Source organism: Orbicella faveolata, unplaced genomic scaffold, assembly GCF_042242905.1.
Source record: "Orbicella faveolata isolate gen_17 unplaced genomic scaffold, um_ofav_v1 contig_1, whole genome shotgun sequence".
Taxonomy (NCBI): domain Eukaryota; kingdom Metazoa; phylum Cnidaria; class Anthozoa; order Scleractinia; family Merulinidae; genus Orbicella; species Orbicella faveolata.
This window is the reverse complement of record NW_028301536.1, coordinates 687427-748374: the sequence shown is the minus strand read 5'-3', so window position 1 is coordinate 748374 and position 60948 is coordinate 687427. Positions and strand designations below refer to the sequence as shown.

General features: G+C 36.9%; 2 protein-coding genes across 11 annotated transcripts in view; one reads left to right on the top strand and one right to left on the bottom strand.

Annotated features, from left to right (window-relative positions):
* Positions 1 to 415: 415 nt before the first annotated feature.
* LOC110051081 (octopamine receptor beta-2R-like) lies at positions 416 to 32303 on the bottom strand. 7 transcript variants are annotated; one of them, XM_089283434.1, is made up of 4 exons: positions 24778 to 25749; positions 23348 to 23508; positions 19491 to 21204; positions 416 to 2764 (listed from the first exon to the last, which is right to left on the bottom strand). In XM_089283434.1, exon 4 carries the CDS (start codon positions 2454 to 2456, stop codon positions 1467 to 1469), a length of 990 nt encoding a protein of 329 aa, XP_089139560.1. In that variant the 5' UTR covers positions 2457 to 2764; positions 19491 to 21204; positions 23348 to 23508; positions 24778 to 25749; the 3' UTR covers positions 416 to 1466. The 7 variants fall into 7 exon arrangements, with proteins under 7 accessions (XP_089139560.1, XP_089139572.1, XP_089139547.1 ...); XM_089283446.1 differs by lacking the exons at positions 19491 to 21204; positions 24778 to 25749 and adding an exon at positions 32136 to 32303; XM_089283421.1 differs by lacking the exon at positions 19491 to 21204.
* Positions 32304 to 50198: 17895 nt separating this feature from the next.
* LOC110051079 (histamine H2 receptor-like) overlaps positions 50199 to 60948 on the top strand; it is a 25950-nt gene continuing 15200 nt past the window's right edge. Inside the window, exons 1-3 of one of the 4 annotated variants that reach the window (XM_020757053.2) lie at positions 50199 to 50320; positions 53614 to 53681; positions 55406 to 55484. The gene's annotated coding sequence lies outside the window, so the exon portion shown is untranslated. Of the gene's footprint in view, positions 50321 to 50601; positions 50714 to 52989; positions 53682 to 55405; positions 55485 to 60423; positions 60583 to 60948 lie in introns of those variants that run through there. The other 3 variants (XM_020757051.2, XM_089283405.1, XM_089283401.1) reach the window with 3 other exon arrangements.

Here is a 60948-nt window from a genome sequence, read left to right as displayed (position 1 = left end):
TTTTGTTGGTTATCGCCTGGCTCCAAGGGTTTTTCTCCGGGTTCTTTGGTTTTCCTCCCTCCACAAAAACCAACATCTCCAAATTCCAATTCGACCAGAATAGAGGGCCGGCATGTGATGCGATGTGGCTTCCTCTCTAAGTTTCATAATATAATTTGAAAAGTTGTTATGAGCATTCACGAGTCTTCGGATGAATCTAATAATAATTCCATCCCCCCTTGACTCAATATCTCCAATATCCCCTACGTCGGTCAGTAAATAACGATTGGTCCCTTACAAGCAAAACGCTTCTGTTTTGATGACTATATTACGGGTGTCATGATGTGGTGATCCGAAAGAACAGTGATCAAACAAAAGTGTAATCGTGAACTGGAATTTAACTAATTCATAAAATAAGAATGAAGGATCTTGAACACACCTTGTAAAGAAGCTTTTACTCAACTATATAAAATTTTCCTTTATATCTGATACTACATTAATTTTTACCGCACCTTACTTCGCGAGTCTGTTTCTGTTTTTACAGAGCAAGCCATAGGCATCTATATATAACAACTTTATCAAGAAACCTGCAATTATTTTAGAAATCTCTAACCAAGAAGAGGCTAGGGAGGGAGGCGTGGTGGCCTTGTGGTTAGTGCGCTCGACTCCGGATCGAGAAACACCGGCAAGCCAACTGGACAAGTTTTTCTTTAGTTTCCTATGGGAACAGTTTGCCATTTCCGTTTACTCGTATGTTTTTAATCTGTTCATGATAAATGTTCAGGGACCCGTTTCTCAAAGGTCCTGAGACGTTTTCGAACCCGAAAAGCCATAGCAAAATCTCAAACCTTATGATTACAGAGCTGTTTTATTCACATACACTAAATACAAACAGCGGCTCCCTTCTTACGAGAAGTTTCAGGCGTATAAACCTCTCTGTTTTTAGATACAGATTAACTAAAAATGGTTTTGCTGGCCCGAAAAGATTCCTGGGCTTTCGAGAAACGGGCTTCTGGGCCGGGTTGTTCAAAGTCCGATTTAGCTATCCCAGGATTAGCGAGAATTTTGCTCCAAGTTTTGTAACTTTTCGGTGAGGCTTTCTGCTTACATTGCTTGCCCTTCAGTTTAATTGAATTTGAATAATCTCAATGCAAACTACGCAAAACATAAGCAGTGAAAAACATTTTTACACAAAAAAGGCAATAATTCGGTTAAATTTTAATCCTGGGTTAGGGTCAACCGGCTTTCGAGCAACCAGGCTCTGGACGTTTAGCAACATATCAGAAACCTCCTCTACCAGGTTAGTCTAATCTACTGGAAAGGAAAATGTATGATTCAACATGAAAAAGTGTTTTCAATTGTTGGTCAATTGTAAATCGTTTGAGATGTTTTGCATCTGGTTTTCCTCGATGGATTGAGGCATCTTGGGTTGCGCTCTAGGATTCATCTAGCATGCCTTGACTGGGCAGCAAGAACTGCGTTCTCAGCTAGAGATTAGTGCAATCATTTTTTCCTATGTGTGCATACTCTTCGTCTTTGCTTTCGCCGCTACTTGCATTGGTTGTCGCAGAACGACCGCTCAGCTTCTTGCTCTTCTGAAAAGATAAGTAACCCGTGAACAGCTTCTTAAAAGCGTACCTGAAGTCTTTGTTCATAAGCCCGTAAATGAGTGGATTGAGCATGGAATTCCCGTAATGCATCCACTTGGCGACAGACACAATAAGAGGTGGAGGTGGACACCGGCAGATGTAATAATTTAAGTTAAGTGCGAAGAAAGGAGACCAACACACGATGAAAGCTCCAATCACCACGCCCAGCGTTTTTGCTGCCTTTAACTCGGCGCTAAGGGAAAACCGTCTGGATTTTCCATTAATGGTCATGTCGATCTGCTTTGCTTGGTGTCGTGCAGCTCTAAATATGTTCACGTATGCAAAGAGGATAATTATAACAGGAACTGCATAATTAAGCACAACTATCACCAACGTGTACAAGTCACTGTTCCAGAAAGTGGGCGCCAGAGAAGCAACCACAATGGAGTAACACCATATGGTGACGAGTATGATAATGCCTCTTTTGCTGGTCATCCGTGAGTGGTAAAGTAGAGGTCCTGTGATGCACAGATGACGGTCGATACTCACAAATGTCAAATGCCAGATAGATGCGACACTCACCATGATATCGGTCACTGTCCATAATTGTTGCAGTAAAGGTTTGTTCAGGAATAGTGATGGGCCAGATATTATGTGAGCGACCCACACCGGCATGGAGATCAACGCCACCAAAATGTCCGTGACAGCTAATGACACGACGAAGTAGTTGGTGACATGGCGGAGTCGACGGAACCGTTTGAATGCTTGTATAACGAACACGTTGCCAAAGATGGCCAGTAGAATTATTAACACGACAAAAGTGCACGAGAGGGCAATATGAATTTCGTCGTATTTTTCTGGTGACTCCGTGCTTGAGTTGCTGCTCATAGTGATGTCTTGTTCACACAGATCAGTTTACTTAAGATTTCTTGGACGTAAAAGCGTTTGCCCAGATGTCTCTGCCTCGGTGGATTATCTTCAATACAAACAGTGCCTTTTGATGAAGTTACTGTAAAATAACGACCTTCTTGTCCTCTTGTTGCCAACTCAAACTTTCCGAGGAAAATTATTTCTCTTTTTGTTTTCTTTCTTGAAAATTATAATTCTGATTAACGCGCCCCTGCACCTTTGTAGTGAGTCTAGCCGCTGTTATTCGTGTTGCTTCATACTTCCCTTCAGTAGTTCAGATACAAAGACTGGAAGGAAGTAAATAACAGTGCATTTTAGTTGCTATTTAAAATTCAAGTGCAAAGAGATTAAAGGCTTAATTCCAAATTTACCGGCTTTTAAAATGACGAACACCGTACTGTCATTAAAATTTATCTTAAGTAGAACCAAATCGGATCATTTGCCTTTCATCGATCGGAACTAAATCTTTTTGCTATTTTGAAGTCTTAAAGTAAATCTATATATCATAGAATATGGCAATGGGGAAAAGTTATTACTTGTTATGAAAACATAAGAAGAAATTAAATAATTTGAGTCTGGCAGGCAGCTGTATTTTCTTCAAAACGTTTGAAAATTAGATTGAAATTGAAAATTATGATTTAAAGCTATAACTAAACTTTAATTTAAAAGAAATGAATTATAACGTTTCAAGGTTAACTCAAATTGACGAATTTACGAAAACAGAAGCAGCGACCTCGTTATTTACTTTTATGTGAAAAATGGTTTTAATTCCATTTGTACATAATTTTGTATAATCACATGGTCTGCCGCTTTCTTTAATTTCCTGCGTTCTTTGAATAAATCCCTTTCTCTCAGCACTGGCTTTAATTAAAAACAGTGCGACGATAATTATTAAGAATGTAAGCCATATTAAATCTTTAGAATTAAAAAAACATATTTCAATCAGTCTTAGAATAATCCTATTTAATTCGGGGTAAATATAGGTGCTAAAAAAGTAATATATTTAGAGAGACACTGATTTGACCAATCCTGGACCGCGGGAAAGCAAATGAATAATAGAAGTTAGAGAACCAATTGGAATTTATGTGATAGAAAACGTGAATGAAAAAGTTGGTAGTCTTATTACATGTTAAATACATTGTGATTTTTCCAACATGTACTGAAATTAATTTTAGAGTTTAACACAAACAATAAACGTACTACATGTGAGATGCTGTTAAATCAGTAAAGGAATCTAACGATCCCTTGCAGTTTGTGAGCGGCAAAAGCAACTCCTTTTTTAGAAGTGTAACCAACAGATTCTAAACAACGGATTATACTACGAAGGAAGTCAAGCTGTTCCTGTTACTAAACGTTATACGTCTTACTGTTTAAAAACAATGCTTGTCATTTGGAAGCCATCTTGACGGGTACGTAATACGCGTCAAAGACCGTCAGAAATTACAGTAATTGTATGGAAATCCGATGGCAAATTATTTTCTGAGCAATTAATGAATAGCAACATTAAGAGGCTAAATAAAGGATTGATTAACCAATATTTGAGTGATAACGCATCCATGTTCACGAAAAAAATTACTTTCCATTGTAGGGAAAATAGCGCGACAGGACACTCTTTGACACAACAACATATCCCTCAAATTTGGCTTCCAAAGCCGTGAATAGCTCTATTGTGAAAATTTAAATATTTGTCGACAAGAAGTCTTTCAGAGATCAAAATTGCCTTAAGGTAGTTTTCTACTTCTACTGGGAATTAACAAAGTAAGAGTGGTGATGGGCAACTTTTGAAAAGAGTCGTACACTCAGAACTCAGAAGTCATCACCCGAAAACTAGCGTTAAACGGGGGAAGGGGGGAGAGGCAAAGCGCGGATGGAAGAAGAGGGAGTGCCAGTTCTAGTCAAGTCAAGTCAATTTATCTTCATTTAGGCAGGGTAGGCCTATCAACCATAGGCTGGTATCAAAAGGGGCCCTGCGTAAAATTAAGACTACATGATAAAAAATTCAGAATTTAAAAATTACCGCAAAGATATGTATATAAGGACTTTAAAAATCGAATAAAAAGGAAATTACACATCTATGAAATACACTTTTCTAGATCAATACAATAAAAGAGAAAAATCAAAGTATATCTAAGTATTATATTGGTAGAAAACTAATGGCTAAAATGAAAACTAAGACAGTTCTTGAAAATGGAAAGTGACGTGGCTTCTTTTACTGATGTGGGTAAATCATTAAAAAGAACCGCGCCTGAAAATCTAAATGTGTTTTACCCTAGCGTTGACTTAGGGTTCGGTAGGTGCCTGTTTCCCGTTGACGCCCGTTAACCCGAAAACCAACAAAGAAAGTCCTGGTAGAGTCGCATTTTCTAAGACTAACTGCCAATCAACTTTCAAAACAATGCCATGTCGCTAACCAGATGAACACACAAAACATTTCGAAGCATCATTCCCAAAACCTCGATCAACGCCCTGGGGGGCACTGCCATATATGGGCTATATGGGTATGTGCCGCTGTGAAGGGTATGGTTTTCAAGCAGTTTACTCTAGGATGGGGTATATAAATCGGAGCGGTCTAGAATAGAGTATCATTTTTCACAAAACTGACTGCTTGATTGAAAATTTTATCTTGAGTAAGGAAACCAGGAATTACCACCCAAAAATGTAAAAAAATCAAATCGGCAAGTTTAAATTTACGCAAATCAGCTTCAACAGTGTCGATCGATGGGGGATTTGGGAAGTTTACTCTAGTATAGGTTAGCAAAATTCAGCTGAACTAGCTCTGGTATAGGCTAAGGGTTCCACGGTCCCAGCGCCACATCCCCATCCAGAAATTTCCAAAGTACCCCACCGGGATCAAAGTCAAAAAAGCGGCACTTTTTTACCGATAAATACAAACATCTGTGATAAGTAAAGACAAACACACAGATCATGGAGCACAACTTAATGGTTGCAGGATCCAGCTTCTAAATGAAACTGGCCAAGCAGTGTTGTAAAGCATTCGTAGCAACGAATATTGCAAGGAAAATTTAACAATCGGACTAGCACGTGCTTATTCCTGGGAATGTCGACTTTACGGACAAAGATAATTAAATTAACCGCACCAAAAGTAATTTCTCCGAAAGATATCAAATGATATATTCTTGATATGGAGCACAACGTGACTCGAGAACGATTGACAGTGCAAGAAAGAAAAATAACTTAGGTCAACTGAAAAGCAAATTGTTTTTATTTTGCATTGTTAATGAAAACGGCAGCTCTACGGAAACAGATCAAGTAATGTTTATTACGTGGTCTGTATACCATAACGAGAGTGTTACATAATGCCTTAGCTAAGCAGCGGTGTCGGTGGAACCTGGTTATTATCCGGGTCTCTGTATATATTAAGCAGGCTGTCAGAATAAACGTCAAGGGCACATGTTAAATCATGTTCTGTCGACATGACGAGTACTGCATATACTTTAAACGCGACAATGCAATTAGCCTGCGAACAGGCTCCCGGCGAGGACGGAAAAACATTTCGGCGAGCGCGAAACAGAAGAATTATGAGAGCAAAGCGATCGGGGCGGGGACTCACCGGGAGCCTGTTCGCAGGCTACAATGCAATCATATTAAATAGTCTGTACGTTTAACTGAAAAAAATCGCATTAACCCAAGAAATTGTTTTCACCTTCCAACTTGACACAACTGGTAAATAATCGTAAAAAAAAAATGGAATATACAAGTTGATTAATAGTATTCAAAACAAGACGTTAAGTTTGTAAGAGACCGTCATAGCAAAGTGTTCGTGCACTATTATTTGCACGCGGATTAATATCCTGCTCCTAGACAAGAAGCCAAAAACCAAAATCAACAATAATTCAAGGATGCGTGGGTGCCTTGCGGATGTGCAACAAAAGAGAGCAAACCAAAGTTAACGAGCCAGTTCTTGTTCCCATCATCGGCGCCCGACGACCTTTTTTTGCGCGGCAGTAAGACTTATCACCTCAGTCACGCAAAAAAAAAAAAATGATTGGATTATTTACTGTTTGCTAAGATCATTTTCCCCTGTGCATATAATGGCAAAAGCCTGATAAACACGTTTGCCTTGCTAAGCAGTTTGCAGCCTCTTGCAAGGATCTATGATCGGGCAAGCGATTCCATAGACATTGTTGATATAGTTTGTCGCTAAATGTACTTAGACATCACGGATGACTCAGAAATGCGCTAATTGAGTTTGTATTCAAAAACTGTGAATGAAAAAAAAAAGCCTATTACGTCTACATCGCACTCATCTTTTAAAGAGGTGGAAATGGTTGTAATGTTGATTATGGCATTCATCATAAGAATCTCCATTAAAAAAGTTTCATCAGGTTTTCCTATGAATTCTTGGAACGCGCTCAAAAACCCGATACCTCACGCACAGAAAAAATACAACATCGACCCGATTTCCTCTGAACTGAGTAAAGACAGAAATAAGATTAATCGAAAGAAAACGAAATAACGGACAAGAAAGGTTTTTCGCCGTAAATCCTGGCCGAAATATTAAATTAAAGCCAGTGAGGCTTCTGTGTTGAAATGGAAAAACAATACTCTTCGACGATCTACGGGTGGAATAAGTGACAACCTTTATGAAATGCAAAAAGATCCAACTTTTTTGTACTTAAATTGTGTTATTAAACCACAAATTGGAAAATAAATAAACAATGTTATTGCAACTATGAAGTACTATTAGTCTAATATCGTGCTTGACCAGGCAATGATTGTAAACAAACCCTTGCGCTGGGATCTCGCGGAGTTATATTCTCCTAACGGTATAAAGGGCAACATTATTTCTGCATCCCAACAGCCAAAAGGTAAATTTTGAAAGATACCTTGTCATGTTTTAAAGGCGAAGCTTCCCCTGATCAATAGAAGATTTCATCTTCGAACAGACAAACATTAACAGGCTGTCTATCGAACAATTTACGTTCAAGTAATATTACAGAGTAGTGTTATGACACAAGCCATGCTCAATCTAATAAAAAAAAATGTGTTGTACCTTGTCAAATCTGGCTCTGCTATCTCCCTGTAAATTTTTAGGCGTGTATCATTGAGTTTTCAATCGCGTGCAAACTTACTTCGCTACGTTGAGCTTTTCGACGGCAAGAGAATGGTTAATATCTCTGCTTTCCCAGCCAGACGTTAATAAACATGTGGTTGTTGGGGATGGCAATTCTCGCCTTGCTAGGCTAGCGTCCTGGTTGGATAACAACAACAATGACCACCTATTGATTATCATTTATTAACATATTGGCAATTTCATTCTGCGCCGGGCCCCCAAGAGAAAACAAACCATGGTGTTTTGGCAGATGGCGTCAGGGCTTTTGAGGTGTTAAGAAATTACATCTATTCTTCCTTTGCTGATCACTCGAGCATTTCACAATTGTACAAATGAAAGCTATTTTTATTATTATTTCTCTCTTCTAGATCGGAAGTGTGGCGCAGATGGGAATTTACATCGCGGGAGCACCCGATCGATCTGTGCTTGACGCGCGCTAGGCTTGCGAACACGATAAATGTTCGGGGTTCTTGACAAAAAAGCATGTAGCTAGATGACTTCAAATTATGCGATAACTTTAAAGTGACTTGCTATTATTCTTACAAAGAACACCACTCAAACAAACCGAGTTTACGACGTGATCGTAAATAAAACATGCCTTCGTGAAAGATTACGTCGACCATTGCTTTTGTGTAATAAGATGCACGCAAATTTTTATTGCTTCTTAGAAGTGTTAACGTGCGATCACATCCTTTAAAGTAAAGATAGGTATACCAGAAACAGTAAGGAAAAAAGTTGCTTAAGATTCCCACAAAACTTTGTTTTGAATAAGATAAGATATTCGGGAAAATAACTGCAGCAGCTCAAAACTATCAAATAAAGTAGAAATAGATAAGTTGTACTGCGTTATTTTCAGACAAATATATACATAGAGCTTTTCAAGTCAACTCCTTGCCCAATGACATTCACTTTAAGAAGGTTCCCAGGTCCACTCTCCATTGTGACACCCACTCCAGCCCTTTCTTCAGAAGATCAGGCGCATTTGCAAGGAACCTGACTGTTTTCTGAAGGGTGGCAAGGGGCTTATGCATGACACGCTAGGTTAGTACAAAACTTACCGTGTGATCCGTGAATAGCAATTTTTAAAAAAAATACATAAGAGATTCGTAAATTTATGAAAACCTATTGTCAAAAGAAGCTAAAATTATATGTAACACGTGAATTTTGTCTGGTCTCGGATAAATACTACGAAACTCGCAAAATTTCTACGAGTAAGGTCAATAAGGTTTATTACGGTAGCTAGTAATTTCAATACCTTTTTGTCTTGTAATTACCGGAACCTTTTCGCTCACAGTCACAGCGCATGAAATGGAGGCTCTGTCAGTTATCCTTTCGCTGGTAACAGAAAATAACGATGACGAAATTTTTGGTGCTAAATTTACGACTTTTTAAAGCCCTGACCAAACGGACTCACAAGTGGTCGCAAATAGCCGCAAGTTGATCTTGTGCGGAGACTTGCTTTGGGTGACCAAACAGACTCGCAAGTTTCCTCGCAAGTACACGAAAAAAAAAAAAAATTCAAGGCAGACATATCCTGTATTTCATTGGTTAATGGACGTCACTCAACTTGCCTTGACTTGGATTGGGTGGCCAAACGACATAAAACTTACGTCGACTTGCCTGGTCGACTTGCGTGCACTTGATCTCGACCAAAGTGAGCGCAATTCAACACAAGTGCGCGCAAGGCTTGGCCAAACGGAGTCTCAAGTAGACCCAAGTTTTCAGCTTACGTCTACTTGCGGGTCCGTTTGGCCGGGGCCTAAGTCCAAAAGGCAGTTAAGGCAGTTTTCGAGCCGGTTTAGTACGAAGTGGGCGCTTAACAAAACAAAAAAAATCTATTACATATTGGAGTTTCGATCCCTATTCTACGAGCTGTTGGATGGTTTTGCCATTCGTCGAGTCGCAAAGCACTGTTCAGCACGGTTACCTATAGCTACCAAGCGTAACACAGAAACATGTGGACAAGGTTGACACGGAAAAATTAATACGAAAATATCCACGGAATTAGCCCAGGACGAATTTCAAAATGCTGAAGACGAAAAAGATCGAAAATTAAAGACGTGATGGAAACACAAAGGTTTCAAGAACAAATGAAATCCTCTTTCGGTGTTTCGACTAATTAACTTCCTTACTTCCATGCATAATAACGCAATTATTGAATTTGATTATTTGTGATATCCAGAATAAACAAGGTCTCAGTAAATGTTATCAGCCTTCAGCTTTGACTTTGATAATCGTTTACCTCACCCTTGATAATTCCGAATGTCACTAAAACGCTCATGCAATAGTAGTGAATTATCTGCGGTCCAAACAGAGCGGCACATCCGTAGAAAGTTGCCCTGGTAGTTAGCGCAAGGAAGCGGTCGTTTAAAACAGAATTCATTTTATCCATTTGCATTGACCGACAAACCTCTTTTTGGTTGCTTTGGATTTACCTTAAACTGAGTTTCTTTGAGGTTCCTGATGATCCTGTCTTCAAGTTTCTTTCCCGCAAGTAAACGATGATCACTGGCCAACAAAGGAAAACCAAAACAGCAGAACATTGGTCAGACGAGCATATCTATCGATTTATGCTCTCTTGCAAATGATTGAAAATTAGAACAAAATTCACAAAAAAACCGTAAAGAGGTGCTAAAAGCTTTTGTCTAGTCTCTCGTCACTCTCTTGTGTTTGTCTTTCATCTTCCAGCTAAGAAACGCCGAAGTCATCAAAGAAATGGTAACTACAGCGGTACAGGATAGCGCCATAAACGAACCCCCTAGAACCACTTAACATATGAAATGAGAAGTAGCTTAGCGCTTACAACAGACGGCAAAACATATCTTAAAATCGTGAATTTAAGTTTGAAAACATAAATTCCGCGTTAAGCTTTTACTAAACGCTAACTTCCTAAGAGAAGTCGTAATTGAGACAATGATTATCTTGTTTGTTTATATCGAGATAATCCGGCTTCCAACTGAAACACGGAAACAAGGATGTGTATATATATAAAGAAAATAGCAACTGGAAGACAGTAGCTGCCGAGTACGTAACATTCTCCCAGCTCCACAGATTATATTTTTTGTGCCGAAAAAGATAATTTTGGTCTAGCAATGGCTAAAATTTGAAAACAGAAAAAGGGGAAATCACTCAATCAAAGGGAATCAAAATCATCAATCAGCCTTTATAACGTAGTTTCATCGCAGCACCAAGCGAAAATTTCTATCACTGAGAATTAATAAGAAAACAAGTAAAAACCAATCCTTCTCACACAATGTTGAAGACCACCTGAACTATAAACCATCTGCTTTTCTTTTTGAAAATTATTTTTATGCACAGAACTAATCAACACTATACACTTCAATTACTTCAATCACAACAAACTTCGTCTAAACATCATGAAATACATCCCAAACGTCAAGCAGTTTACGTCAGTATAGTTATCACGAAAATGTTCTTTACGAGTGGAAAAAAATGATAGTACCATTAAACCTTGTTTAAAGAATTAGAAATTACTTATCAAGTAAAAACTCAGTTTTACAAAACAAATGCGTATTTTTTTGAACCGGCAACAAAGTTTCCACCATGGTAAAAACAAATAAATGAAACGCGATGTTCCCTTTATCGAAGTGAAACATCTAAAAACAAGTTCTCTCTATTGGCAACGTTGTTAGTCCTTGGTGGAAACTCGTACAAATTATTCTGGTGTAGACGACAAAGGCTGTCAGTTATTTAAAGAAAATGGGTATCTTGTAGGGAACTCTATTATTCTTAAGAGAGCAAGTCTTTCTCAATATTTTACAAACGAATCTGGAAATATCTGGCGTTAAATTTACGGCTTTTTAAAGCCCTGACCAAACGAACTCACAAGTGGTCGCAAATAGCCGCAAGTTGATCTTGTACAGGGACTTGCTTTGGGTGACCAAACAGACTCGCAAGTTTCCTCGCAAGTACACGAAAAAAAAAAAAATTCAAGGCAGACATATCCTGTATTTCATTGGTTAATGGACGTCACTCAACTTGCCTTGACTTGGATTGTGTGGCCAAACGACATAAAACTTACGTCGACTTGCCTGGTCGACTTGCGTGCATTTGATCTCGACCAAAGTGAGCGCAAGTCAACGCAAGTGTACGCAAGGCTTGGCCAAACGGAGTCTCAAGTAGACCCACGTTTTCAACTTACGTCTACTTGCGGGGTCCGTTTGGCCGGAGCTTAAGTCCAAAAGGCAGTTAAGGCAGTTTTCGAGTTTAGTACGAAGTGGGCGCTTAACGAAACAAAAAAACTATATTACACATTGAAGTTTCGATCCCTATTCTACGAGCTGTTGGATGGTTTTGCCATTCGTCGAGTCGCACTGGCACTGTTCAGCGCGGTTACCCATAGCTACCAAGGGTAACACAGAAACATGTGGACAAGGTTGACACGGAAAAACTAATATGAAAATATCCACGGAATTAGCCCAGGACGAATTTCAAAATGTCTGAAGACGAAACTGATCGAAAATTAAAAAGTACTGGGAACTCGAAGGTTTCAGGAACAAATCAAATCCCCTTTCGGTGTTTCGACTAATTAAGTTCCTTACTTCCATGCATAATAACCTTATTATTGAATTTGCTTATTTATGATACCCAGAATAAGCAAGGTCTTGGTAAATGTTCTCAGCCTTCGACTTCGAGTTTGATAACCGTTTACCTCACCCTTGATAATTTCGAATGTCACGAAAAAGTTCATGCAATAGTCGTGAATCAGTTATCTGCGGCCCAAACAGAGCGCACCGCCATAGAAAGTTGCCCTGGTAGTTAGCGCAAGGAAGCGGTCGTTTAAAACAGAATTCATTTTATCCATTTGCATTGACCGACAAACCTCTTTTTGGTTACTGTGGATTTACCTTAACTGAGTTTCTTTGAGGTTCCTGATGATCCTGTCTTCAAGTTTCTTTCCCGCAAGTAAACGATGATCACTGGCCAACAAAGGAAAACCAAAACAGCAGAACATTGGTCAGACGAGCATATCTATCGATTTATGCTCTCTTGCAAATGATTGAAAATTAGAACAAAATTCACAAAAAAACCGTAAAGAGGTGCTAAAAGCTTTTGTCTAGTCTCTCGTCACTCTCTTGTGTTTGTCTTTCATCTTCCAGCTAAGAAACGCCGAAGTCATCACAGAAATGGTAATTACATCGGTAGATAGCGCCATAAACGAACCCCTTATTATATGTAATGAAAAGTAACTTATGCTTACAAGAGACGGCAAAACATAAATTTATGTTTGAAAATATAATTTCCCGCTATAATTTCCCGCTTTTACTAAAGGCCAACTTACTAAGAGAAGTCGTAATTGAGACAATGATCATCTTGTTTGTTTAGATCGAGATAATCGTCCAAACTCGGAAACAAGGTTGTGTATATGTAATGGTGATAGGACTGAGTGGAGTCCAATTCGGTCTGTTATCATAAGAGTGATAACAAAATCGGACGACCGCGCAGCGGGAGTCCGATTTGTTTATCACGATTATGATTACAGACCGAATTGCCCGACACGAAGTCTTATTATCAATTAATCAATTAATTTCCGAGAAAAGAAGAACAGCAAAGTTATGAAAGAAATGGAAAATTTGCATTAAAATACCTACAAAGGAGATGTAAACATTCTAAGGCCACCGCGCCTCCTACCGGCAATTAGGCGCTAAAAACACAAAAGCGCACGCACGCACGCACGTAACTATAACTTTGAATGTGATTGGCTTATTGAACTGTACGATAACAAACTGTCCAATAACAAAATGTCCGATAACAACTTGGCAAGTGAATTAGTGGAAAATGGATTTTTTTAAACCAATCACAATCGAGGAAAATGTAATTTTTATGATTAATAAAGAAATTGGAAATTGGAAGACAGTAGCTAACGAGTACGTAACATTCTCCCACCTCCACAGATTATACTTTTTGTGGCGAAAAAGATAATTTTGATATTTTGGACTAACAATTACAAAAAGATATTTTGGACTAGCAATGACTAAAATTTGAAAACAGAGAAAGCGAAAATCACCCGATCAAAAATACCAACCAGCCTATATAACGTAGTTTCATCGCAGCACCAAGCGAAACACATATCATGACAAATTTCTATCACTGAGAATTAATAAGAAAACAAGTAAAAACCAATTCATCTCACACATTGTTGAAGACCACCTGAACTATAAACCGTCTGCTTTTCATTTTGAAAATTATTTTGATGCACGGAACTAATCAACACTATACACTTCAATTACTTCAATCACAACAAACTTCGTCTAAACATCATGAAATACATCCCAAACGTCAAGCAGTTTACGTCAGTATAGTTATCACGAAAATGTTCTTTACATGTGGAAAAAATGATAATACCATTAAACCTTGTTTAAAGAATTAGAAATTACTTATCAAGTAAAAACTCAGTTGTACAAAACAGATGCGTCTTATTTAGAACCGGCAGCAAAGTTTCCAACATGGTCAAAAAAAAAAAATAGAACGCGATGTTCCCTTTATCTGAGCGAAACATCTAAAAACAAGTTCTCTCTATTGGTAACGTTGTTAGTCGTTGGTGGAAACTCGTACAAATAATTCTGGTGTAGACGACAAAGGCTGTCAGTTATTTAAAGAAAATGGGTATCTTATAGGGAACTCTATTTTTCTTAAGACAGCAAGTCATTCCCAATATTTTACAAACGAGTCATGGAGCCAGACAAAACTCAGTACAATTTAATTTTTAAAAAAGAATGGGTTAGGCCCTTTACCAGTCGGTAGATAAAAAGTCAAAAATATACTTGCCTGATCGTTTGTTTGGCAGGCCAAAAGTTAACGATAAAGATAAGTCCATTAAAAAATGCTCTAAGTTGCTCACCATGATACAGGAAAACCTGAGAAGTTATTTTTTCTCGCACTGTTTACATGAATAAATTTCTTCATTAACCTTCTGCTTTCCAAGTGAATTTGCAATCTTTCTTTTCTTCTCGAGATGTCGTTTAAAGAAGTTTCGTCACCAAAGAAGAAAAAAGTTAGAGCTATCGGTAAAGCATCATTGGTCTGTTTTAGTTTTTATAAGAAAAGTTCACAATACTTCAAGGATGTCCTTCCTGCATGCTGAGCTTTGCAAAGGTTAGCTAATTCATTTTCTTAAAGTTAATCGATGACAGTCCAGCTGCCCGTTAAGCCGCTGACCACGGAATACTTCTGTTGGATTATGGATCCATGATCAACAAACGCTGTATGTTTAACTGAAGGACATAGGTATGATTAAATTTGTATTTCTATCTATGTTCCTGATGAAATATCCTCGAAAACAGATATTAAAAATGTGATATTCGCTTTGCTTCTATACATTTTTTTTTTCGTAATTCATTTTTTTGTCAAATTTCCTCACAAGCAACTTTTAGTTCACTATAAAATTGTAAAATTGTAATAACCTGGCCTTACCTGACGTTTGAATATAAATTTGATTAAGGTTGTCGACTTCTGTGAGAAAAAAAAACATACGTCCCAACACGCTTTCAGAATCATTTTGCCTCAACACTTTGGTCGTTCTCTATATATACAAGATAAAAAGATCCGTTTCAACTTACTGGTTTGATGTGAAATAGGAAAACAAAATTGCCCCACGTATGTTATTTGTCCTGAAATGAAAACAGAATCGTGCAGGGAAGAGCAGGTTGCTGGATTTTCATCAGAATACTGCACGGTAGCGAGTGGTTACCGCAACTTATTAATCCTGTTCTATTGTTTGCGGTTTGTTGACATGATTGTGGCCACCTGACTCAAACAACCAACTTGACAAATAACAAGGTAAGGTTGTTTTTGGCTCCCACAATCGTATTATTTAATCAAGATGTTTGACACAACAAAATACACAGAGCTGCATATATATATAGATTTGTCTGATAATTCATTAGTTGTGAATGCGGGATTTTGGGCGCCATGTCCAACCTGTTTGCCTAGCAGAAAGGTCTCTGATGAGTCCCTGCGTAAGACTAGCCACGAACGATGTAGTATCACAAGTAACTGTCAACTTTATTGGCAATTCATTAGTTGGTAACCCCATTTCAATTCTTTTTCTAAACAGAGGTCATCAAAAACGTTATCCCCACAACTATAGTATTACTACCAATTTAGGCATTTAGGCATTGAAATAATACAGACAAATGTCAGATATATTAGGAATTGTGCCATAAAACACCATGCATAATAAGTGCTCGGAGAACAATAAAATAAATGTATTCTGAAACGTACGTCTTCCAACTTCACACTGCTAAGACAATAACCATAACATAATTTGATGGATTGGCATAAATTGATGAAGTGCAAACAGGGTGTTGCATTGATCGTAATCTTTATAGACATGGAACAAAAATACTGAATACTTTACACAGCAAAATCGCTAAACATTTGCTTTACAATTTTAGATTTTCGCGTTTAGAAGAGGAAAGCTGGACCTCAAATGAATTTTGCACCCTTTCCAAGAAATAATTCGGGTTTTACAGGTGAAAAAAAAAAAATCGGAGAAGATATTGCAAAATGATGACCTGGAAAACACGATCAAGTCATAAGAAAGATGTTCGTCGATTGGTTATCAAGCTAACAGTATTTTTACGGTCAGGCTGCCGCGATCTCAGCTCTCGATAGAGAAAGCACGAAATGTAAGAGTGATTAAAGCCTCATCGAGTGAGTTTTGTAGCGCTTGTAAAAATTTGCTGTACTTCCTTCTTCTCCTCTCTGGACTGACCAAAAATTGGACTTGGTTACAAAGTTACTGTGTACCTACCCTATTCAGGCCGGGCATTTTTTCAGGAGGAGGAGGGGGCGGGGTGAGGGGAGGGTTCTGGGAACGGTGTGGAAGGGAAAAATCACCCTGCAGTTCAAGCAAAGAAGTGCCGGCGCTATGATGTCTGTGATTGGCGGACTAAATACTAAGTGGGAGACATGAACATCCAATCCAAAGAAAAAAGACACGTACTTTCATCGCAATTCAAAGCAAAACGAATTTCGTGACAAATTTCTATTACTGAGAATCAGTAAAACAACAAGTAAAAACTAAGTCATCTCACACATTGTTGAAGACCGCCAGAAACCATAACCCAGCTGGTTTTTTTCTTGAAAATTATTTGAACCAATGGAACTTAAGTGCTATACACTTCAATCACAACAAACTGGCCTAAACACTACATACCTCCTAAACTTCAAGTAATTTACCCATTATAGTTAATACGTAAAAGTTCTTTGCGTGTGGAAATAAGAATTCCATTGAAACTTGTTTAAAGAATTAGAAATTACTTAGTAAGTAAAAACCTATATAAAACAAAAGCGAATCTTCTAGCACCGGCAGCAAAGTTTCCAACGTGGTGAAAATATTCTTTATCTGAGAAGACTTACGAAGAACATGGTAACGTTGTCCTTGGTGGAAACTCGTAGAAATAATTTTGCTATAGACTACAAGCGCCGTTAAAGCTAACGAAAATGGGCCTCTTGTAGGGAACTCATTTTACTCCCAATATTTTACAAACAAACCATTGAGCCAGACAAACCTCGGAGCAAATCACTTTTAAAAATAATGGATTGGGCTCATTTCCAAAAAATGTTCTAAGTTTCCCACCATGATACCGGAAAGGCTGAGAAATTATTTGTTCTGGCATTTTCCATGAATAAATTTCCTCATTGAACTTCTACTTTTCAAGTGAATTTGCAATCTTTTTTTTTTTTTCAAGATGCAAGATGTCGTTTAACGAGGTTTCGTCACCCCAAACAGAAGAAAAGTAAGAATTATCGATAAGTATTTTTGGTCATTTGGCATACAAAAGAAAAGTTCTCATTCCTTCAAGGATGTCCTCCCATGCTGAGAATCCCCCCTCCCCCCCCCCCCCCCCCGCCATTCCAAAACTTTAGCTAATGCATTTTCTTAAAGCTAATCGATGACATTCCAGCTGCCCTTAAACGGAGGATCACGAAATACTTAGGCTGGATTGTGAACGATCCTTGCAAAGTATCCTCAACAACCACTTCCATGTATGTTTAACTGAAGGGCATAGGTATGATTAAAGTTATATTTCTGTTTCTTGATAAAATATCCCCGGAAGAAAATCTTCAATATTCGCTTTCTATGGATTTTCTTTTCTTTTTTTTTTTTTTTTTTGTGCTTAATTCATTTTCTTGCCAAATTTCCTCATAACAAATTTTCAAGTGGCTTCCCAAAATTTTGAAATTGTAATAATCTGGCCTTATCTGACGTTTGAATATAAATTTGATTAAGCTTGTCTCGGTTTCTCAGTGAGAAAAAAACACGTCAAACAGGTTTTCAGAATCATTTTACCTCAACGCTTTGGTCGCTCTCTAGTCGAGAAGTTTCTAATATCCCATTTTGATTCTAAAACCCGTTAACTACCAAAAATAAAATCAGTGTTTCGTGAGATTTAAAGGTAAGACTGTTCATGGAATTTCACACGCTGTACGTTATCCGTTACCCATTACTCCATTCGGTAAACTAAGAAAATACATACAAGATAAAAAGATACATTTCAACTTACTGGTTTGATGAGAAATGTAAAAAAAAATTCTCCACTTATGGTAATCCGTGGTGAAACGAAAACTTAATAGTGAAGGGAAGAGAAGGTTGCAAGACAGAATACTGCACGGTAGCGAGTGGTTACTGCAACTTATCAATCCTGTTCTATTATTTGCGGTTTGTTTACATGATTATGGCCACCTGACTCAAACAATCGACTCGACAAATAGCAAGATAAGGTTATTTTTAGCTCGCACAATCGTATTATCCAATCAAGATGTTTGAGACAACAAAATACACAGAGCTGCATATATATAGCTTTGTCTGATCAGCCGATTCATTAGTTGGAAACCCTATTGAATTCTTTCTAAACAGAGGCCATCAAAACGTTACCTCCACAACTATAGTATTACTAGCCCAAAGGTAGGCATTGAAGCAATACAAACAAAGAAAATGTCAGATATATTAGTAATTCTCCCATTAATCACCATAGTAAATGCTCGGAGAAAAATGGAATATATATTCTGAAACGCACGTCTTCCATTTTTTCGCGTTGAGAACAGGAAAGCTGGATCTCAAATGAATTTTGACCCTTTCCAAGAAATAGTTCGGATTTTACTGGTGAAAAAAACAAGAAAAAACCGTGATGATATTGCAAATGATAACCTGGGAAACATGATCAAGTCATAAGAAAAATGTTAGTCGATTGGCTATCAAGCTAACAGAATTTTTACGGTCAGGCTGCCGCGATGCCATTTCTCGATAGAGGGAGCAAGAAATGTAAGAGTGATTAAAGCCTCATCGAGTGAGTTTTGTAGCGCTTGTAAAAATATGCTGTACTTCTTTCGTCTCCTCTTTAGACCCAAACAATAAGTTAAAAAGACTGACGAAATATTTGTCTTGGATTCGGTTACAAAGTTGCTATGTACTTACCCTATTCAGACCGGGCTTTCTTTTTTTTTTTTGGAGGGGGGAGGGGGAAGGGAAGGGGAGGTTTCTGGGAGTGGTAAGGAAGGGGGTGACGTCAGTGAAAATAACTCTAATGTTATTACGATATCAACGCCACGGGGCTAAAAGAAAATTTGAGGAAAATACGAAGAACCAACATTGACACACCCATACGGATATCTTTAAAAAAAGCTGCACATTCTGGCAACCAGAAATCGCCCACTGGCAAGTATCACTCGCAAGCTAAGGTAGTGGAGTAAAAGTGAAGCAAAATGTGTACAAATATGGGAAAAGAAATAGAGGAAGATACCAAGCCACAAAGGGAATCAAAAACCTCTTGGCGAGAACTTGAAATCTGGCGAGCATGGCTTACACCGCGAGAGGAATCGAAAGAAACTTAAACAAGAACCTAACAGCAACAAAAATCGAGTGAGATCGCCCATACCCGCAAACAAAAACAGTGGGGCCTTGTTTTGCTTACCTCGTGGCAGTGGCTGAACAGCTTCTGCAATCAGGTGAGAAACATTGGAGGAGAAAGCTCAATAAAGCGTGGTCAATTCCAGTGAAGAAAGGTGCCACAATGCATATGTCAACCAGCCTCTGACAAGAGCGTGTTTGGACAATCGAGCTGAGATGGCGAATTAATGTAGAGACTCAACCAAAATACCAAAAGGGTGCGGTTGTTAATGCCAACGATGCGTGGAGTGAGTTGGCTTTACGATACTAAAGGAAACAGTGAAAAGTCCTGTAATATAATTGCTTTTTGAACGACAGGTTTCAGGGGATAAACAATAGAGGGGTATCCGTTGATCAAAGAGTAAATATAATAACTGATCTTGCTTCCGACAATAGGCGTCTTTTTCTTTTACGGAGGTTTGAAAATGTTTACTTATTTTAAGAAAAGACCTGAATTACATTTGTCCTTTTCAAGTAACCTTTCAAAAGGACGACATCACAGAAGCGTATCCGTCCACAAGAAATGCACTAATTGTGAATTACACAGTCTTGTTTCCGACAGTTCGCGTCCATTTTCGTTTAGGAGTGGTGAAAATGTTTTTATTGTAAAACTAATATTTGAATTCCATTCTGTCTCTTGTGACACTAAAAATGCAATAGACTATGTTATTTTTTCACTTATTCCACCCCTAGTGAATAATTCCCGGAATAAAGATGTAATCTGTAGGTGTCGTTTCAGTTTAGAACCATCTAAGGCACCAAACACAACGACCATGTTGTCTAACCAGTGAGGATTTCAGTTTACGTTTCTCTTCGAACCCATGATAGCATTTCATGCAAATTGAAAATGCAAATAGCAGTAACTCGCTACTATTTTCTCTTCTATTTACCTCGAAGATTAAAATCTGTTAATGGAGTTTGCCTTCATTATATAAGCTCACAAAAAAACGTGGGTTTTTTCTGTCAGAACAGCGTACTAATTACCCCAAACCGCCGGTAATAGCCACAACAAATGAATATTTTGAGTTCAGACGCGCCATATTTAACAATGTTTTATTTACTTAAAATAATTTTGGGGGATTTAAAATACACGTTCAAAACGATCTCTATGAAGGGAAATTTTTGTGCTCCCTTCCTATGTCTTTTCTTTCCGAAAAAAATTTACTCTAAGTGCAAAAAAAAAGTAGCTGATGTTCATTTGCCTACGCCAGTCACACACAAATCATCGTGTATAAATGGCTAACGTTATCAGTCGCTGGATCATGTCGAAATGCTTACCGTTTTTGAAAAGTTTTTTTTTTTTCTTTTTGCGAATTAACTTTCAAAGGTCCGAATCTAATGTATGTGTGTCTAGGTAGGTAAACAAAAGGAAAATTTCAGTCGTGATTTTTGAGCGGCCTGCATCAAAAGAACGTCTACCGGTCTTCGTTTACCCAAATCAAACAAAGAAAAATAATACAACGTAAGATCTGAGAAATCTTATACAGAGGAAAACTACAAATGAACGTAATATAAGAAACATGTATGAAGCATCTTGGTTGCAAAACTAATTCAATGTTTCTTATTTTATATATTCATAATCTATACAAATAACTCTGCGTTACTCGAAACACATGTACACCTAAAAGCAATTTAGAGGATTATTAACAATATTGATATTCTTTAAATACAACGTACCCTGTATACCAGGAATATTTTAAGAGGGTATTCTGAAAATGCCGTGGTTGTCTTCTTGACATCTGCAAACAGAACACGTTGTTTGTCGTTTTCTGTGTCTTGGTGAATCAAAGTACTTCTGGTCAATATTACATGTGACAGTGATAAATCTTTAAACGGTTATCATCAGCTAAGTAACAAAAACATCAGAGCCAATCCGACTGAAATATAGGAAAAGCCATCTACATAATTAGTCAAACATCGCGTATTTTCTGTCTTAAAACTTTTGGAACACACTACACGTTACTATAACCTAGACCGAGATTAGAAAGTAAATCAGGTAGTTTGAAAAGCGGCAACAAAAACTAAAATTAGCGAATTCAGTGGCGGACCCCCATTTTCTGTTGATAAAATAATGATGAGCGTAAAATACAAAACCAATTTTGAAAAATTTCAGTTATTGAAGAGTTAAGAGGGCTCTGAAGTACCAAAGAGAACTTTTTAAACTTTGTCATGCGAGCTATCTTATCATGCTGATCACAATTTGATAATATAACAATAAAGGTTTACAGTGCATGTTTTTGAGTAGTTTTAAAATAGAACAACATTTTAAGCGAATATTAAGAGTGTTATCAGTATGTTGATGGATTATACTGTTGCTATGGTAACTTATTATGAAAACGACTCCGTTGTGTTAGGCATTGATTGATACTATTATTGTGGCATCAATATTAGTGGCAGTCTTTATATCTACCAACTTTGAAGTTTAATAGCTGGAAAGTGCTAGAAACTGTTGCCAGCCGCCTTATGAGATTGGAAGCAAACTTTTCTCTGACCAGCTAAAATGAGGGACTTATTCACCAGATAAGTAACTGCGTAAGCGCCTTGAATAAAATAGATAAAAAAGTGCCAAAAGAATAGGTTATTTTATATATGTTCTTCGCTAATTTACCGCCTGATAATGGCAAATTTACTCACATCAGAACCAGTTCAGTTTCGTATAAATTCTCAATATTCCTTATTGAATTCGAATAAACTTTCTACCTTCTAACTCACATGTATTTATCTAGGGGAAGTCAATTTTTTATAAAAGGAATGGCACAATGGTACGAAGTACATAAGCACTAAATTATAAATTAGCCCTGAAACATCTGTTAGACTTTAGAATTGGTTCTGACTGGCACCGTGCATTTTCCAAAAGAAAGAAGCTGATGTGAACGCACTAGCCCTCGGGTGCACAAGGGGAGGAGGGAGGTGGATCAAACCTTCTCTCCCCTTCAAAGTCTGAGTGGCATTTCAAATAAAACCTTCTTAGAGCAGTAAGTTTACTTTTGTTGATGCGTAGTTTTAAGGATGAAATCCTAGTGTTTGAGATTTGAAACGACAGTTTTCGAGCAGTACTCGTTCGTCATACCTGATCGAAAATGTAAAATATTATGAGAAGCGGCTAAAATGAAATATCATTTCTTCTAAACGGAGGGCCATCATAAGATCAAACTTTCACGTAAAGACTGGCTTTTTACTTTTCTAAACCGAGCGCTAGAAATTTCTAGTGGTCTCTGCTGCAGTCTTAGCCACAAAGACCGACTGGTGATTAGAAGCATCGCCTTAAAAGCATGTTATGTAAATAGTGACTTAAAAATACACAGGTAGGTAGGTAGGTAAAGTCTGTATACGAGCCAAGTGGCCAATCAGGCCTGAGCTTATCCCGGTTTCCGTAGCATGAAGCGACTAGGAGTATATCTACTCCCCCCTGGATGGGATGCTAGTCCATCGCAGGGTTACCCCCAGCATTAAGTTCGCCGGTACCCATTTATACACCTGGGTGGAGAGAGTCACTGTGAGAGTAAATTGTCTTGCCCAAGTACACAACACAATGTCCCCGGCCAGGGACCAAGACCACCGCGCCTCCCAAAATTAAAAATACAAAACAAAACGAAGACGAAAAAGTTTTTTGTCCACCGTAATGTTAAATCTATTCAGTTGTCTAACACTGAGAAACGATAGTGATCAGTGGTTTGAATTCTCTTAGCGTGGCTGGCATTCAGGGACATGTGCTGCAGAAAAAAATTCTTACTAAATTGTGCGTCTGTTTGTTCATGTAGGTCACTAGCACTATGATATTACTACCACTTCAAAGAAATTAAAAAGTCCTCAGCTTTAAAATATTGTTTCGCGTTTAACAAGTGTTTTGTAAATAAACAAAGCCAAGAAAGTCATTTCTACCTTATTCAGCAGCAGTTTCGTAGACTTGAAAACCCAGGGGAAGATAACCGAGGCAGACCAAGGACACTGAACTGCACAATACTTCTCCACGTTGGTGATCTTCGGGAGACAGGAGAATTCTTGCCGCTGGTAAAGTTATAGTTTGAAATAACAGGAGGCACCTTAATTTTGGTACAAAATAAAAACGATTGTGAGTTTGTCATGAAATTAGGTATTTAGAAGAAATATCCTGGATGGTTGCAATGACATTAAGAGTAATTGTTCATTCACTGTTCTTAATTTACCAGCTCTAGGCGCAGATAAACAATCAGTTTGCGTAAAACACAGTGTTTTGAAACGGGAAAGCCTTGAAGGGGAATACTGAGCTTCAGAATCAGCTGTTGCAAGGAAATTGAAGAGGAAAAATAAAATTAAACTAAGCTAAACAGCAGGTACATTGAAGAGATATAGAAGGCGATGGGAGGAAACTTTTCTTAAAATACAAGTTATCAAATATGCAATAATTAGCATAACACAAACTACCGCAATGCTCCGATCCTGAATTTTCTTGAAAGTGTATCGTGATTGAGAAATAATCAAGCATTGGAAATATAGAAAAAAAAATCATCTTTCTAATCACGCATCAGCTAAATCATTTAAAATTGTTAAATTACGTTCGCATTGCTAAGTCATTAAAATTCAGAACGGCGTTTTAATTCTGTAACAAGAAGTTATAAATAGGACAGAATTTTGGAGAACTTTCTTTAAATTACGCTATCGCAGTTTGTAAGATTGGCTACTGTGTATTTTTAACCACTGCCACTATTTCCAAGACGTTCCATTCCACACAGTTGTACCAATGTTTCTCTTAATGTAGTAAGACTTTTCTTTTCTTAACACAATTTGCTAAATTGAGAATTTTACATTCTTAGAGCACGCCTTTAGCTTACTTCCCTCATAAAATGTTGCTTCAATGTCAATAAATGATAACACTACGTTTGAAGAACACTCCGGCCTAAGCAAGATACGATGTTATTTGAAGACATGATTGATCATCGCAGTTATAAACAATTTCAGTTTTTCTACTAACTTGTATACCAACCCGAATTTATATCAACTAACTTCCGGTCGTGCCACGTCGATTGAAATTGTACATTTTGACAAAGACTGGCAAATTTTCCAATCGAACTATCGCACATTGGAGTGATTTCTACGATAAAACAAACATTTTTCATATGCAGTATGTTTTTTTTTTTTCTAATTTTATAGCTCAGAGATCGAAATGCAGTTTTCGAAACAGTGCACTAAGTGATATTCAAGTGCGACCTATCGGATTCTGGCATATAATCCACTCGCTGAATTGATGGAATAAACGTTAAATAGAGTGAAGAGTGAATTTTTTAAATCATTCGTTTGAGAATTACATATAAAGAAGACCAGTAATCCCTTACCCTTTCGAATATCTCCGCCTGACGTCTAAAGTTAAACCAGTCAAAACTGTTCTCGTATCGTGTTCGGTCTTACGTTTAGCTGATGTAATTTAATCATCAAACTGGGAATTCATTGGCTGACGGAGCTTAACCACTGCCAGGGAAGCCAAGCAGATCACTAATTGCTTTCATAATGTAGGAGTTGCATATTAAAATAGTCTGATATACATTAACCTTGGCTTGGTTTGTACTGTGCCGGAAGAATTTCAAGACGGAGGTTTCACTCTAAAAAGGCGACAACTGTTTCCCGTCCTCACTACGCCGGAGTCTGGAGAAATTTAAAAAAGGGGCAATTACTGGGCATTTTGGATTTGTGTTTGAGGAAAACTCGGTCAGAGAAATCACATGATTATCGTGAATCATCGTTTTCGAAAAGCTCCGTTTTCAAAATGTTTTCCATCCACGCGAAGACGAAAAGCCAGAGTTTTCAAATTCCTCCGGCTCCATTTTCGTGACGGATTAGTATGAATGGTTAGCCTAACCGTGGAAATAAAGCTGCGTTTTTAAATTTCTCCGGCGTAGTGTGGACTCTGCCTTAGAAATAAACCAGATCGTCAGGCAAGACATGTGACTAGTTTATACCACCTGGCAGTTTTTGCAATTATTTTATCGCGAAATTAAACTAAATTGGCGTCGACAAATTGGGAAGACAGTCGTCGCCGGAAAAGGGAAAACAACGGGCGAAAGATGTTAAAATTATCTCATGTATATTGTGTGAGCTTAAGAAATTCACTATACCTACTCTTTCTTTCTTTCCTTTATCACCCTCTCAACTCAACTGTCTTTCTTACTGTTAATATTTTCTTGTTGCTTGGCATTCTGGACTTATCGGCGAGAGATTTAATCGCAAATACAACGAGAATTCACTTGCAGTCAGTAGAGGCCAATCACTGACGAAGCGAATCTAAATTTAACAACAGAATTAGATATTTGTCCTTGAGGGAAGATGAAATGATACTTCGAAAGTAAAATCGCCTTGGGAAAAGTTTTAATTACCAGAAATGCACAAATATTAAACTGAAAATAGCGCTATATACTTTTTACACAGTATTTAGGCATATTTGAATATTTTTCAAATCAGTTGCTCTTTATTTGAGTATTTTGTAATTCTAGTGGAGTGAAATGCGTTGGCTTTACCCTATCTAACAGAGTACGCAAGCCTAACCTTTGAAATCTAGAAACTTCTTCTTTGTTCAATGCTCGATCATTTTTATGTTGTTTTGTATATGATCATTCATTCCCCCATGTCAACATGATAGGTAATACATGCTTACAGGTGCCGCCGGGCTGAAGGTACAAACGATGAAGACAACAATACCAAAACAAAATGGAGATCAACTACGTTTAAGTCTCGCTGACGGACTAAAACAAGTTCTATAATATTTCCATTCGTTTTATATACTATTTCTTTGTCCTCTCTTCATTACCAAAAGCAGCTAATATCGTTAACACATTTTGTAACAAAAGATTTTTAAAGAACCTAGGTAACTTAATTTCACGATGTTTGGGGCATTTTTTTGGCCAGAAATGACCTTATGGAAATAAACAAGGGACCAGTGTTTTACCAAGATCAACAAAAATAAGACTCCGGCGGAGTTATATAAAAAGACCGCAAATTGTTACATGCTTTAGATTTCTATTTCTAAATATTTCTTGGGTCTGCTTATTTTATGCCTTTCTTGGTCAAACCGTTCGTGTCTATACTGAAGTTCGGCAATAAAATAACCACAGTATACACTCCGAGGATCTGTTATCAGCATTGAAAATTTTGATACAAATACTTAACTAATGGAAATTGAACATTGGTTCTGCCTATTTCATGCCTTCCTTGGTCAAAATTTTCGCGTCTATATTGAAGCTCGGCCATAAAATAACCCCTAATATCCACTCTTAGAGTCTGTTATTACGATTGAAAATGTAACACTAATATTTAACCAATGAAAATTGAAAATTGGAAAAAGAATATTTTGATCCTGTCAAAAAGATAAATTAAGGTTTGAAAAAGAACTTACAGCTTGGAAATTTGAATTCTGTGCTTCCGTGATGAACTCAAGAGAAATCCGGTAAAACTAATTTCCCAGTTTGATGTCCGTGGTGTTTTGGATTTCACTGGATATGGAAGCTGACGTCACTCTGAGAATATTATAAGATATATCACTAAATGCATTGGTTTGTGTAAACCTTATCAATTGTTTACAACTAGTGTGTTTATATTTAGTTACAACCTGCTGATGAAATTCTTATATGTAGCAATTTCGGAATTTTTTTTAGAATGTTGTAGGATTCGCGGTGGGTCTGTTAGAAAAATCCAGAATAGATTCTACCCGCATCGAGTAAATCTTAAATTAAGAGGGAATAAATAACTTTGTTTAGATGATTATCACAAGAATAAACCTACATTTAAGCAGATATTGAAATCTTTGTAGACATTAAATTTGAAATATGTTTGGCGGGCTTAAGACGAAAGTTAAGAAAGAAATTGAAAACTTAAAAATTGCGTTACCTTTGTCCGTGCGCCACAAGAAATTCACCCCGATTAGAAATGAATTAACTAGAATCACCAGTGCGCCTGATGGTGACTTTTCCAATGAGGTTGTGAACTCTTTCCCGCGAAGGTAATAGTTCACTCGAGATAAAATTTTACCGCACTCCGAGAAAATATTAAAAACGCCGCGGAATCCGGCGTGTCTTACGTAAATTGATGAATCTTATGAGATTTCTGGCAAATGTTATTGGTTACCGCAATCAGAACCAGATTTATTTTATTACCGGCTGTTCTTGGCTCAATATGTTTCTTAAAACAATTTTTCTTTCTTCAAACACTCTAAGATCAGGAGGTCTTTTTTTTCTGATAGAAGCTTGGCAAAAGCTCTGTCATAAATGAAATTGAATTAATCTATGACCACTAACGGAGACACTTTTACAGACAAAGCCTGAAAGAATCCAGAAGATATATTTTTTTCTTATCTTTTTTCTTTCAGAAATTTAACTGATAACTGAAATTGCTGAGATAGAGTTACTATTTTCAAACTGAATTTCTGACAGTTTTCCTTTTTTCGCTTTTATTGAAAAAACCTTCTTGTTTGTGTGTCATGATTAAAGCCTCTTATACGAAAGTTATCAGGTGTTTTCATATCCGCCACCATCTTAAATGGTATTTCCAATTATTTCCAAGTAACGCACAAACAGGGTTACTGATTTTAAGATTCGTTATTAAATATGTCTTTTTTAGATTTAGCAGAAACAGAAATTCATTCATTTTTGTGAATCGGAAAGAAGCATTTACATCTAAGTTAATTATTCCTAGCGCCACGGCGATCATGTTGATTTACAATTTACCTCAGAATTAGTTTGGTTATTTAAGTACAATACATACACAGCTTATAAACAAGCTTTGGTCATAACTGTATGTACTTAACAAATCTAGCAAGAGTTAGGTTTGGATGTCAAATCATACACTGAATTTGGTATTAATTTTCGGCTGTTAGGGTTGCTACACACAAGTGCCACAGCTCAATAATTGTGAAAACACAGAAATCCACTTCAGGAAAGAAAGTGTGACATGGAATCCAGACATATGGTGATGACCTTAGCAATTTTTTGTTGGAGGTTTACTTTTTTCGAAGAAACCCCAATAACTGTTCAACTTGAGGGCCAGAATCGTGTAGAATGAACTTTTTTGTGTGTGTTTTGTTTCTTTTTTAAACGAATGTATACAGGACAGGACTAAAAAAAAAACAGCATTAAAATTTAATGTGTTTCAGACTGAGTTTCAACATTATTCATATTTAGTTTTGTCTATCATTTAGGTATATTCAATAAAGACATGTCTCTTACAAAGACTTTGTCGTGACAATCTGGGTAAATAATTTCAGTTACTGGGCTTATTATCTTGACCTTAAATTTTCTGGGCTGTTTTAGTTCGTGAGCCTTAGTGGAGGACGGGGTGGAGCTCTTTCTGCATCCCCCGGCCATGTATTTTCAAATGTATTCACTCGATAATATACAGTACTCAACGTACATGGCCTGAAAAGTGTCAAAAATTGTTCGCGGTCAAAACCGATTTTGATTACGAGCCTTCGATTTCTCGAACCTCTCGATAATTTGAAGCAATGTTTCTCTCCCTTGTCAAAAAGCTAAGCGAAATTTACACTCGATTTTTACAGTATACATCGAAACGAAGTCATCTTTATGTTATTATTATCGCTTCGTGATAGAATTAACAATGTTGTACCACAGGGACATAATACTGAGAGAAATATTAATTGCCTTTCGAAGTATGGGGGCCGCAAGAGTACTTAGTTACTTACAATTATTGTAGTATTTTAAAAGCGTTTCCTCCATTCCATCTAGGAAGATATTCAACTTGACTAAAATTTCTATAAAGGAAACACTTTGGTTTCACTTAGCTACTTACAATTATTGTAGTATTTTAAAACGTTTCCACAGTTCATCAAGGATGATACTCAACTTGATTAAAATCTCTATAAAGAAAAAACTCTGTTGCTATATTTGCAGCTTAGATAAGGTTTTGCATTCTGGTTCTTTCTCCGGGCAGGAAATCATATCTTCTAGTTCGATCACATCAATGCGAAATGAAGCGTGGGAAGCTACAAGGAATATCCCACAAAAGCCTTCCTTTAAGCTGATACTCGAGAAATGTGTAAAAGAAAACGTCAAATGGAAATCTTGTCTTACTCTAATTTTAAAAACAATATTAAAATGGCCAAAATGTTAAAATCGAAATTCGCAAAAAATGTTAGGAACATTGGAGAAAATTCAATTCTATAGCAATTATATAGCTGGCAAAGTTTGCTTGGTTGTAAACCAATACGAATATTTTAGCCGCAAGAGTCATGCGAATATGAACAATAAAATTGAACTATTACAGTTAAAAGGCAATACAAGTAATAAGCCATAAAAGAATAAACCGTTAACTTGCCGGTTCACACAAAGTTTGGGAAGTAACGTGCTTTTTGATGAGTTGATTCTGCATAAGCGTATAATCCCTAATTTTTTACGGGCTAGCTCTCTTGCATAGAAAATCGTGTTTCACATTATTCTATTTACCACACTCTGGGAAAATTATGAAAAACTTTTCCATACCCGCAAGCATTCTGCTTGAACAATATTAATGATTTACACATATTGAGTCAATGCACTGTCACTGTTTGTGTTAGATACTTAAAAACATAATTCATTTCATACTTTTACTATACTTTCCGTGCTATTTTTACTAGGCGTTTTCTGGAGAACAAAAACTACCAGATTCGTGAAAGAAGTCAAAGAAGGACATGAATCTTGTTTCGAAAACAGAGAGGAGTTTCATGATCCATAACTGTAACCTTGACCTAGTAAAGATCAATTTCTGGATACCGCCCGGGTCTGTTACCAAAAAGCTAAACATAAATTTGAATGCCTTGGTAATTATACGGCCCGCCCACTTAACTAGCCAAAACACCAGCTATCAAGACAGCTTAAAACAATGAAACACATCACAACCTCTTACTGAGCCAGAACAAGTGTCATCTATTTTCGTGTGGCGCGCAAAATAATTTGGATCGTAAGGCAATAAAATGGTAAGAAGGCTTAGAACGTTCAATACGAAACTCCCGTAGAAGAAGTTAATTTACCCGGCTTGATTCTTCCTAGAGATATACAAATAGAGATATCCCCTCCTTTGTTCAGCTCACCAGATATCGTTTTTAATTTCCAAGGTCATCGACCTTTTTTTTTTTGACAACTATGACGTCATTATTCAGAGCGTGAGAGGAAGTTATGGAATTATGGAATTGGAACACGGGGAATAAACAACAATGCTATTCAATAAAAAAAAAAAACGGTTCGTGTTTTCATGTACCTCTCTTCCTTCATTGGGTCAATCAGTTGCTGGTGTTCACTATCAAGGCCTCAAAATAAAGATCATAACCATTCAATAAGTAAAGTCGAGAGTCTGGGATATGATAGATTATTGATATACAAAAAACCTAGCCAAGATTTACTTCTGTGCGTTCTTCTTTTTCGTGGGTTATTTTGAGAATGATTTCATGGAAACATCTTGTTGGAGTCCCACGGAGGGGGATCAATATGGAGGCCGTTAAATATCTGTCATTGAGTTTGGCAATTGAAACAAAAAATCTACTTCTTTAGAGCTCCGAGACATTGAACTGCAAGAACTGTTCAGTTAGCAAAAATTTAAGTGACAATTCATCTCTTGACCTGCGCGAAAGCCTTCTAGGGCCGCCATTTAATGTCACGCATAACAAAAGCTTGGAAAGTAGTCAAACGTACTCCGGTGCAAAACTTCGAGCTAAAACGTCGTAAAAACACCAAGTTCGATTCTTAGTTTTATATCTAATAAAAGTAAAATCTCAAAAGGATATGTAATTTTTAATTTTGAGATATGACAACGTCACATCAAAAGCTGTAATTTCAACAAATGCGGCTACCATTTGCATATTAATATTCTACCAATTAGTTCTCGGTTGCCAACGAAAACATAGTTTGTTCGTCCAAATTGAAACTATCTAGAAACGCAATTTCAGCTGCTCTTTGACGCTTTGAGCAGTTGCAATATTGCGCCCATTACAAAGGTTTGCTGAAGAACTTCATTTCAAAAATATAAAAATTAAAGTGATCCTAAGTTTCGATGTTTCTAACTTCATTTTTAAAGGAAAGGTTAACTGTAGCGACGTGAGATAAGAATGCATGACTGAAACTATAATGAGTATTTTTTGTGCGTGTTATATGAATACATTAGCGCGGGTGGTTGCCGTTCTTTCATTAGCAACATTTAATTTCGCAGAAAAGGCACTTGAATTTGTTTTATCACTATTTTTGAGTACAATTTCGTTCTATGTTATGAATATACTTCGTTTAGCAGCAATAACACAACATCAAAACTGAAAGAAGCAAGACGTTCATGTGTTCCTTATGCAAAACGTAACGTTTTATAGCAAACGACAGACTGCAACAGGTACCATGCACATAATCGATCAGGTGTTTTGTTCACATTTTATGTGTTCATTTAGAACTTAGTTCATAAGTGCTAAGCTTGATTTCACGCACTTAGGTTCATAATTTGTGCCAGAAAGAATAAGGTCTTGTGAATTTAAAACGTAGGAGAATTTAAAATTTGTCTTAAAAACACCTCGATCGGCGATAATATTCTGAATTTACAGTTCAGCAAGAAGCAACATAAATGAAAAGACAAATAAAGCAAACCTACATTTAGATAAAAATTTGTAAGATTATCAGTTGCTCGTGTTTATATAGCTTCAAAAGCTGAAATGAAATGATCAAATGTAGAATTGCCTCACCTCTACATCAGTACGTTCGGGGCAGTTCTTGAACGCGACTAATGAAATGTTGTTTTCCTTAAGCCATCTTATACCATTTCGTTCTATAAAATCGTCTGTGTGACATCTGACAGCTTTCAAGACGATATCCCTTCTTTTAACCAATCAGAGGGCAAACGAAACAAATTGCCACCTCAAGGCAAGAGAGGTTAGTGACTACTTCCTGTGGTAATTAATAAAAGCATGCACGCGATTTCAAAGGTACCTTGAGACTTTTCAAAACATTTAAACTAAAATCTGAAATTCTAAAGAGAAAAGATTTTTTCAAACCGTTTTAACTAAAATCTGAAATTCTAATAAGAAAAAGTCAAAGTCAAGTTAAGGAATCATGAGCGATCAAGGAATTGCTTCTTCAGTTCCTTTAGTGCAAAGAGTACTTACAGGTCTTCGTCATTTTGCCCGATCTAATTCTGGGTCTGGATTTTAGCTGTAATATTAAATTCTCCAGAACTCGGTTAACGGAGAAACCTGATAAACGTCATTAAAAAGCAAAGCAGGAAAATGGAGCATGTTAGACGAGACCTTTCAGACAACATAAGCTTGAAAGAAACGTTCTGTGCAAATCTTGGGCGTCTAAACTGGCTGTGTTGCACATGATAAATATTTTTGGGAATAAATTAAAAACCAGTTACAATTTTTGCCACACCTAAATGAAAAAGAAAAGTGCAATAAAAAGCTAAAACTGAGCGAAATATTAGCTAAGTGAAAAGGCAAATTGAGCCAAAAATAAGAAAAAACTTTGCCATCGATACAAGGGCATTTTTGCAATTTTGTTTGCTACTCTATGGTTTAGGCGAAAAATGTGAAAATGTTTGATGATACTTAGGGATGCAGTTTTTATGCTCATTTCTGACTGAAAATAGTGCTCACGAGGAAATTGTAAACTATTTTTATTCCTTTGTATTTACTCTTAATGAATAAGGTGGATCTTAAAAACAGTTTCTTGCAACGGCTTAATTGCTAGCAATTTATTCCACACATATCATTGTTTCATTTCTTTTCTAAAGACTTACGTAAGTGTTAAAAATATATATATGACGAAAATACGATGAAAATTTTAACGGCATTTAGGGAGTTTTAAAATGTCACTGATGAAACAATGAGTACAGTGTTTTAAAACCTTCATCTTTTAAATCAAAAATAAATGTTGCAAAAAACAATTTCCAATTAAGATAACATCCAGGCCAGCGTCACGGTTTGTATGTATGTATGTAGGTTTTGACTTCCTTTGTTTTGAACTGCATAATAATTTATTACCACATTTGAGAATGACTTGCGGTCAACTTATTGATGTTTTTCCGATCTAGTCAACAATTAACGTCCATTTTAAAGCTATAAAGAACGCCAGGAAAGTGCGCCAAAAGCAGGAAACTCTACACGAATGCAAAAATTACTTAGGTCTTACTTACTTACTTAGGTCATTATCAGTGAATACGTTACACATGCGACTCGTATCTTTTAATTTTTCTTCCTGTATAAACTCATACTTAATTTCTCAACAAATTGTCAGGAGTCGATAGTAAAATGGTTTCTAGTCAGGCAAAAGTAAAGAGATAAAATATCAAACACGAAAGACCGTATTTGACCAAATTTCCAAATACCGAGGAAAGAGTTGAAAATACGAATTTTGTCGAACTTCGACGCATTTTGAAATATGATCAAACACTGCCTTGAGTGTTTGATATATCTTCTTGATCGAAAGTAAAACTAAGGAGAAAAAGGAGAAATAAAATCGTAAAACCTTTGCTAATTAAGAACATATATCCAAACATCGCCACAGTCATGATTTTCTTTGTTTAAAATTGATGAATTATTGATCAGTTTGAAAACTAAATGGAGAAATCCCTTTTTAAAAGGTACTGCATCTCTTCTTGTATTTTTTTTGTTGTTGGAATACTACAGGTGTAGCTACAATATTAAAAATTCTCCGGAATACGCTATCATTACAGCTAAATCAGGATTTTGTCCCCATCCCCGCCCCCCCCAAAAAGTTTGAAATAGACTAGGTAGCTCGGTAAGATTTTACATTTTTGGCTCAGGTACATATTTTGCGAAGAAAAGCATGGACTTAAAACCCCTCCACAAGAGTGTAAACCCTGGCACAGACAAAAAGCCGGATATTTTGCTTGGAAACCATGGCCGAGAAAAAGCCAAGAACACTACATACCTTATGGGTGTCACACATCCAAGAATCACCTTTGCAAGAGAAATGTTGAAAGCGCTGCTAAGCGTGTTTAAATACTTATTGAGAATAACACTAAATCAGAACCGGAAGCTTTAGGATCACTCAATTACAGGAAGTTCAAGACTGTTCAGTGCATTCGCGAATTTCAGTATTTCTCCCTGTTGACGTACATTCAACTATAAATAAATCTGTTTTCCTCAGCCCTGAATTTGTGAATCTTTTTAAGTCGTATTATCACGCGTTGTCCGGTCATAGCTTTCACCTTTCACTTTTTTTTATTGATCTCAAAATCAGTAGCTTTCCTAAGTAAAAAAGACATCCCAAAAGACCAATCAAAAGAGAAGGGTGGCGACTAAGATGTAGACCACTTAAGTGTTTGAAATTTCGTTCTTTCTAGAATTAGATTATGCCATTTCCCAGTCTGCAATTTTAAATATCTGGATTAAAACGAAAGCATCAAAGTAGAAGTTGAAACCCATCAAAATAATGGAAAGCGTCATTTCTGGGGAACCATTACGAATCCAAATTAGAGGCTGGAGAAATTTCTTACTGTATTCAATCAGTGAAGAGTTAGGTGTAATGTAAAACCCAAGCAGCTGGATCTGAAGATTTTGGAACGAAATTGTGAAAGATGCGTAGACAATATCATAAGTGTCGTACCTTTTAGTCAAATTCCAATTAATAAATGTTTTCAAAAGCGCAGCCTAAAAGGTAAACCGTTTACATTACCCGATATTGAAGAATACCCGTTGGACGTCGCTCAAACAGATAGCTGAAACCAATAATAACGATAATGCGTGATAAAAAATTCATCATTTTGTAAGTTGCGAGCTTAGTTTTGGCGAAGTCAAAGTGCATGATCTAAATCACTTCTATCATCAAGATCTTCACTTGCATGTTTAACTTCTTCCTGATCAGGTCCGAAGCGGTCGATTCTCATCTTTTATCGATGTAAGATAGCGGCATCCGTTGACGATTTATGATACGGCCGCACATTGACCAATGCGTGCCTTATTCACTTCCAACCTACCTGAGAACGATGGATATTTTCCAAAATTAGTGGCTACTCCTAATTCAATATCAAATCTGAGTCCATTGCCGAGTAGAAAACAATAACCCATGCCAGCAAACACGAAAGGAAAATGGATCGAATCTTCCATGTGAAATGCGGGTGAAGCAATTACAAACTGCATTTAAAAGAACTGTATCTAGACGCTTATGTTGGCCAGGGTTACAAATTTAAAAATAAAGTTTGAATGCTATGACTCCTGAAACCGATGGTCTCGACAACTCAAGTTGAAGTTTCCTTTGGAATCACTTGGATGATATCCGTTTAATGTCGAGACGTCAGTCAAAGGTCAAAAACCTTCACCCACCTGACGACCACACAACACGAACTACAACTAAATATGGACCATCGACTCAGGGCAGGACTTAAATTTATTCGAAATATCAAACACTGCTTGACCTTGTCGTTTTGAGTTTAAAAAAGGTAAATATTCAAGCAGTTCCACTAAAATCCAACATTACGTTCAACATATTGAAGATCCAGTTTTGAATTGGAATATATGACCTTTTAAAAGCTTCTCTTGTCAGCAAATAAATTTCATATACATTCCATAGTTTTACAGACTTGCCGTATTTAGAAAACGCCACCCGCATGAATTGCCACACGATTTTTCCGACTGTTTTAGATTTACTAATCACCCTCAATCTAAGCAGCTAAGGGGTCAGCTCAAAAATCATGATCGGTGATTGCGAACGGTCATTATATTCGGAATATTCTTACCTAGTGAAGATGTTTCTTGAAGTAACCTTCTGGGAGCTCTTTAAGTTGACTTCAGCAACAATTAACCAAAACACCGATTAGCAAAGAGGAACGAATATGCCATCTGTCAGTTGTAACATCCTCAGGGTATAGGTGAAAAGGAGGCAATTTCATAAAATTACTTTCTCGGGTAACTTCTATATGTAAAAATAGCTAACATTACTAATCTCCCACGTTTCACTGGTATAATGAAATGAAACTCGATTTAAGAGATATTTTGTATCATCTTTGATGATTTTGTACCGAATATTTTAAATCCTTCTTAGAAGTTGAAATTGTTTGGTTTATGGGATCGATCGATGGATCGATCTCCAGCGAATTGCCTTGAATTCCGTGTAGATTTCCTAATACTTTTTACAATGTTTACAAATATACCTTTAAGTACTTCTTGCCCTTCTTATTCCTTGTTCATCTTTTCAGTCATATACATGGATGGACAGAAAAATGGCAAGAATATTGATTGAATTGCGTCTATGGTGCTTTGCTTAGGTGTGGCTCAGTTGCGTTTCACAGTTTTATCAACATATCTATCTCCGAGAATAATTTGTATTGAAATTCTACGTCAAAGCGCTCTAGGTTTCAGCAGAGAGTTTAATTGCGGAAACGTTCATCGCGTTTTCGTAATAAATTTCGTATTTAGTTCCTGCTTAGTGATAAGAGATAAATGTCGTATTTACTTCCTGCTTAGTGATAAGATTAACGGTGTGATCCACCTGATTCTGCATTGACTGCAGACAATAAACTAAAAACCGCAACCACGACCTCAACAAGGTGTATATTTTCAATACGCTTGCCGATTCATGTGAAGTAAGAAAATAATTTTTAGTCAGAACAAAGCAATTATATTTAATTCCTTTCGTAGATGAATTCGTAATCGGATTCTGTTCCCGTCGGAAATGAACGGGAGGGAACGATCAACAAGTAACATGTAATCAATTAGCCTTTTAAAACACTGACAAAACATCCATCCACCTTGCCAAAATAGTCCAAACTTTCAAAAGGAGGGGAAAAAATGAAATTACTGACAAGGTGGTATTTCTGGACTAGATTATGCAGCAACGTCCGAACTTTCAACATTTTAACCAAAATGGTTTAGACCTTGGTTTAAACGAACACAGAATGCACGCTGCATTGCTTGAAATCCAGGCGTAGTTTCGAGATGCCGTAAAAACACTTTTCGCAGTATCGATCCAGTCTTTTAAAAGACAAGACTTCCGCTTTCCAATCAAAGTATTGGGATTTTGGAAACGAGGCCAAAGTTCAGTTTTTTCTTTCTTTAGGGAGCTTTCACTTCTTTAGATCACCTTTCAATTTGGCGTTTTATTATTCAGTCAGTTTTGGTGCTTCTCTTTTGCCATGGCTCGGGAAATATAATTCACGTTACGTGGAGTCATGATGTCATTTTACGTCATACCTGGTACAACCATACGATCTCGTGTTGTGGACCTCAAGGAAAGCACTATTATACGTGATAACACTCAAGTTCGGTTGTCGTATAGAGCAATTTTTGCTGACGTCATTGTTTATATTTTGCTCATTAACATACGACTGGCACTGAGAAGGCATCATGTTGGATGAAAATTTAGCAATTGGTGACGTTTTTGGCCCTTTGGGTGATATTCAAGCCGAGAAGTTGGCTTTAAAAAACTGCAAAATTTGCGGGTGGCAAGAGGGTTATAATGAGCTCATACTTTGTTTAAAACATTTTGAGTTTTTAAACCGGCGTCGCACAAAAAGTATTCAATACATCGGGGTTAAATTCCTAAGGACCGGTGGTTGTGCTATGTCTTTTTAATAGTCAGAAATGATATTTTTGTAGTTTGATCGGAAACTCAATCTCTTAGGCTGATAAGGCTAATATTATCAACCAAGATTACCCTATATTTAATACGTTATGTTATAGGATGGGAATATGGGTTATATTATATGGATGGGCACTAGGGTTGTATATATATCCCTTCCCCATCTCCAAAAGTTAGAAAAAATCTGGTCTGAATACGCTCAGCTAGCATATTGACCTATGACCAAAATCCAAATATAGTTTTATAAAATTTTTATGACCACAGACTCCTCTGCCAGTTTGGTTTTGTCTATCGTTTCCGTGAAACAGAAAGAGAAATATCCAGGGATCGAATTTCGCGTGTCCCGATAAGGGGATAAAAGCGAAATCAGTTCTATTATGCAAATAACGTGACTTGTTTAAAATAGCAACATGGAGTAATATACCCAGCTTGGTGAATAACGCGCGAATATTGGCAATCAATATCGACGGGACCGAGTGCAATTTTAGCACGAGGCAATTTTTCCAAAGCAAACTTAATCAGTGCTCCAGTGTAATTGAGCGAACGCAATAGATTTCTTGCATTAGTGGACAAGATTTTTATCAATCATCGCTCTTTATGCGGCACAGTACACCAGCACTATCAGTTACCCTTGAACTGAAGGTTTATGCCCTGCTCTTATCAAGAGTTAATACATTTTTGTTTAGTGTACCTTTCAAGTTATTATCTAGCGTCAAATAGTCATTAAGGCCTTATGCTGCTGTTTTTTTATACTCAATAACTATTTGCAAGCGCATTAATGACTAACGCAACTCTTCTCTATCAAGCACACGCATTGAGATTCCATTAGCTGCTTGCATCCGGCAAAATTTATGAAAAGAAATTGAAGATCATCGCACTGTACGATGAATATCGTTGAAAGACCGATGACTTATATTGTCGTTCGCTGTCGGCTGTAAATTTAGGTAACAGTAAACAGACTTTAAATACACTCTTTTTTATAAGAATATCGAGGCTGAGATTTGAAAAGCATATAATTTTGTGTGTTGAATTTTTGTAAATACAACACAATTATATATTTTGACTAAACAATATAAAATTCTTACTTTCTCTAAACAGCAAAGCTAAACAAAAAAAAAACACACAAACAAACAGCACTAGCCGTAATCAATAACTTTTCTGCATGAAGTTATCTGTGTCGTATCAGGCTTTATATACCCGTCGTCTAGCTCCAAAATGACTTCAACGCCATCTAGACACTAAACACTTGTAAAATATGGACAGATAGCCTAGGAATACAAGTGAATATATAAAAGATCATAATCTAGGATGGAATATTCACAAGAACATTTTCTGCCTAAAATCGGCAGAAGAATAAGAATATTCAGCATGGACCGGAAAAACAATGTTCATATAAAAACACGAGTGTAGACTATTTTGATTTACGTGCTGTTGATCTTCTGACGGTAGGCTCACGCCAGTATGCTGGCGATGCATTTGACTGGATTTCTAATTACTTTGAAATAAATATACCGGAATAGTTTCTCATCTGCATTTTTTTAAACTAGAAACATGACCATTTTCGCCCGTTTACAAGCCCTGAAGATGACTTCAATATTTTGATGCGCAAAAATTCCCCGACGCTTCCGTCCCAAAAAGTTAGTTAATTCACAGACGATCGAATTGTCTTTAGAAAAACTGTGCAGCTCAAACAATGAGAAAATTCTCTTCATTTAAGAAGCTATACGCACCTTCTCAAGTTTGGGTTTGGTCAGTGACTGAAGGAAAATAATAAAATTTACGAACTCGCCTGAATTTCGAGCTGCGATTCCAAATCACTTCTTCTTTCCCTATTGGATTTAATACATATGGCATCTCATTGTCTGCTCAAAATAACACTTCCCTCTATATGTTATCTCACCGTTGTAGTTAATGATTAATGAATCATAATCAGAACTATAATTAATCCAAACCGAACAAAGTAAATTCTTAATATTTATGTTATGACTTCATGAAGTCCATGCAGAACATTCGACTTCATGACGATCAAGTTCTTGGTGGCTTTTGGTCATCACCATTTACTTTCCAGTTCAACTATGTCATTATTTTGCGCCGGATATTGCTGGTCTTTGAGAAGTCAAACCCATGCATCGGAAAATCGATATGTGGTATTATTCCATCTGTAAATGTTTTTAGACTCCTAGGACTTCTCCAAATAATTAACGAATCAGGTATGATAGGATTGGCTATTTTTCAGTCGAAGAGCCAAGGGCTATTGATTCAAATGCATTAATAATTCTTCACGTTTAAACAAAGGAAGTTATGGCCATGGTGGTTTTGGATATCTGACTTAATTATCAGCACACATTTTTACGCTTATGTTTTTCGTTTTCTCCTTAGTTTTAGTTTCCTTCGAGGAGACACATCAAACACTCTAGAGAGTGTTTGACCACATTTCCAAAACCTCGACGTCCTCAAAAAGACTCCGCTACGCGTCGTATTTTCAGCTCTCGTGTCGGTGTTTGGAAATGTGACAAAGTACAATCTCTCATGTTCCTTTTTTTTCAGTTTTAGAATCTCGAGCGAAGCACTATTATAGGTGATAAACACTTTAAGGTATAACAGAACAATTTTGCTGACGTCATTGATTACTTTTTGGTCATTAACAAAAGACTTTGCTCGTAGAAGGCATCGTGTCAGAAGTAATGGAAATTAAGTAATTTGTGAAATGTTTGGCCCTTTGGGTTTGACTTCCCTGGGTGGCAAACGCGTTAATGAGCTCATACATGTACTTTGTAAAAGTTTGAGGATTTCAACACGCGTCGCAAAAAAAAAATATTCAATACATCAGGCTCAAATTCATTGAGACAGTTAATCGTGCTATGCCCTTGCAATATTCAGAACTTATCTTTTTCTCGCTTTCAAAAGCTGAATCTTTTATGCTAATTAGGCAAGAATTTTAATTGTTTGAATTGTAAACAAAGGTTCCACTATATTTACCACATTACAGAGGACGATGGGAAGGTAGCTGCATACATATTGAAGTATGACCAAAACCCAAACATAGTTCGAATTTTAGAACGTTTATAAGAAGACAAATTCCTTCGCCAGTTTGGTTTTGTCTCTCGTTTCTACTGAAAATATGATATACAGGGATCGAAATTGCTAAGTCCGGAATAAGGGAACGAAGCCAATATTTTTTTATAGAGAGATAGTTAATCTTATTCGAAGCAACAACATGAAGTAATCCATCCAGCTTGGTAGATATCACGCGATATTGATGGGACCTCGTGTGAAGGACCACAAAACTGTGTTGCTCAGACAATGAGAAAACTCCCTAAAAGAAGTTATACGTACCTTCTCAAGTTAGGATTTGATTTGGCGTATAATAAAAGACGCCGCTCGCCTGAATTTCGGTTCCCGATTCGAAACTGCTTCTTTTTTTACCCGCAACTAAAGTCAGGCCTGTCAACAAATTGAACTTCCGCCTGGATTTATTAATACAAGCCATGTGGCATGTCATTGGTTGCTTAAAATAAAATCTTAAATTAAGACGCTGAGCGTCTTATGCAAGATAAGCATCATCTTAAACGAAGGTCATCTTATTTTAAAGTAACGAGGTTTGAAATAAGACGTCTATATCTTATCAATGTAAGAATGTTAAGCACTTATTCTGTACGATTCTTAATTACATCCTCGCTCTTTGCAATTGGTTGGGTCGGGAGGAAACAAATCTGCAAAAAAACAAATTTTGACGCTTCAATTTTTGGCGGATATATTTCCTCCCGCCCCAAATAACTGCCCATGGGTCTCCGAGGTTGCTTTAACTGTGTTATTTTAAGATTTGTATTATGTTTTAAATTAAGATGCAATTATCTTAAGCCAGATGCGTTATTCGTATTTTTTTGAGATTAAGGCGTCTTGGCTATCTTTTATAAGAGGATGTGCGTCTTAAATCAAGATGTTGGAAAGCGTAAATGAATTTTAAGATGATTTCCTAATCATCAAGATGTTTGCATCTCATTTAAGTCGTACTGCATCTTAAATTAAGACGAACACTTATTAGGATTAATTTAAGATTGTGGGTTTCAAAAAAAAAAAAAGGAAAAGGAAAAAGAAAAGACAAACAAAATCCATGTATGTTCGTAAGTTGCGCCATAAGCATTGCTGACTCCAGTTTTTTGTTTATGGTTTTAGGAAATAGTTGCGGGATTAGGAATGAAATGGCGTCTGATGGTGTACTGACGTCTTCGGTCCAAAGGAGCTGAATACAAATGCACGAGCTGAGGATAGAAAAGAAGATATTTTCAAATAGAAATCTTCTGATTATAAGGCGATAATAGATGTTTTTCATACCAAAAAAAAAATAAAGCGCTATACGAATCAGAATCTCGATCAAACGTTCAAGTGCTGTTTTCTGAGAGGTCCGCTCATATAACGACGAAAGCTAAGTGAAAAACGCCGTTGTTTACTATCGTCAGTCATGTTGATCAAGCAAGGTTCGCAAGGTATTTGAAAGGCGTATGAACAAGGATGAGACGAAAGACGACTATTTAAAAACTAGCTGCTGGTGGCTCGAGTGAGAGCTGCTGAAAAAACGTATGGAGTTCAAAGATGTTAAAAGTCGGACCTTATAACACCTGGAATAACACTGAACAATGGCAGCTTCAAAGACATTGAGCATGTGGCAAACTGCCGCAAACAGCGGATCCGTTGCCATCGATAACAACTAAGACTGATGTCTTTTTATCGCATTATATGTTTTTCGTTGTGTCTAGATACGCGGCAGCCACAAGGTGTTTTTTGAAAAACTAAGAAACCCCGCAGTCTGAAATTCTCATAGAATTTCCACAGAATATTTCACTCATTTCTTCTTAGAAGCGTAGATGATAGGCGATATTATTCCATGAAATTTAACTCCGTTAGTCAGAGCAAGTGTTGTCAGCATCGAGATTTTATAGCGTGACCAAGCTCGAAAAAATCCACAAAGACAAAGCCAAACTAATACTTGAAATCGCTTGACATTTGTACACAAAGATCTGTTATTCTGAGATGAATTATTAGTGAAAAAGATATCGTTGAAATTTCCATAAGAATATCAGACTGCCGGATGTCTAGTTTTTCAAGAACTCTTCCCGGCTGCCGGGTGTGTTTGCGTTTTCTTTGATTTTAGAGCAAGAACAGCTTACATTCTTCCTCTATAAAACGGGATTGGTATTCTTAACGAGAACAGGACCTTTAAATACAGTTGATTGACAAATGCAAACAATAGCCGGTGCCAGCTTACAAAGCGATCAAGACAAAGATTTTCCACCAGTGCGAAAGACGTTTTAGTCTGTTCCTTGCTATACGTTTTTAAATTGGAGTAATCCAGTTATAGATTTACATATCGTTAAAGTAAGAAGATTGTCTTAAACATTTGGATTAATTAAGATGTGCTTGGGTATAAAAATTAAGATGAAAGGTAGTCTTATCTAAGCACCTCGTGGTTAAGATGTTTGGCAACTAAGAGATTATCAAGGTAAGAGAGTGAATCCCCCATATAGGCCTTATACCCAAGGTAATCCCTCTTAAGTTATTTTTAGACATTGTACCCAGTTCGTCCGCGGATGCTACTCGCGCGTTGCGTGGATGTTTTCGTGGAGGATCTGTTTATGTTTCGCTTCGTTTCGTTTCGTTTCAAAGCAAGGGTAAACCTCCAACGCTGTGGAGATGTCTTCTCTGATATTTTGATTATAAGTAAAGGAGCTCCCGTTCTCGGCATGTTTTAATACATTTCTAAACTTTAATAGGAGTTTAAATTGCTGATTTTCAGTGTCACGCAATTCAAAATAGTTCAAAATAAAAATCAAAACCGTTCAATAGGTAAAGTCCAGAATCTGGGAAATTAACGAAGGTAGAAATACAAAGACTCTCGCCAAGATTCAGGTCATAGCAATTTTTCTTACGCAAGATATGCAGAGAAATTTTTTACCCAAATTTATAGACGCCATGCCGGTGCCATCCGTATGGGCACCAGCATGGCGGCCAGAAACTAACAGAAACATCTGTCACTGAGTTTTGCTACAAAAGCGTGAATTTATCCCTCGAGGAACTCTAAAACATTAATATAATACTTTTTATAAGACATGAACTGTCCAGATGGCCAAATTCCCCGACATAAGTCACTTTTTTAACCATCATGATAGCTCTCTAGGCCGTCATGTAAATGCCGAGTCACGCAAAAGCTTAGAAATTAAAGCGTAGTGTATCACAAAGCCAAGAACCCATTCGGAGCGAAAATTTGTATGAATATTAGTTTTCAGCTGCTCTTATGCATCATTAAAGTAAAATCTCAGGAAGATCGATAGTTTTGTAGTTTGAATTTTAGTGACGTCATGTGAAAACGAGCTATAAGAGACGGATGTCGCTTGCACAAACAATGACAACTGAATGAACGGCAGATAAATGTTTAGACAAACGAGTGCAAAGCAGACAAAGAGGGGGACATGGGAAGGTTCTGAACACCACAACACCGCAAAAAAAATTAACGAACACCGCATCACCGCAAAGAAAGTCAACGAAACACCGTCACCCCAACACATATTTTTAGCGCCATGATGCGAGTCTACACTTAAAATAATACTTTTATACCTCAACAATTTTCCACAAAATAAGCACATCACAACGCTTTTCATTGCGCATATGTCGATACTGCTGATGCCTATAAATACGTTTTCTTGCTCTTGTGAAGAAACCTTGCGCGAATCTAGGATGCGGACGAAGAAAAAAGAGAGGAGCCTCGAGAGTTACCCCAGATCCCTCTCTTCTTCTACTTCGCTCACTTTTCTAGCTTGGTGTATAAACCCACCGACTGAAGTCCTATCTGGACTGAAAGTATTGCTTTCCGGAGCTAGCTTCGTTTGCGTTCGAAATCGATAATCGTTTGAAAAAATAGAAGATCAAGAAAGTCGCAGGACCTCGGAGCGGGTATAGATTGGTATCAAAATGACCTCTAGACGAAGCCGAATAGCAAAAAGAAAAAACTTGTAAACGTGTGTAAGTTACAAAGCTTCCTTAGCTTAGAAAGCCTTCTTTCTTCCCTGCCGACACGACATCTGAATATATTTTGTGGCCGGTAGTTTTCGCCGCCTTTTCCTTTTTTCGTAGGAAAAAGCTGGGCGTTTCCAGAATTTCCAGGATTGTTTCTGTCCTCGCTCCTCCACGTGTCTACCGAACACTGAGCTCCGGGTGGCAGAGGTCGAGTTACTTGTCAAGTTACGTATAAATGAAAACAGCTTCGGATTGGCAGCCGAAGCATATTGAAGATTGCCTAGAAAGTGATGGTCTGTATTTTGTTGCAAATTATTAACCTCAATGGTACGTGTTTGTCATAAATTAGCATGGATTAACGAAGTTTACCTGCTACATTTAGGTCAAATTTAGGTTTGAGAAAGGTAAATTAAAACGCCCCAGCACCGCAAACAATTTCATTTCACCGAACACCGCAACGTGAAAAACACAAACATCGCACACCGTAGGGTTTGAGATCACCGCAACACCACAAGTTGAGATTTTATTCACCGCATCACCGCATTAAAAAAAACATCAACACCGCAACACCGCAAATCCCCATGTCCCCCTCAGACAAACGCCCAAACACAAGCTAGGCAACCGAACAAACAGATGATGGAAAGCGCAGGAAGACGCTCGCTGCCCAAGTAGCAAAAAGCAGTTTAAGCAGCAAAGGCAACAACACCAAAGACAACGTCGATGATTAAAAAACCGACTTGCGAAAATCTAGATTCATTCAGTTTGTGTATACTGCCAGAAATATCCCAAACAGAATATGTAACACAGCCACAAAATTCGAAAGAGGAATTTTTTTTTAAATTGGCCGTCGTATAGTTCTCTTTCCCTCGAATATGCAGAATGTGGCTATTTCACGTTGTTCTATTGTGACCTTTTGTAAACAACGGCAAAGAAAGGCGCACGCTTACACAGCCATTCTACTCGTTGCCGTTGCCGTTGAAGTCTGCTTGATAGACCCTTTGCATAAATGGCGGCGATATTGAAATAACAATACTTATACATCCTAAGCCTCACAACCATGTGAAAAATCCTTTGTCTGGAAACACAAGAACGAGGCTAAGGATGTATAAAGTACTGTTATTCAAATTTGGGTGCCATTTATGCAAAGGGTCTAAACTTCCTAAAACCGAATAAACGGCAAAATGATGAACAGCCAAACGAACACAAAACAAACGAAAGCCCGGCTGGTATGAAACGAAACCAAAACATATAAAACGACGTTCCCGCCATTTCGTCTTGGGTAGTTTTGAGAAAGTCCACTCATCGCGCAAGTAACATCCTCGGAAGACCTGGGGACCATGTCTTAAAATAACTTAAGAGGGATTACCTCGGGTAGAAGACCTATATGGGGGATTTACTCTCTTACCTTGATAATCTCTTGGTAGGTAATGAAGAGTTGACAGATATTTTTCCGTTTATACCCATTTTATTTTTTTTCTTTACATCTTAATATTGATCACTATTCCGTCTTATTACGCGTATTTTTTAAATCTTCGCTTCAATGTTGAGATCTTCGTTTTCCAGCGGTAATCGTCGCGTCTTCGATTTCTTCGAAAATACCCATACTCCAAGTCCAACCTTGACTGTTTTTGAATCAAAGTTAAAAACTTACGTTTTTAAATTGGAGTATAGCATGCCATAGTCTTATAATATGTTTTTAAATTGTATTATTTTTAAATACATTTTTGTTATATTTTTGACTGCAATCTTAACATTACATTGTAAATCGCCTTAGGATATTTTATAATTTTAGCGCTATATAAATCTAATATTATTGTTGTTATCATCATCAACATCATCATCATCATTATTATCACAAAATTTAATTTATTTATGATATCAGATGACCTCAGATACGGATGTTGGTTACAAAGTAGTAAAAAATTCAGCTAAATGCCGGTTTACCTTTACGGTTTGTGCTGAACTTGGAAGGGAATTAATTTTGCAAATAAAACTGACTATACCCCAGTTTTCTTTACACCAGCCACTGGATGGTTTATTATTATTATCATTATTATTATTATTATTATTATTATTATTATTATTATTTGTATTATTATTACAAAAATATGGCAATATTATTTTTTGTGTAGACACCTCAACATAATCATATAATTTCCATAATCGTTTTTCATTTCCCTTATTTATGCTACTTAGCTTTCTATTCTTTTTCAACAAGCCGATTAATATCTGTTTCATCCGCTACACTAAGTGTGAAGATAAGTTTTGCTTAATTAAATGACTGAGTCAATAAGCAGCGTACATGCATGGTTATTAATCGCACAACAACGTTCTCGCTGAATAACTTGTCATGGGAACAAGAAAGCTGAGGAGAGCGACATTCGATTTGAGACGGTCAATGCAAGCCAAAATCGCCATGGTGTTCGATCTGGATTTAAGTCGAATCGTAAATGATCATCCATTGAAGTACGAGAGGTAACTATCTTTCACTATAGATATATATATTTCAACCTTAATCCTTTTGTCGTTGCAAATATTGAACTGGGTTATTTTAAGCTCTGCCGGACGGAAAAGAAGGTTAGCTCAAGATTAAGCTGTGTCTGCCATGATATGTCTGCTTCAATCTCCCTGTATGGCGTACTTTTTATATCCCAGGGCCTAAATCTATCCAGTGCTAACTTATCACTTGACGGAATTTGAGCAGTGAGAAAATAATCCTGTCCTGTTGTATCACATTATTTTTAATGTTGTACCGCAGAAAGGACACTGACTTTCAGGGACTATTGTACCGTTTGGAGCACAACAAGCGACAAAGTGTTTTTGCTCCTTTTACTCGATACCATAGTGGTATATAGTTTGTTTCTAATAGGATGTCTGCATAGTGTATATGGTTTATTGAACAAGCATGGGGTCAAGATGGCTGGATATTGGCCAAGTTCATTTTTGCGTGTTTATGGAGTCACTGGTCCATAAACTCGCAAAAAAAAAATAAGAGGCCAATATCCAGCCATATTGACTGAACAAGCTTGGTCAATAAAGGATTTATTATATGGCTCTCGGGGAAATTTTTGTTGCGGGAAACAGCGGGTAGTTCCGAACGGGCAAGATAGCTCCATCTTGCCCGCTCAGGTAGCCAATCACAGCGCAGGATTTGGTTCAACTTGCCCGCTCACGGAGCTAGCCATATAATAAATATAAAGAATGACAGGGGATCGATATTCTGAAGTATTGAGCCATAGGATTTAGATAGAGCAAAGCTGAGACGCAGGTCGAGTGACAGAATAAAACAGCTGCGTCTTGGGGTCCGACACACGATACACAACAAAGCAACATTACCAATTACTATTTCCGTTTTAACTCTGGAAAAAGTGACAGTCAAATTCATAAGTGACCCCTGCAGAACCTTTTGCATTGATAGCTTTAGCTCATCATATCAAACGGCGAATTCCTTTTCGTCATCCATTGCCAGAAATCGTGATCATTATTTTTAATTATACAAGCCGTAAAGTTCCAAAAGTGATGACCGTCGTGACTTCCGCGGCCGTATTTTCCCGTGGCAACTTTCGGAGGGTCGCACTTTTCGTATGGCTTAAACGTATACCATAATGTGGGTCGACACATCGTCTATGAACGAAGAAATTACTAAAAGTTGCCCTTTGGGTAAGTTTGTTTGGTAAGTTGTGAGCCTTAATTGTGTCATCTTCTTTACGAAGGGCCTTAACTCAGTATTCAAAGGAAAATTATTGCCCGCTATACTGAGTACCAATCGTCCTTAAGTTATTTCATTAGGAAGAATGATTGATTTGGAATATCAATATCAGAGTGCCAAGTAGACAAGTTGGGAGAATCACCGAACGAAAATAATTTATTTATGTATCGCCAAAATTTCAGAACTTGGAGGAAGGTCACAATCACAATCTGCCAGATAGACATAAACAGTTTATTTTACTTGGACAAAACACTTAGCTATGGTAAGGTGCGTCCCACAGACTTGATAAGCAGAGTCTATAGTACGCACCAGCTAGTTTGCATGTGTGCCAAGAAAACAAAATAACAAAGTAAAAATGTATCACTGAGTATAAATATGAAACTAAACTATCTAAGAATTATTATATAACTACTACAAAATATCTAAGAATGAGTACAGAGAAATGTAATCTTTCAGTAAATATTGTACGGAGGTGTTTCTTAATTTCTTTCTTTTTTTTTTTTTACCTTTCTTTTTTTAATTTTAACACGTTCTTTCCCAGATTCGAATAGTAATGAAAACAGGAATGAAATATTTAAATCCCTCGAAAAGGAGTTCAAGTGAAATGCTTTAAATATTTCTGATGCGATGCGATAAATATACATCAAAATCTCCGAACAAATGTCGAGAAAGTTCTGTTATGCTATTTTTATTAAAGCCATCAACATCTGTTTGCTTTAGTATATCTTTTCATCACCATGTAACATTATCATTATTGGCCAGCGGTGTCAGTAAGGAAATCGTCATTATATCGATGAAAGATTTACAGTTCGCGTTTAAGAGCTCCACTGCTCGCTTAAAAGTGGCAATTATTTTCATCCATGAGGCGAAAAGCATGTTGTTAGCAAGTAAAATTGTTCAGTCAAGATCGTCGAGTCTTTTGCATTGTAAATACGTATGGCACAAACGACTTGTAGAAGAACTGTTTACATTACTGAAGAAATGTTTGCCGAATAAGGAAAATAATTAGGCGTGACTGACCTCGGAGGCCGTGCACCAGTTCTGTCGCCTCAAAGGAAAAAAAACTGCTGATGATTTTGATCACTCAGGTGATATTTCTGTTCTGTGAAACACTGGGAAAGACTTAAAACGAAGCAGACATTAAACGTTTCTACTGAAAACTGAACTAATATGACAACGACATCATTAAAAATTAAGATTACAATAACAGAGAGCAATTCAAATTGACAGTAATTGCTTAATTTAGGCCTTATTCCTTTAATCTAACGTCGCTCATTAGGCCACTTCTGTCGCTCAAATACAGAATGGAGAGTTTCGGAAACGTAGCGCTTTTAAGATTGCTATCAGAACGGCACGTTTAAAACTGAACGAGCTTTTTAATCGTTTCATTTCGTGCACTCTAAAGATGTTTAGATAGTTTAATTTAACTAAACAAATATTTATCAAGACAAAGAATGAGTCATTAAAATGCTTTCTTTCAATTAAACAAGGCCTCGAAACTACTAAAAACGAAGGCATGAAATTAGTGAAGGGGTTGTGTAAGAAAGCTCGTCAAAGACGAAGAAGTTGACAGCAGAATTGAAGCCGTTTTCACACGGTCAAGAGGAAAAGGTAAGTTTGATTCAAAGATCATTTTTCTTTAATGAACTAACTGACTCCGAACACGATGAAAGCTTTTATGGGCGAAACGCCTAAAAAATTATCATAAATGTTGGTTTTCTAAAGTTAAGCCGAATAAGCCCTCACTAAAAGACCACCAAATTTGCTTCAAGACTCATGAGTCCCTCCCCAATGCGAACACTGGCAGCTCAAAGATTGTTTCTTGCGCATTAACATCAAAACGGAAGTAGGTGCTGCAGATTCCGTGTTGTCGGCGGTATCTTCAGAGTGTGACCTTTACATAGACCAAGTTAAAATCGTGATCTTAGTCAGTCGTGATCCACAGTTTTTTGTTATTGAACACGTATAGGACAGTAAATGTGACGCTCTTTGGCCACTTTTAAGGTAGGACACCGACGCTCAGTTTATTATATTTTAACACTGTTGATAATGAGCTCATGGACGGAACTGTAGTATTATGTATATGATAATTTTGAACAGCTTTTTTCAGAGAGGAGGTACTGTATTTGTTATTCAAATCAGAGCTTCCATTTTCATACAAAAATATTGACTTTACCACAATAATTTACTGCTAAAAGCACAGTTTTGTATTTTCAAGAAACGCGTATAGACATTACTTTATTCAAGGTCAAGGAGGGGAGCTTATATTATTTCCAAAATGCTTTTAGTCAGTGCGGCAATGGCTCAGACAGCTGGCTATGGTTCGAAGACAGTCGCGAAGACTGGAAAAATCACAAATGCTCGCCAATATTTTGTAGCGTTGAAGCGACATGCGGTAGAAAGTTGTAGAATGAAGTAGCTACATCCATAGCAAATGGTCAACAAATACTGCTATTAAACTAGCGTTAACTACGGCAAACAGTTCACGGGAGCCAATGTATGGGATAATGGGTTTTTCTGTCAACTAATTATCAAGGTCCTGTAGACTTCAGTGATCTTTTTACCAAAGATAAATTCCAAAGACGATGTTTCTCTTCTGCTTGTATAATGCAATGCTCACTTCGCATTCAGTGATTTAATTGTTTGCCATTTTGCATATGTTTACTCACAAAGGATTACACTAGAAACTCTGCTATGGCTGTTTCTTATTGTACTTAAGTGGACTACATATTGAAGGATTGTTTGGGGTAAATCAGCGGTCCAAGACCATCGTGATAGCTTCTAATTAACGAGTAGTCTAAACGCCAAGAGTGTAAACGCCACGAAGAATGAATGGTACCTTTGGCCATAAGAGGCAACAGGCGTAAAACACATCTTCAACTCATGACATGATTAGCCGGCTGTCTTCTACTATCATTGAAACCACTTAGCTTCTTGAAATTGATATGGTCTAGAAGTCAATTACAAAAGCAATAGAAAATGAATAAACGTTTAAAACTTTATGGGTCATCTTACTGGCATAACGTGATTCAACCGACTTCTGGTCAGACAAAAGGGTTGAAATCGGTAACAATTTATGATGGTTCATTTCGCTTTGGTTTACTTAAACATAGAGCTGGCAAAACCTTTGCTAGCCGGATTGGTTACAACTTGTATTTATCTGATGACAGTAGATGAACTAAAAAATATAATTTGAGCGCCAATTACTGTACTTGGAGTCGTTCTATTAAACCTCCGCAAAATGAAAATCTGCCGTGTGCTGGAAAACTGTCAGTGGGTGTTAGGCTGAATCAGCAACACAATAAGTGAAAAAGCGACTTTGACAATCTCCGCAGCAACTGTATTCATAAAATAATTGTCTCTGATTGCAATAAATCGACTCATTTAGTAATATTTCTCTTGCCCTCTACAGCTGAAAAAGAAAGATAATGCATGCCATATGATTTCTCAAAATTGGTCTAGTCTTGTAAAAAAAAATGAGTCTCAGGAGTTGACAGATATGAATCGAGAATTCCCTTTTCGGCTTTCAACTGGTACATAGTTAACATCAGGTGAATGAGTTAAATTTTGATATATTACTTTATTATATTACAGTCTCCGTTCAGTTTCGGTCAACAAGATAACGTCTGCGAGATAGATGAAATGTGATAAAATCCAGTATCTCTTTTCGAGTCAAACTCGAGATAAATGATTGCTTTTAGTATAACTGAGAACTGACAGAGGCGACCATAACCTTGAAATGAATTATGCAGGCTTTTATGACGGCAGTGTAATAAAGGTTTAGTTCTTTATTTCTTAGTAACAAATAGCCTGTCTTGTAGAATGTTTATTTCCAAACTACATTAACACGATGGTGGTTTTAATAATCGGCAGATATAACTTCTAAAAGCAATACAAGCAGTCGTTTCTTGCACGAAAGGGCAGAATTGCAATCCAAGTCAACGAGACAGATCACATCAAATTTCTACATGATATATTAACCGCCTTCGCGTTTGGAGAGCACAGCAAATAATCATTAAGCAACTGCTGTGATATGACTTTACAGGTCGTTTTCGGCATTAATTCAATTTTGCTCTGTTTACAAAACACTCAAGCCTGAAGGGCTTTGATAGCTTTTAAATTGACAAACTGTCAGCGATCCCTTTAGTCCCAGCACTAAATATCCATGTCTCAATGGAAGCGGGATCGGTACTCACAGCTTGGTACTCATATTAAGAAAACAAGTGAGTCTAATAACTCCTCAACAAACGTTTAGAAAATAAGTGTCATTTGCTATTTTCGATCAAAGCTTTCATAAATTTCAATAATGCCAAGCTTTGTTTTCCATGCTCCGCATGTTTCCTGCTTTGATCAAACAACCTTCACAACATGAAACAATCAAAGTAGAGAGGACCGACTTTATTTCATTGCCATAGAGGTATTTAAAAATTCATCCGGTTATTACAAGAAATGGACTTTGACAACAATATTCTTTGCATTGACCGCTTCTTCTTCATTAGCAAACATAAGCTTATGGAAATTAACAGGAGCATTGGGGTAAGAAATTAAATCGGCGTAGAAGAGACGTATTGCGAAAATGTTATTGTAGTTTTATTCGAAGAAAAGGTACAAATCACAAACGTGTCATCGAAATATTCATTAGGTCCTGAAAGGAAATAACAAAACAAAGAGGCACCTTTCAATATAAACGCAATCCACGGCAGATATCAAAAGGAACAAAATATCAAAGATTGTTTTGTCCCGAGTAGCACCTAATTGAACGTAGATGGAAAGATATAATGCCCACGGCCTGGCCTTATTTTACGCTCAACGATGAAAATTAACATGATATATGCGTAACATGCCAAGTGCGAAAGTAATGTTAGCTGTTTTACAATAGTCTCACACAGGTTTCTGTTTCAAAGGATTGGTGAAGACACCATCATCGATATTTAACTTCAGGAGACCGCTGAGAGTACCTTGCATCCAAAACGTAAGTCAACTCATTTTTTTATTTAAGTTCTTATTTTCTTAGATATTATTGCAAAATAAATTACAATTAAACCCTAGCCATTATTAAAGTTTGTGCTGCTTTCACATAACGCTTGCACTGAGCTTAAGTCCAAGCGGAAATTTATCTTCGGTTAACTCAATGCGAAATCCCAAAGAAAGGAAATCACAAAATGTCTTGACTCGAGGCTTAGGAAATGGACATTTCGAAAATTCAATTACGCTTTCCATCGATTTTAATCTCTCCTTTCGCCGTGTGTTCTTTACTTTTCTCCCTTCAAAATTCTGCGATTGCCAACATTCAGTTTACACATATACCATGTATGCGCGGAAAAAGCCAAACATCTGAAATATTATTGCTGTTGTACCCATGTTTTTCCTGACCCTCAGCAGTGTTTCTATGGTATAAGAGGTCCATGCTTTGCGGGAGTCTTGAATCAGTGCAAAATGTAAATAACAACAAATCCGATCAAATACAGTTTAAGTTCTGTAAATCTCGGACTTTTTTGTTAATCTATGGATGCTATCGGTGTACAGTTGCACCGATTTTCATTTAACACCAGCGTTCGGAACGTGTGGCTGTATATTTCGCCTACATGATTGTGTTATTATTATTTTATTTTTCTTCAGAATTCTTCTTAATTTGTCTTGGCTTTGTTGTTTTCTCGAACTGTACAATTTTAACCCAGTATCTTTCTAAATCCGAAGGGTTTTAGTGCGGTTATGTTAATAACTGAAAGAATCAATACAGAATAAACATTCAGTCGAATTCGCCCTGGGACATTTGGTTCTTACCAAAAACGTTGTTCGGTAGTGTCCGCTGAAAGACATTACTTCATCATTTCTTTAAAAATGGATTTAATAACAGACCTTACAAACATGGAAACGTTCTGTGCAGGGGTCTTAGCTAAATTCAGCCGGTGACAAGATCATGTTACACAAAGGGAATTTAGGCTTTGGCTAGTTAATGGCCATGCCAGCAATTACATGTAGCTCCTAACAGGGTGAAGACTTTTAATTTTCCGTAAGTAAACAAACGAACAATGCAGTGCAAAGAAAAAATACATCTGAGATCTGTGGTTATGTGCGCATTCATCTGACTTACATACTGAAAGAGATTTCACCGGCTTTGCGTTTTTAAGAAAGCAGATTGGCAAAACCGCCCCTTATCTCCGCAATAAAATCTGTGGTCTGAAAAACAGAACTAACAATTAGCTAAAAACTCGTTTCCAAGACCAACAAGGCTGAAGTGATAAGCTTTAATCACCAACAACGCAATTCAAAACATTCAAGTTGTAGTTAGCCACACTTGTCTTGTTGCAATAAGGATCATGAAGTTTAATCAATTCGGTCTTGCCGGTGTAGTTTCCTAATTGTAGCGGAAATAGTTTGCAGAGTTGAGATCGACTCGTATGCAAACCGCACGCTGCGATCACGTTCAGTTGCAGCAGTGGTACGACTCTTTGACTCGGCACGTATTTCCCTTAATAAGTGATTCAGTTTCCACATTGTCATGTAAATATAAATTTTGGCTCAAAGGCGGAGAGATGCGGCAGCTTTATTACAGGTATGTTTGTTTGCTCTTTATTGGTTGAGGAGATCAAAAAAACACCACAGAATTGTCACACAAAGTTATCATTATTGATAAGTTTTGGGTAAAAGTTAATTTAAAAGAACAGTGCTCACATAGGCGTTTCATTTTCACAGTCATTTCGCAAAAAGGATAAACGCTGCCTAATTCATCTTTGCAATATCAAGGCATTCTCAGAGGAAGGACGCCACCAAGGTATGTACGAGGAGGAATATTGCAACAATTGATCACATGACCAAGCTTTTACCTACAATTATATTTTTTTATTTTTTATTTTTTTGATTTACCACACAAACAAAAATAGAATTAGAGTACAATGATTAACAAATAACAAAAATATAGTGATTACAAGATTACAATGAAGATACAAAACTACAATTTATATAATAAATTAAAAAAGATAGAAAACAAAATGGCGAGGGAACTTAATTGTAAAATGCATGTTTAAATAGCCAGAACACCACTTTTTCACATCAGTGCATTTAAGGTTGAGATTTAATGACCATTTGAATATTGGAGAAAAATATATAAGGTCTTGTATGGAAGTAAGAAGACTTTGCCCTCCAGAGACCTTTTCTTTTATTAGACACTACAAAAGGAAGCTGCTGGCACAACTATTGAGAATAAAAAGAGGGCTAAAATATTAGGAACAATGAAAACTTCTAGGCTTCTACACCGAATGGCAAAGATTTCATGGTAGTTTGAAAACTTGCAAAATTACAAGGATTTTATATGGAAAACCACTCGATCATTCGAAACTGTAAAGCGTCTTCTTCCATCACAAGTTCCTCTAATTTCTAACGTCCATAACGTCCCTCGTTTGTGAACGTTGTTTCCATTTCTGATAAAATTATGCATTATCAATGACTAAATCAGTGTGTTCTTGAAAAGCATGCCACGAGACCAGCTGTTGCAAAAGGCCTATATCTACCATCCCAAAGAAGATACAGCCAATCTGAAAACGGTAGTCGTAGTGTAATTAACGGTATTGCATACATCTACCCTTCCGACCGTGCCCTGCATTGATTGTGTTGACAATTGTTCTTGTTTTAAATAGAAAGGCTCATGTGTTTACCGAGAAAATACAAGTGACTCGTGGGATATTCCATGGTATATTCCTCTCGAAAGCGTTGCAGAACTACAATAAACAAAATCACTGGTTATTTAAGTGATGGCAGTGGTAGCCACACAGGTACTGAGCAAGCACAAAAATAAATAGGCAACCTATTCTAGTTTACTTTCACAAATGTTAGAATCTTTTTTTACAATCGGTGTTTATAGAATAAATATTCACTTGATGTAGAAAGGAAACACTGTGCATCCCTAACAATTCTTGGTGCAACTGATGTTATTTGTCGTCATAGAACACGGCAAAGAAAAACTGAATGAGTTCTTGAATTTTCGACAACTTTTAGCCCTATCAGTTAAACTGTTTGCCAATGGGCGATGGTCTCATTTCACTTCGCGTATAATATTACCATCAAGAATCAAAACATTCAGTCTTTTTTCGTTATTATTTTGCTGGTATTCAGTTCTTGTTGTTGCTGCTGTTGCTGTCGTCTTTGCATACCCCCAAGGACTTTAAACTGTAATCACCTGCAATCTTTGTCCATGTTGAAAATTAAGTCGTAGTCGTCGTCGACGTCGTAGTCTTCATTCTCGTTGATGTGTGTAGTGAAGCTGATGTTGTTGCTGCTGTTGCTGATGCTGCTGCTGCTGTTGACATTGTTGTTGTTGACAAAAGACCGTCGACCACGATTTTTTCACATTCGTTCTAGGTCTATTGAGGAACTGACTTCAGTCGCTAAATCATAGTCGTCATCGTTTTTACTATCATCTCTAAGGCTCTAAGACTATCGTAATCAACTGCAAACTATGACCTAAGCATCCCTGAAAGACGCCCAGTCGTTTCTAAACAGCCCAGAGTTTCTTGAATAATGGTTCAAAGGCCGTTTTAATTTTCTTCTTTTAATTAAATCTTAAATGGAAACAATGAGACCATGTCGTTGTTTACTTTTCAAGCAGGCATCGATTGTAAAATATTATACCATTCAACTGCATAAAGGCTCTTAAAAGGCAATTTTTGTTACGTGAGAGCGCCAAACGTCATGTTACAGCTACATAATACTATGAGTAAATGAGCCGTAATCAATTTCGCCAGCTTAAGAACGAACAAACAACAATGATTTGCTAGCACTAAGTCACCCATTTCTTCAGTGTTATCTTAACGTGAGAAGTCACCTTTTGCCCAATGTTCCATTTCGCCCAGCATTACTCCCCTAATATCTTTCTAGGGTTTCCCTTTGATGTCGATTCACTGTTTCAAACCATTTAGCCCAAGAGTTTGATTTGAAATCGCCTGACCTAGCCACTATAATCGTTTCATCATCATCGATAGTTTGAATTGATGCTTTTGACACAGCACTTATCTGTATAATTAGAAATTATCCTCAGGCAACTGAAGAGAGACGCATTAGATTATATTTTATTTCTGAAGCGGCATGCCATTTAGTAGAAATGTATTTCTTAATCAAGTCTTGATACTTTGTGGCACATCATCTTTGAAGAGAATTCAGGTGTGTAGTTCGATTACAACTTTCTAATGGATTTTATCCATGTTCTAAAAAGATCAAACTTTCTTTGATTACTCATAGGTAGTTTTATGTGGTGATGACTGCTAATCCTTTTACAAAAAGGAAACGATAAAATAACTCTAGATTCAATATTTTTTTAAGATAAACAATTTCCATTTTATTCATGCAATTAACAAAAAAAGTAGCTACAAATAATATTACCAAAAACTAGTTTTTCAATATGGTTTCACTAAAAAACTCGAAAAGTTACGTATGTCTTGAAACGATTGAAAAAATCGTGAAAAGAGTGTCGATAACAAGGATACTTCTTCTGAATTGGCTCCTGGCATGGAGTTATTTCTAGCATCATTTTTAGACGCCCATGCATCTTGGCCTATATTTACGTTACCGTACTGAGGACGCATCAGTCCCCAAATATTTCTAGACTTTGCAGTAAAAAACATTGTTTACGAACACTTAAGATCAAAACAAATTAGAAACTACATGTTTTAGCTTCGTAAAAGGTTAAAAATATAATCCTTACAATGTGTCACTCTGGATATCTTAAAATTAGGACGTAAATTGTTAATTAAAATAGTGAGTATTTTCCGTCAGGTCAGGCTGGAATGTATGGAGTTTAACTATACTCTAGTTGTAGAGATACATCTATGCGTTGAAGAAAATTCAAACATTTTTGGTCTAGAATAACATATACATGATTTGCTAATTTTTAGATTTCGATTCACGTGTTTTTCAAGATAAAAATGTTATCATTAAATGCAATTTTGAACATACGTTTTTGCTGAAAACCAAAACACTTATGATGTTTTGCCACCGTGAAAATATCATTAAAGACTCTAAGAAAAGACACACTATCGTACACATAAAAGTGGAATCGCCTTAGGTAAAAAAAAGCTTTTCTTCAATTCATTTCTGCTTAGGCAAATAATGAGTAGAAATTGTCACATTTGCAAGGTTATGCAAAGTTTGCACAAAGTACTTTTTTTGTAATGGTTATTTGTGACTCCAGTTTAGATGTCTATGATTAGACATGAAAGGAAATTAAGGAGCTTTTTCAAACAAGCATTTATTTTAAGTTATCGTCAGAAATGGAACAAATTCTTCAGAGGTAAAAGCAATCCAAATATGGCTTCAATAAAAGCGAATTCGATTTGTATCACTATTACGCAAGCACTAAAGAACGACACGGAAGGGTGACGATCTTAACTTTTGCTTCGGGAGTTTTTGCTTAATTGCAAAAGTCATGGTCATCTGGACACCTTGACCTGCAGGTGTAAAGACTTCATTTTCGTCCACAGATTCCTTGAAATCCTATTTTTTTTTTTTTTTTTTTCAAATATAAAGTTGCGTGCCGTTATAGCCCGGATTATAACGACACCTTCGAGGAAATATCCTGCAATACAATGTATCAACAATTCGGAAAAAAGATAGCTATACAACTTTTTCGAGCTATTGAAAGACTTTTTTTTCTGATTTTCTCAGCACCATTCAGAGACCGTCATTTAAGGCTCGAGAAAACGACAGAGCTTCTAATTACGAAAAATGCCCCGATTTGAGCAGCTAAAAAAAAATTAAAAAGTCGGGCGTCATAAAAGCGAGGTTTGCAATTTTGATTATTAAAAATATCTTGCTTGTCACGTCGTTAGCCTTAAGATGTTAGTTTGATTGATGTCAATAATCTGTTATCGTACACGCAAGCGAATTTAAACAAAAAGAAAAATCTTTCAGATGTACGTCAATATCATACAGGTTTTCTAATTTCATAAATTAAAAGTCCAAGACAATTTTTTAGCAGCGTAAACGAGATTTTCTTCTTTCGTGAGACGAATCGCCACGATTAATGCCACGAATCGTTATCAAAAGTTTGTGCGTAGGTCCTCAAAAATACAGCTGACGCTTGATAACACTGAAATGATTACGTCTACACAAGAAAATAGGAGTTCATTGAAGTTTTTCTTGTTGCCCACGTACCTACGTCTTTGTACAACAAGCACAATTCAAGATCTCACATAATGAAAACGAAAGGCGATATCGCGCAAACCCTTGACTGGATTTGATACACACGCACTAAGAATATCTGTAAATTGATTTTTTAAGTTTATTTTGAGTCTAATTTAATATCGAAAACACTCAGTCCTAATTCGTGAACATGCTCCACATGTTAATTACATTGGTTATTTTTTTAATTCAAAAGCGCTTCCTTTGTATTATTTTGGCATTCTATGAGCTATTGAAAAATAATCTGTAGGTTATTTAATACATTCTGGATAATAAGAAAAATATTTCTCAATGTTTTCCACAAAACATTGCATTGAAATTATAATCACTATTATGTATGTTATAAACAAACTAAACATAACAACAAAAATAAGCCCCTACGTATTCGACAAACATTTCAAAATAAGAACACGGACGACAACCCTTTTGCAAACTCGCTGATTACATAAGACTTCTAAACTTGTCGAAGAAGGAAGGTGGCTGAACGTCAAATATAGAGGTGTTCAAAAGTCTTGTTGATTTCTATTATTTCTCTGCTTCAGTGTCGACAAGACTCTTACGATAACACGCCAGCACCTTCCTCAAAGACAAGCTGCAGGTTTGAGAGTTCCAGAATAACAGTAAGTCAGCAACGTTTTTCGGGCGCTCCCAAAGAAGAACTGAATCGGATGACGTTCTGCACCGATACACTTTTTTAAAAGGTAACTGAGCTGCGTAAACAGTAACTGAAACGAAACACTAGTTTTCTCAAAGTTTAGGTCAATTAAAAAGAAATAGACTAATATCGTCACTTTCGACGTGATGATGTTTCTATTCTTGATGTTCTTTAAGAATCTTCTTGTCTCCCGTAACCGTAATGTCATTAAAGTAGCTATCACATGCTACCTTTTATTATTGATGATGATCAGCTTTAATTACGACCTCTACAGTAAAATGACATTTAAATAATGATTCAGAACGTGCCGAGATAATTTTTTCAAAGTATGAACCAAGGATTCTCGTCCAGAAATCGACCCAACCATGATTTTCCGTGGTTTCAAGCATGAGTGATTTAAAATTGTTTTTGC

What these genes read in the sequence shown, in the direction of transcription:
- LOC110051081 (XM_089283446.1), bottom strand. Translation starts at nt 2,456, where the DNA reads ATGAGCAGCAACTCAAGCACGGAGTCACCAGAAAAATACGACGAAATT.